Source organism: Saccostrea echinata, unplaced genomic scaffold, assembly GCF_033153115.1.
Source record: "Saccostrea echinata isolate AGI-Se365-2 ecotype Australia unplaced genomic scaffold, CSIRO_AGI_Sech_v1 ptg000037l, whole genome shotgun sequence".
Lineage (NCBI taxonomy): Eukaryota > Metazoa > Mollusca > Bivalvia > Ostreida > Ostreidae > Saccostrea > Saccostrea echinata.
The window spans coordinates 2809989-2882077 of NW_026889786.1; the positions used below are offsets into that span (position 1 = coordinate 2809989).

Consider the following 72089-nt stretch of genomic DNA (forward strand, 5'->3'; position numbering starts at 1 on the left):
TATGCATTTGAGTTACAATGCATGTATACAAGAGACCACTACATTTAAAATACTTTGAGATATAAGCAATATAATGTTTGAATCAATAAAGAATATGAAATATATTTACTACAGTCGTACCACCTCAAAATTATAATTTCGTTACATTATGTGAAATTAGTTCATAAACTATGTAGGAGACTATGTAAAATTCAATATCTAAAAATAACTGTATTGAAAAAAAATATTTATCATTAATTTAACATTTATTACTCGAAACGTTTTCATAAAATTTAATGTCCCTATGAATACAGTTTATTAAAGTTTATAAACATATGTGAAGTTCGTGCCAACATAAAAAAAAACATGCAATTAAAGTGAATTACTCATTAATTACACAGCTCGCTGTAGGAAGAAAAAAATCCTTAAATAAGTTACATGTTCAGACACCCGAAATTCTGTATACTTTAAATTATGCACAACACCTTGTCTAATCGAAGTGGTTTGATTTCAAATTAGCATGCTTGTCCTCCCTTTAAAATAAACCTTAGATGATTCAAGCATTTTCTATTACACTTCATACCTGATGTTTATTTACTATTAAAGTTGATGACTTCACCGAAGAATTTGTAGAATTTTGAAAACTTCGTTTTTCCCTAATTTACGATGAAAAAGGAATATTAATAACAAAGATTATACGAACAATACGTACTGGTCCTAGCTGAAAAAGCAGGAAACAAAATTGTCTTTGTTTGTAAGGCTTATAATTTTAATTGCATTTTAGAGGACCTGTAATTTAATTCTATAGGTGGTAATCCAACACATCGTCATAATTCCATTTGAAAGGAAGAACTTTTTCAAAATAATATTTCAGTTTAAGATACGTATAATATTTCCAACAACCAAATTAAATTTGAATTACCATACCTGCACTGGATTCCTAAAATACAAAGATACATAGCGGGTTCCAGTAAATGTTCTACTAAGCCTCTTTCTGTACTTCTCACCAAAATATAAACAGAAGTGAAAGAGAAACTTCAGGAAAAATGTATCACAACATATTTGAGAAGTGGTGTTAATTAGATGAGGAAACTCCAAGAAACGTTAGGAAGAGTTGAAATCACAATTTTTTACCAAAATAAATTGCAACAAAATGCACGTTATACAACCATTCCTAATGATAAATTTAAGACCGAAATTGAAAGGAAAAAAATGCTCGAGTTTCTGATGGACAATATTTATGTGGTTTGTCAAGACCAGGTCTTCCAATAATCTGTTAACGTGGGAATTCCCATGGGTACTAATTGTGTCCCGTCATGGTTTTGTATTCATATGAAGCAGAATTAGTAAAATAAAAGTCTACAAAGGGATGCTTACTCCTCCATGGCACCTGATCCCATCTAATGTTTTTATAGGTCCGTTTTTGCCCTGCCTCCAACTTGTATTGTTTCAATGGATTTTTGAGCTTTATTACCGTGCGTTATCTCCATATTGCATCGCAACTATTCCTTCGCCAAGTTCTCGGCACTTTAAAGTGAAAGATGCAGGTCTTTCGGATAGGACCCTAAAAACTGAGGCCCCTTGTCACGGTAGGCATTAGTACAATAAGATCCCTCATTGCTTAATTGCCCTAAATGACTAGCAAAGGTCTAAATTTGAATCCCATCACAGTTACATGGTGATTTCTCTATATGAGTGAAAAGTTCTCGAATGGGACGTAAAATACGATCAATCAGTCTCTAAGCAAATACGGACATTGAATCGGATTACGCCAATTTACAAAGGTAAATGATCATATTCTTAAAATATTCTTAAAATTTATAAAGCAATCTGAACTGAGCCGATCATTTCACTCAGTGGTACAATAACATGATAAAATTATGTAATAGAATCAGGTTTATAAAATAATTGTAGAAAAAACTGTAAAAATATCATAAAAAATATTTGTGACAGTGAGTAGTTTTATGCTGACGAATGAACTTATCATTCGGTATGTTTTGTAGTGTTTTAGTTTAAACTGTATATATTATTTGAAAGTAACATGCAGAAAATACAGGCAAGTAGTTTGGGAAAATCAAAAAGAATTCGGTAACAAGTTAACAAACTTAACTAAATCGATTCCTTGTTAATTATTATTAAAATGAGAGGCCCTTATTGGATAGTAAAAAAAATGCGGTTGCAGGCTGCTTAGAATAATGAGAAAAATTAGTATTTGAAAATTTTACATTCAAGTTACAGGCCTATTAGAAAGTGTGTCGATTTAAAAAGTGGATGATGTTTATGTTTTGTTAAGCATGTATTTTTTTTTTAATACTTAGTAGTGTTTCAATAGTATTTGAGTTTACTTGTAAGCCCTTACAAGGGCCTCTGATTACAGGTATTTTCCCCTTAGCCTGCTTGGAAGTTAATATCACTTGTACATATATATATATATATATATATATATATATATATATATATATATATATATATATATATATATATATATATATATATATATATATATATATATATATATATAATTAGGCGGAGTAGAGAAAAATTTTCAAACTTTTTGAGGCCAAAGGACCTCAAAGTCTTTCATTACAATTATTTTACTCAAGTTGTTGCATACAAATGTTTCACAATATTATAATTGTGATGTATTTTAATACTTGTGACTGTAAGTTTACACTAAAATAAATACATTTTGCTTTTACTTGGTTTAAACCGGTGTTTTCTCTTTAAATTTTCCTGTTTTAAGTTATACAATGTACATGTATTTATCTAAGTTACTGGTTATATTGTTTTGAAATAGGAAGCATGAACAAAACGTTAAAGTCTGATGAAATATGGAGATAACGAACAGTATTCAAGCTCAACGTCCAATAAAACAATACACATCGGGAGCAGAGAAAACAAGGACCTCCAAAAACATCAGAGGTGGGATCAGGTGCTATGGAGGAGTGAGCATCCCCGCCGACCGGTAACACCGCTGTGTGCTCCTTGTCATGATCAAGATATAACAGGAAAATCCGTCGAAAATTCAGTGTGTAAATAATGGCCTAACAATTAGTATGAAAAACGTCATTCAGCATTTAACCTAATGATAAATTGTATATGCTGACAAGGTCATTGTATCGACCATAGAACTTACAAAATGATGACAATAAACGAAACTGTTGATAACAGTTTTGATTCCAGAAATTTTATGAGTCTAAAAATTACTGATACGTCAAATAACCTCAATTTGCTCCTCAATTTAGAAGGGATAAATTTATTTGAATAACCTAATTTAAATTGCATCTGCAACAGTCAATTATTGAAATGAAAAGATTTGTATCTTTACGTATATGGCGCTTAAGAAGCATACAAGAACAATTTTATGGTGATTCTTGTGTTGTTTTTAAAAATCTATTTTTTAATTACTTTACGTGGTACAAAATAGACTATATGGAATATTGCATAATGTAGAGATAAACCTCGTATCATTTTATCTCAATATAAAATTAAAAATATGTTGAAAATACTCATATATGACTGTATTGCTAAGTGACACAATGACAAAAAATTCGACATTTTTGCTAACGAATAGTGTTCTTTGTCTCTAAAAAAATCAAATCTCAATCTCATTAAAGTTTCGAAACCTTTTCTCATTAAAGTTTCATTTTCGTCTCATAAAATCAGTAAATCAATGCAAAAAGCTACACTGCTCTTTTTTTTATAATCTACAAAAAGTCAAGTCCTTGCATGCAAAATGTTATACACATGAACCTGTCATGTTAGCATTTTTTTAAATATATGTAACAAAAATCTAGCAAGTTCACAATGACAATGATAAGAATTAAGACATAATGGACATGCCTTTGAGAAATTTGTTTGCTTTTGAAATCAAAAGTCAAATTTAGATTAAATTCCTGGTAAACATCTATTACATCTTAAGTATTTTTAGGAGAAAATTCGATTGCTTTAGAGAGAAAAAATTAGCCTGCCTGATGCAAATTTCATAGATTATATGATTAAGAATATTACATGTACATATATGTACCTGCAACAGGGCAAAAATGAACGTTTTCAGAAGATCAATATACATCGTTTATCTTTGTACATGTATATACTTGCTATTTTTAAAAACCTTTTATCCGAAAGAAGTAGTTAACTATTATTTGTGCAACATTTAAAAACTCCCGAGTGCACTAGCTTTTTATTTGCAATAAACAAACACTTTTTGAATTCATATGTCAGTAAATCTTTAGTCGTCGAAACCATTTTTGTCAGACCGGTGAGAAGAAGATCTGCAGCTATAGAATGACCTATACATGATTCATTAACCTCGTATCAGCCGTATAATGTTGGTCAGATTTCGATCAAGCATCTGAAGCAAGTCTGCTAGTTTGTACCCCTAGATGCATCATCTAGGTTGGCCAGAGTAGAGCTTACAGTTACTTTGGAAAAACACCTGCTCCAAATGCTTAAACCTGGTTAACCAAGCCAAAAATTGTGGTTCGATTCTGCATCTGAACAAATCTGATAGTATATATGGTATAATGTATGTAGCATTTATGCATGTATAGTAACTGAAGGATTTATATTTACTTGGTAATGTACCTGCGCAAAAATTAATCTGAAAAATGTGGGTCAAATCTAGCATCAAAATCAAGTATGAAAGTGTACGTCCATAGATTTATGGTCCGTGCAAGTTTGATAAGGTAAAGCATATAGTTATTTTGGAATGAATCTGTTTCAAAAACTAAAAGTGGTTATTTTCCAGGAAATTCAGCATCTGAGCTATGCAAGTCTGGTGGTGTGCATCCCTAGACGTACATGTATTATCCAGGCAAGATTGGTCCAGCTAGGTTTAATACTTACTTGGAATGGACCTGCTCCAAAAACTTTATACAGGCCCCAAGACCGTGAACTGAGAACAGACTTAAGTCAAACTGGATTTTGAATATCTTTGATTATTTAACAAAACACATTTTAAAAGTGTCAATTTTGTAATATATATATATATATATATATATATATATATATATATATATATATATATATATATATATATATATATATATATATATATATATCATATACTTAGTAGTAAATACACCGATTCTGCACTCTGCGATATGGGTGACGTCAACATACACCATATCAAGGAGCGGTCCCAAAATTCATATCACGTATCGACCGGCGTGCAAAAATCCATATCAAACCGGAAGTAACGTTTGTATAAAGTTTAAAAGTTAATTAACTTGATTTTATTTAAATATACATGTAAAATAATTCTTCACTAACATTTGTGGACTAAATTTACTTTCAAAGACTTAATATTGGCGCTATTAGATTTTAAAGAAAAAGGTCATAAACATGCACGAAATATTCTTCAATGACTTAATATTAACTCGCATATTAAGTATTTTAAATATATGATAAATAGAATACTACATACTGAAATCCATATCATATGTCATATCAGCCCTGAGAACTGGTCCCTCACTTATTATCTGAATAAAGTCCTAATAATTTGAGCATAACTTTTAGATATTTATCATATGATATTTAAAAAGACGAACAGATATTGGATCTGCCTATATATAGACTTTAAAACGTATAAATCAGAGAATCTAAAACTTTTGATTTGACTGTAATTTAAGGTAATTAAAATACTACTCTTACGAGAAATATTGAAAAAAGGTACTTCAGAAGCAAGCAAAGAGCAACAATAATAATTTACATTAAATAAGGTGTAATAAGTAGTGTCATGTAAGATTATTTATTTTTTTAATATTGAATTAAAGACGTTTTTCTGTGTGTAGTGTTATCAACATGTCAAGACTCACATCTTAATCAATAACAAAGGATGTGTTTGTTGAAATAATCGTTGAGAACTAAGAGAAGCAAATGGTGTTAAAAGACCTGACATAAATGAAAGTTCCCATATTAAATGAATAGCTGATGTATATTCTGGATGACGATCTGTTCTTGTGATAAGAGGATAATTCTAGATAAGAAAAAAATGCAGACAAGTTCTGTATAGCTCAAAATAATTGAAAGAAAAATCTTGAAACATCCACTTTTGATCATCAATAATGTCCTCACACAAACATGTTCAGGGATATGTAACTTAATTTCACTTGAAAAAAAACCCCAACACATCATGATATTCTATTAATTGCAACAAGTCCTTGCTAAAAGTTGCTTAACAGACTTTGTTGGAACTTTATACAAAAGAATATCTAATCAACATGTTGTTTATGTCATGAATTTATTTTATCAATTATATATTCTAAAACACCAAACAGTTATAAATCAAGAGTTATACCTAAATTGCATCTGGAGAGAACTCTGAATTATCTTAGTTTTCAATGGCGTGGCTAATATGAGGAGAGATTCCAGACTGGGGTGGGGAAATAAAATGTTTAATGAATTAAAGTTTTTGTTAAGAATATATAGAGTGATATGTAGAAAGCTTAGTAAGAGGTTGAGAGAAAGTGATTGTGAAGTAAATATAAGTAAAAAATGGCTATTTGTTTGATATGCAAGATAATGTTTAACAGACAAGAGAGCACAATTAACACCTAAAAATGGATATTTATTCTGTAATTATACAATTTTTCATCCTTTGATTGTAAACTTAAGATTGGTGAATATCTATGTTATCTATGTTGGGCCCCAAGGGAAACCTAAGTCGCCGTTCTTTTTTGTTAAATGAATCTGTATTAGTAGATAAATGAAATTTATTGTCCCTTTTAAATAAAAGTCCATGATTTCAACCATTTTCATGCATAGCTTATTAAGGACAGACGAAAAATAACAGTTACAGCTTCCTTTTGCATATAAGAGTTTAAAACTTTTCCCTGACTCCATTCATTAAAAAAAACCTTACAGTCACAGGTTTTATCTTTTCTGGCCCGTAGTTGAGAAATGATCCCACCCGTTTTCCATAGTTCTTTATTTTCAATTTAAATTGGGTATAATCCACCATGTAAACAAACTTAAATCTTCTTTACACAACTGAACCTGCTTTGTGACAATTTCGGTTGAAATTGGCAGAGTAGTTCTTGAGAGGAAAACAAAAATTTAGAAAGTTTAAGATAACGTTTGGCAAGTAAAACTCAATTGAACTTTCAGCTTAGGTAAGGTAAAATCAAACCTAAGTATGGTTAGGTTGAAATGAGATTCCATTTGTAAATATTTTTTCATTCCAGGATTTTTGTTATAATTCAGAATGTTTTGAAGTAGTCTTTGAAAAGATCCTGTTAAAAGTCATAATAAGTGCACCTTAGGAAAAAATTGAAATTTTTTGCAAATTAAATTTACTTTTAACATGCCTAATAAACAAATGCTTTTGATCGAGTGAAAGTAATCTATGTAATTTTGCAATAATATCACATACAATTTGAATAATGCATTGAAAAATTTGATGTTAATAGAACTCAAACACCAAAAAAGTATCAAAAACTTAGCATTTTCCCCCAAGATTCTTGTGCTACCTTTTGCGTCTTCAAATCTTGAAATATGTGTGTTTACCAGTCTCTTACTAGAAAAAGCATAATTGATGTCTATATTCACATTTCCTTTAAAGGTATTTAGGATCGTAAAATTTTCCCTTTATATGTTCATGAACTCTCATGATTTACTCTGAAGAAACCTGCATCGTAATATTCATAACTTACTGAAAGCACAGTCATTTTTTTGCACAATTTCAGTTATTTAATGGTTGATTTTCAAAACCTTAGAGATGGATAACCTAAATATTTTAACGCCAAATTCTGGATAAAGCACCAAAACGATGTTTGATACAGTCCTTTAATTTTAAATTAAAATCACCGAAATTCAGGTACGATATACATTTAAAAATCCTGTTTTATTCAAGGTTGAATGTTTCGTAATTTATGTAAGAAGGGGAAAGGAAAGGTTCTAAAAATGTAGTGTCAAAGTCATTCCTTGCAAAACAAGATTTACAAATATTTATGTTGTTGTTATGGAGTTCGATAAGAAACAAATCGGTTCGACGACAATCTATTTAAATTTGGATTTCACGTGGGAAAATACAAGATCACTCATTTCTGATAAAAAGAAAGGGCATTAAATGGCAACTTTGTCCTCTCTTGTTTTCCATATCATTGTTCATCTTACACCTATCTTACAAGATTGCGTAAAGAGTTGCCCTGACAATCAGGTGATGTCGCTTCTTTATACAAAGTATGAAGTATTTCATGACATTTTTAAAATCAATAGATGATTTTGTTCTGAGTTTTAAGTTAGACTTTTTAGAATATCTTAAATAACTGAAGATGAAAAAATATTTAGGAGCCGCCTTGTCTACAATATTAAGAACGTTTAATAGATGGACCAAATAATATGTGTTGCAGGTATTAATAAAATGAGAAATAATTTAGAGAGCCGATATTGCACACTTGTAATGAAAGTATCGATCAATTTTTGAATTCTTTCCGCATATTCGTCAATCTGGCACGTATTTTGGGACAAAATGAAGTCCCTTTGTTTAAGTTCTACCCACAGATTACAAAAAATAGTACAAGGTACTTCCTAAAGAATTCAAGTTAATTAAAACCATCATTATAATTGATTCTTGTATCATTCTTGACAAATGATAATCATTCATTCTTTTCTTTTTTATCTCTTTATAGAATTCTATAGTACTTCCAATACACTGGCCTTGAACGGAAGCGTAAAGGTGTTGCACATTGTCTTTTTTTTTTAGTGAATTAATATTTCAGCATATTAAAAATTGAATTTCGCATCATTGCAAACTGGTTTATTATTGCATTTGACATTGTCATGTTCCCATTCCTTTATAATCATTTAAAAAAAATGAAAACCATTAATTTTTCCAAACAGTATCGGATGAGGGGAAACTGTTTTTGATATCAAGATGCAATTGAATAATTTCTGTGCGTGTCAAGGTCAGAAAGAATTTTTTTTTCAGCATGTTGTTTTTATATGTCAAGCGATTTGTTTTTGCGTTTAGAAAGTCATTGTTTATATAGAAATAATTATTTTAAAAAAATGCTAAGTTTGGGTAAATCAATTACATATTTGAAGAAAATAGCATGTAGGAATCTGTTCATAAAACACTTTTTTGATATTTCGGGATGACATAAAAAATTCTCGGTCGAGAAAATTTGTTGGCGTTTAATTGCTATGTGAAACGATCACCTATTTTACTCAAACAGATCCACAGCATTAAAAAAAAGAAATTTAGCATATACGACACCCTTAATAAAAGGATACTGATACTAGTATTCATTATGTATTGACGAAATTGAGATAAATGTAAATTCCCTTCTTAAGTTCCCTTTAAATATGCTAAATTAAAAAAAATTGGTGGAATAAATTTCCGATATAAATTAAAAAACATTTAAGGGTAATTCAATGCAAAAATAAAACATAACACCTTTTATTTTCCCCCTTTTAACGATTTTTTCATAAACCAATGATAAAATATTTGTGGTGTTAATCGGTACCAGCAACTTTTTTCGTAATCCAATCTGAGAGAATAAATTATGTAAGCATGTTTGTACACAAAATCAACAACAATCCATCTCGTATAACATCTAACAGAATCCATGTGGGAAATGATGGACTTAAACTTCGGCTCCGAACCTTTGCTAAATATACAATAATACGGGGGGAAAAGACTAAGAAAGATGATTAAAGACACTCAATAGAATTTTAAAGCCAAAAAGAGGAATATCAACAAGACGTGAATGTGATCAAGAAGTTAGTTACAGAGATTCCAGCGTTAAATATAGAAGTTAAAGAAGTAAGGATATTAATTTAGAAATACAAATAAGATCAATGAAAGGTAGTGTTACTTGGTCTTCGACGGAATAAAAAAAGAAGCATAAAAGAAAGCAGAATTTCTTAAAGCCTTCATCAAGAATGAATTCATTGAAACCGGACATTGAGTTCCATCAAGCCAATCGTATTGGTAGAAAAAACATTTGAAATGTCAGCAATAGTTGCAATTTTTTTTTCTTTTCTTCAAAAATCAATGCGTCAGAAACGTCGATTCAAATACACTATACGACAAACCATATGGAGTGAATGAACAATTCCTTAAGCAAATTGCAGAAAAAATGAAGAAACTCTATCCATATTACAAGGAGAGAGAGAGGGAGAGAGAGAGAGATAAACAAAAAGCATAGACGGGAAGAGTGGAGCTGGAGAAACCAACTAAACTGCTATTACATGTAGATGGGAAACGATCGAGTAAAGGTTCCAAGCCTTCGTGTTGAAAGTGAGTGATAGTGCAGGAAACCAAATGGAAAGGTCAACAGATTGTCAATCTATGGAACAAAGCCATGATCCAGAACACTCAAGCAAACTTCAATGTTGTATCATCGCCACCATAGTCAATGGAGGTACATGTACTAACCAAAAAAAACGGTCAAATAAACCCCAGCGTTATACCACTAGTACCACCGTCAATGGAAATGATTACTGAAGGAAACAACAATTAGGAGCCATGGGGAGAAGTCATTGTCTGCAATTCAACCGAAAATAACAACTAGTAAAAATACCTCTCTCGAAAAGGAAAATAATCAGTCTAAATGTGTGTGGTCTAACTTCAAAATTATGTGATGAAGAATTCACAGATTTTTTGCTTTTCGGAAATATAAACTTGAAATGTTTAATAACGTTTCCAAAATGATTTTAATACACGATTATGAAATATTGAGAATTATATCTTTGCTGTTCGAAAAAAAACATCTTAAATTTTGCAAACATATTTTAAATGTTGTCATCTATTATTTTAATGTTACATGTATAGTCTGAACTGGGAAGATAGCCATTGTTAAATTAGTTGAAAGTTAGAAGGATAAGTTTTTGTGCTAAGTGCTAAACTGATAAATGTGTACCGAAATGAATGTGGTTTATCATATATGAGGAAAAGTAGTAATACACTTAATGTTTAGAACGGGTAATGTTAGGCTTCCTATTGAAACAGGGAGAGGTCGTGTATTCCTAGAGAATTAAGATTATGCAACCTTTATAGTTGTTAAGAAATTGGTGATGAGTTTCATTGTTCATTTCATTGTACTGATGCAATTTTAATTGAGCCCGATCATTTTAAATACGTAATACCAACCCCGAATGTATAACAAATTTGATATGTTTAAAGATACAAATTATGTAAAAAAAAATTAAATGTTTTCAACGTGGGGAAGCAAATAATTCATCAAAAGAGAATGCTTTGGCATACGTTTGAAATAAATGGGACCATCAACATCTTCATAAATATTTCAATTCGTTTGATCACTCATTATTTTCACTGGGTCCAAGAACCAGGAACAACATATCCATATGGGTGCACTGGTCTCATAGATAATGTAGGGAATATTTCAAGCTCACAATGTGTCAATATGAATGTTATGGGACTCTTTAACAATAGACCTTGACGTAGGCAAAGTCACGAACATCGATCATACAATGGATCAAATATACATGATGTGTCTTTTGATTCACTTTTTCTTACGTAAATATTCGCCCGCGTGACGCAGTGGTAGAGCGTCTGCTCTAGAGTCGCGGATTAAGGAGTTGATCCTCACATCGCGGGTTCGAATCCCACTGTGGAACATGGAGACTGGTCCTTCGGATGAGACCGTATAAACCGAGGTCCCGTGTCGCAATAAGTGTGGGCACGAAAAAGATCCCTCACTGCTCAATAACCCCGAGTGCCAAGCATGGGTCAAAATATGCAGCTCTCCACCGGCAAGTGGTGGCGTCTCCATTTGAGTGAAAAAATCTAGAGAGGGACGTTAAACAACAAACAAACTTACGTAAATAAAAAATTTCGTCTACATCAAATTTGCACCAAACTTTTCTCGGTTACCTTGAAATTTTTGCTAGATTATATGAAAAAACTAAATCAAGTTCATACTTGGATTCTTCAACTGGAGAATACAGGCCAGTTTTTGTGATTATAAATGTTGCCCAGCACAAGCTCTTTAAGCCACTACGAGTGCCGATAATACATGTTATTCTGATTTAACCCGTCAGTTTCCTAAGCTTAAATTTGCCAATAAAGGAATAGATGATGGGAACATAACATTCTTAACCATAAAAAGTTCATACTTGCATTCCACTATATTTCACGTTGAAGTCTACACCCTGTATTTCCCTCAGATATTCCTAAACTGTTACGTACTTTTCAATAATAAACAAACCTTACAGTTCCTTGTTATTGAACGTCTAAAACAAAATCATCTTAGTATTCTTGTTCTTCTTTCAACTACAGTCCAACTAGACACATATTACGGGTGATATTAATAAAGTGGAAAATGACGACCTAAAAGCAATCATCTTCAAAGATCCTAAACACAGGGATTCCCGATCTTTTAATTGGCAACGAACTTCATTTTTATTATGAATTCTGTCGAAGATTATACCAGATATGAGAACACTTTGTCAGAATGTATTAAGTGTTTTAGAAATATACTAAAGAGTCGTGTTAGAAAGTTAAAAGGCATTATGTGAGCCATCTATAATTCCTTTTTCACTTAATCGAAGATGATAGAAGGATTAGAAAGACTACTTTAACAGTATGTTGTGATTCCAGAAGACAAGGCTTCTACTAATATCGTCTTCGTTTGCAAGACTCGTTATTATAACTATATTTTAGGATAATATGGTTTTAATTCTACATCTGGAAATCAAACTTAAACTCACACTTCACATTCTAAGCATGTAATTGTTCAAAATCACATTGAGTGTTTAAAAATTTGATCTAACCTACTTATACTGGATTCTTGGATTCTTAAGCTTCATAAAAATCCGTTCAAATGAAACAGTAGATAACGAACTATATTCTAACTCAAAGTCCATTTAAAAAATACAAATCGGGAGCAGTTCAAATACGGACCTCCAAAAACATCAGAGGCGGGATCAGGTGCTATGGAGGAGTAACCGGTCACACCCGCCATGTGCTCCTTGTCATGATCGGGTAAACGGGAAAATCCGTAGAAATTTCAATGTGTAAATAATGGCCTAACACTTAGTATGAAAAACGTCAGTCAGCATTTGACCTAATGATAGATTATAGTTGCTGATAAGGCCATTGTATCGGCAGTAGAACTTGCCAAATGATGACTTCAAAAAGACTGTTGATATCCTTGTTTCACCAACTTGTTGGTTAATTACTTGCTTCTTCGTTTTAAAAATTTATCGTACGTAGAACATGCTCTTGCGTATCGAATCAACTGGGAGACATAAACCCATATGCAGGTGATAAGGTTTTATTGTTACCTAAATAAGGGAAGTTGACGATAGAAAAGTTGCAGTCATCACGTTTATCATAAAGTTTTGTTGTTAGGTTACCATTAACGTCTTTTTCTAGTAAAATATCCAAATATGAAAGAGATGTATCAGACTCTGTGGTGTTTTTTATGTAACGTTTGCTGGGATATATCGAATCGACATATGAATAGAAGTAACTATTGTTAACTGATAATACGTCGTTGTTATATATATAAATGTAGAGTTGAAGGCCATAGCAAGTGTTTTCTTCTTCACATGTAGGTTTTGAATAAATTCTGCTTCATATGAATACAAAAAGGTCTGCTAATAACGGGGCAACTGCTACCCATGAGAATTGCAACAGACTGTTGGAAGATCAGATCACCAAAAAATACATAAATTTGTCATACAGAAACTCAAGCATCTTTTTACTATAAACTTCAGAGTACTGGTACTTGTGTGTACAAACAGAATGTTTTTAACAAAATAATTTTGTAAATGGCCAATGACATGGTAAGTAAATTAACGAGTTCCATTTTTATGGAAAAAGTAGCTGTCTATAATGTCAAAATGCCTGGACTTTAATTTATCGCGGGGAATGGTTGTATAAAGTGTTGAAAAAGTCGTAAATGTTATTGATTTTGGTACAATTTTGTGATTTCAAATTTTCTTAAAGTTCCTTGGAGTTTTTAAATATCCACATCTGATTTACCCCTACTTCTCGTATATACTGTTGTACAGTACTCCTGCACTTCCTCCTTCACTGCTATAAATACTTTAGTAAGAAGTAAAGAAATAGGCATGATTCCTTCACTGCTATAAATACTTTAGTGAGAAGAAAAGAAATAGGCATGATTCCTTCACTGCTATAAATACTTTAGTGAGAAGAAAAGAAATAGGCATGATTCCTTCACTGCTATAAATACTTTAGTGAGAAGAAAAGAAATAGGCATGATTCCTTCACTGCTATAAATACTTTAGTGAGAAGAAAAGAGATAGGCATGATAGAACATTTACTGGAACCTGCTATGTATCTTTGTAAGGATTTTTATTGAGTTTTGGAATCCAGTATAAGTAGAGTAATTCAAATTCATTTTGTTTGTTGGGAATATTAAAAGTATTTATAACTGAGATGAAGTTTTGAAGAATTTCATCCTTAGAAATGGAGTATATGTATAAGTTGGATTACCACATGCAGAGTTAAATCCTAGTTCCTCTAAAATACAATTCCAATAAGAAGGCCGATGTTGTTCCCTGCTTTGTCAGCTTGGACCAGGGACAAGATTATACTGATCGTGTAATCAATTTAATCTAATTCTTGTTTCAATTCTGCACTGTGGAAGACAGAAGGATAGTTGGTTTTCATATTGCCCCTCAATCGCTTAATGCGAGATTTCAACATACATCTGATACTTTTAATACATTGTGACAAAGTGTCAAGGTCTGGCCCATCGTCTGGGAGCAATCTTCCACAGAATTCATAATATTTATGAAATTATGACGTCAGTTGAAAGATCGGGACTCCCAAAATTGTATAATTGTAAAATAAAAAGTTTTGAAGTAATTGTCAATGTACATTTGTAAGGAACACAAGGCGTAGACTTAAACTTGAAATATGGTGGAATACAAGACTGAACCCTTTTGAGGATAAGAATATTCATTATATTAACTGCGTCAATTCCTTTGTTGGCATATTGAAGTTTAAGGAACAATCGGGTTGTTTGCGCAGTATTTTCTGCAGTGGCAGTTTAAATAGCCTATTTGCAATATCCATAATCACAGATCCGAACCTATATTCTTGTGTCGAAGAATCCAAATATGGACTTTCCTCGACTTTTACAAATAGACTATTTACAAACAAAGATATATTGCCGGGTCAAGCAAATGCTTTACCAACCCCCTATCTTTACTCCTTACAAAAATATTAACTGCTGCAATGTAGAAATTTCAGACTGTGTTTCCTCATATTCTAGAAGTGGTGAAAATCAGATGTGGATTCTCAAAAACTCCAGAGAACATTTAGAAAATTAAAAATCACCATATTTTTCAAAAGACGTAGAATTTTTGGGATATTTTTAAAACAAATTTAATGACTTTTTAAATTTATTTTTTGATCCACATTCTTACACTTTTAAAATCTGCATTAACGTATTTAATATGGTATTTAATAATATCGTACTCACAGCTTTTGAATTCAACACTAGAAATATTATTATTTGCAAACAGGAATTGCTTAGTAATATTTTCACTAGTGATGCACGTCTTATCATTTTTTTCAATAAAAGACATATCACAAATCCCAATCTGAGAATCAGTCGATTAGATTGTTTAATTGTTAATGAGATTTCGGAGGCCTTTTTATGCAGTAAAAAAAGTCAATAGTATCTTGTTGCTAGTATCAGAAAAGCAATAGACTTTATGCAATTTCTTAATGTATCAAAAGATCTATGCATTTATAGTATCATGTTTCAAACTTTTTTTTTTTTTTTTTTTGCTATTTAAACAAACCAATAAACCTTCTATAGAAATAGCCCGTTTGTTCTTGGCGCCTTTAGAACGAAATGTTTCAACTTCTTTCCCTTACCAAATATAGAATTTGTTCCATTTTAAAAAAAAAAAATGTTAAAGTAAAACTGGAATTAAATGGTCTAAAAACATTATTAAAGTAAGTAATATAGTAAATAAAATAGATAAAAAATGCTCTGTACTTTACATTTTTGTTAAAAAATAAGAAAAAACTACTCTTCACATTTCTAATTATGAATTTTAATAGCGATTCTCTGTAACCACTTAAACTTCTTTGCCACGTATGGTCACCGATTTTGATGAAACTTTCCCATTATTACAACTTGTTACCAGAAACATATACCAAATAAAATTTCGTTGCTATGTGTCTTGGTTGCCATGGTAACAGCCAGAAAAGTTGGAAAAATTGAGATTTTCATCTACTTTGAATCTTAATTAAGCCTTAATAAAGACTAAGAAAAACAAACAAACCATTCTCACAAATACATGACACTTTGTTGCTACTTATGCTATAAAGAAACTTATTTAGAATTTATCTTTAAGTAAGTGGTAACCATGGTACATTTGGAATATATTTTAGATGCTGAAAACTCTCAATAGTCACTAATGATAGGTGTTACTTGATAAAACTCAATCAACAACATAATAAAAGCAATAAAAATATTTGAATTTAAGAAATTAGGTATTGGCAATATTATTTTAAAAATAACTTGCCATGGTAACACAGTGTAACCATGCAAAATCTGTTACTAAGATTGGGTTAATGCTTCTATCTTGAGGAAAAAAATAAAATTCATGACTGGCAAATATACATCCTTAGGACATTGCAACACCGACAACATAAGAAAAATTGGGATCAATTGTTACTTTGCAGTGTAACCATGGAAACAGCGTACCAGTTGTTTAAAGTGATATTTTTTGCTGCTTTAGGAATTTACTTACCTTTAAATCAAGAAACATATTATTTGACTCACCTTGAATAGTACTTATCTGGTAGAACTAAAGTTGAATATCATATATTGGTAAAGTTTGATGAAAAATACAACACTGTTGCTAAGGTTACCAAGAAGGGAAAATGTTCGATTAATGTTAACTTTATATCAATATTAAACCCTATGTGCCAGGATTTTGCATCCAGTTAGTAATTGGGTGGTAGTCAAAATTGAAAGCCAGGTTAGTTGTTCATAAATATCAATCATAAAAGTTTTGGGAATCTACATACAAGAGTATGTATCCAGGGAAACAGAATATTTTTCAGATTTTTATGCATATTTTTTTTCAGCTAATTTCCATAGCAACGCTGTATTTAAAGAATTCAATTTAAATTTTTTGAAATGTGAAAATTAGGGTCACACCAACGCCTTTAAATATTGATCATCAGTTATATAGAAATATGCTTTTTAAAAAGATAGGATAAGATTAAAACACTAAGAGAGTAAATTTAAAATCCTTTCGTGGTATTAAAACCATGGCAACCGTTGCCAACCTATAAGAAATATCATATTTCGTCCTTGGTATATGTTACAAGGATCTTTTGCCTATTATTTGCTTGCATTTCAACCTATAATTGTTTTTATTCTTAAGTGTATGACTTTATGAAATTATAACTTTATAAGATTATTACTTTTGAATACTTTGTTTCCATAGTAACGTATGTAATAGTTGATTTACCAAACATGTTTATCATGCATTTAAGATATCAGACCTTTAACTTTCAGAAACAGCATTGCCACTTGTTTGCTTTGCTGCAAACTATGGGACTCTGAACATGTTGAAAAATGCCATTTTTCAAACTTTAGTACATGTTGCTATGGTAACCATGACACATTGCAACCAATCTTTGCCTGATTTGAGTTTACGGTATCAAGGGCTTTTATCATAGAGAGTTTGGAGAAAATCTGAGACTATGCGTGCCACAGCTCCTATATGAAAGTTCAAGTCATTACAGAGAATTGCTCTTAACACGTTTGATCCGTGATAACATTTATAGAATTCAACACATTTTATACTAGCATTCAGAGAAGCACAATAGTTTAAAGCAAAATATCTAGCAGAGTGAATTTTAAAAAAAATGACATGATATAAAACATCTTAATGTTGCATAATGCATACCTCAATATTCTATTAAAAAACGACAAAATGGTTGAAAACATTAAGACGGTTAAATGTAACAAATAATAGGATCTGCATTATGTTTTGTTAATTCATTTATATCCAATTTCATATAAGGTATATGACATATTGCGTTATTCTAAAAGAGGAAGACTTGACCTCAATGATCTTTTGCATCAAACTTTAAAAGGAACAAGATTCTTCGCCAGAATTTGATTATGTTGTTAGATAATCACTTATGACAAAGCGTCGAGCTGTAAACAGCTTGTATATCATTTGAAAATAAAGGATACGAATTGGGAGATTAGCCATTTTAACAAATTATCCTAAATTTTGATTCTAGATCTAAAAGTATATACACGTCACAAGGGACGCCACTCCAAATTTATGATTATTTAAAGTCAATGTGTGCATTTCAGAAGGAAAACGATGGACATTTATGGAGGGTCCTTTAAGGATGCTTGAGCTAGACTAACAAGGCACGTCGCATCGTTTTTTTATGGGGAGGTCAGAAAAACAATTGACAACATACATGTACCTGAAAATTTTTTTTGACAAGGAACTACTGAAAAAGCAAGAATCATTTAAAGATATCTGAAATGACCCTCATTTCCAACCATATCCATGCTGAATTATGAAAATGAAATTTATTCATCACTCTTCTTACACAAATTTAACAAGCTCAATATATGCAAAATTTATTTTACCATTCAATTTCAAATAACAGTATCAATGAATATAATACTTATAGCAGGGGTCATTTTATATCAGATTTTGAAGTACTACCCCTCCCAAAGATGGTATATAGCTAATAAGCCATATAATAATAAATATATCACTTAATTGTCTCACGTTTTTTACTTAAAAAATCGATAGTGATAACAATCAACAAAACATATTTACCAATTTATGACTTGTTATGTAAGTCAATTTTATTTAAATGCATCACAAAGAAAGAAAAAAACAGAAAAGCACGTAAACAAGTTAATTCGGTTAAACGAAAACATACATAATGATATTTATGAGAATTGAATTCCACCTAAATATAAGCTGGGATGGGCTTTTAAACACTTAATATACTGCAAGTTGGCCACTTGGGAACAGGGAGATAAATTGCTTGCTGAAGATTTGAATAAATTAAATGGATGATAAAATTCTACTGAAAAAACTTGTCTCATGTTACCTGTCAACCGGTAGATATTGACGAAGGCCGGAAAGCAATATGATATATCTAACAGTAACATAAGAATCCTCAAAATTCAAGTTCAACATTCACAGATACCCGTATTTGTCATTTCTGCATTGAGAAATAAATATGATCACGAAAAACCAGAATATTATCGATTAAAAGGCCAATATTACATATTTTTACATTTCTTTATTCTACTTTATTAATTGAATTGACACGGAGGTTGGAATCAAAATTAAAATAACTTTAAACATAACATCCTACTGAAAGTTATGATTGAATTATTAAGTAATGCTTTTCCCCTTTATTGCGCAACTAGTTTCAACGTTTGAAACAAAGCATTGTAAAGAAGCATTGTGTTGTATCAAATTTTCGAATCCATGTTCGAATGAAATTTGAAGATAACGAACAGTAATCAAGCTGAAAAGTCCATTGAATCTATACAATTTTGGAGTAGAGCAAACACGGACCTCTAAAAACATCAGAGATGGGATCAGGTGCCATGAGGAGTAAGCATCCCTTGTCGACAGGTCACATCCGCAGGTGCTCCTTGTCATGATCAGGTAAGAAGAAAAAAAATCCGTAAACAATTTAGTGTGAAAATAATGACCTACAGATTGTATTTGCTGACAAGGACATTGAATCGACCATAGAATTTGCGAAATGTTGGCTTTGAACCAGACTGTTGATATTCTTGTTTCATCAACTTATTTGGCAATAGCTCGCCCAGTTTTAGAAAATTGTTCGTATGTAGAGCATACTCTTGCGTGAATCTATTGGGAGACATAAACACCATATGCAGGTGACAAGTGTATATTGCTACAAAAATAAGGGAAGTTTACAATATTGAAGTTTAAACCATCATATGTATCATAAAAAAATTGTTGTTAGGTTACCATTAACATTTTTGTCTAGCAAAATATCCAGATATGAAACAGATGTGTCAGACAGACTTGTATGCATTTCTAGCCTTATTTTCATGAAAGATTAATACTTATAGTGCTTTCTACAACTCATGCTCTTGAATAATAAGCTATACCTGACTGATTTAACCTTTATTTCATTTTATTTTTTAATCTAGCTTCACCTTCACTCACGTTAGATATTGGACAATCGTGTTCCAGGAACAAAGGAAATTAGTATTCCTGTGAAATTTTACTTAAATGTAATGTTCTGTGCATATTTCTAGTGGTATATATTGTTACTATCATTAAACTAGATCAGATGTCATTAGTTATATCCCATATTTCTCACTATTTAAGATTACTTTTTACGACTGTAAATTCATGTATATCGTTTTCCAACAACCTCTAACACATGAATCATCAAATTCAAACAGGTGTTTACATTATCCATATAGCCAATAATTAAATACTTGTAAAAATCTCAGATATTGCAGATAAATGTACATTTTTTGAATCTTACCTAAGAGGAGCCATTCTTTCAACCTATCACTAACAAAATATAAAAATGAAAACAAAAATTTTAATGATATTCAAAAAAATTTTAAACTGATTTTATCTTTTCCTTGAATTTCGATACAGTCGGAGTTAGCCAACGACATCACCTCCTTCACTGTAAAATAAACAAAAACGTGTACATGTAAGTAAATTCTGGTACGATGCGAATTTAAAGCGAATTTTGATGGGATAAATGATACCAAAATCTTAAAGTATTGATAATTTCGGCTAAAAGATATAAATTTAAAAAAATTAGTTATATGAATTGTAAATCTGAATGATCTAAATATTATTTTTCAAACAAAGCACAATGTCCTCCCAGATTTTCAACCACACCTAGCTGGCCACTGCCTGGTGCCCTTGAACATCTGCAACAAACCTTTATCAAGGTTATATCATGGACACTCGAAGTTAGGAAAACCATTGCAAAGTCACAGCTCATATAATCTAGTTCTTAACTATATACATACATACATGTACATACATGTACATACATACATACATACGTACATCATGGCCGTAGGAACCGGGGGGGGGGCACGGGGGGGGGCGTGCCCCCCAATAATTTTGCCGATGTATATGTAACTATAGAAAATGTAGCTACTACTAGCTTGTGCCCCCTCAATAAAAACGTCTGATGACCTTTTTTTTTTTGCTTGTCAAGGAATTTTTGGTAGTTGATAGTGCCCCCCAACTGAAAATGTATGGCAGTGCCCCCCCCCAACTGAAATTGCTTCCTACGGGCCTGTACATACATACATACATACATATATATATATATATATATATATATATATATATATATATATATATATATATATATATATATATATATATATATATATATATGAGGACAAAATACTAAGGTCAAAATTTTCACAAGGGAGCAATATAATGCAATTAATCTGGCACAGTCCTGAAACTGATTATATATGGATACATGATAAAGAGTTAAGTCCTGTAAATGATCATACATGGATACAGGATCAAGAGTCAAGTCCTTAAGGTGGGACGACACTCTGTTAAGAGAGATAAGTTCTTCCCAAGAATATAGTTTCAAGCTATCTGATAATTTTGTCTTATCAGAGTTAAGTAATGAGGACCCTGTGGCGGTACGTACCGTCACAGACCCTGATATAGTCATTTCATTCAAATTCTATTCATGTTACAACCACTGACGTCTATTTTCTTTTGCCACTGTTTTTGATAGTAACCAGTAATACATTACCTAAAACTTTTGCACCCAGTTCTTTTAAATTGTTAAAAGTGGAACATTTCTATCTCTTAATAAACAATTTAAAAAAAGCTACAGTAATTTATTATGTAAAAGAATTTTATAAGCACAATATTTTAAAGAAAGATAACTCTTGTCAATGGATGCATTTGTTTTACAAACACAGAAAAAACTGTGATATTCTGCCTTAAAAAAACAACGCCTCATTTTGTTTTCGAATATAAATTCAATATGTAGGACACTTAATATTGTTTTCATATATACCTCGTATTTTTAATTTTATGTTGCGATAAAAGATTATTGTTCTTTCTATTCACCGTGTCAAATTTTCTTCATATCATGATTAAACATAATATTCATTTCTGAAAAAGTATTAAACAACGCTTCATACTGTTTTCCATTTGAATCTTATGCTTTTGTTGTTGATGAATATCAATGTTAGGAATTTAAAAAGAATAGTGAAATTTAGAGCAAAGGGTGATTACAACTTAACAGATCAAACATGGATACATGACCAAGTGTCAAGTCTTGTAACAGATCATGAATGGATATAGGACCAAGAGTCAAGTCCTGCAACTTATCATGCATGGATATAGGAGATCATGAGTGGTTTCATGTAACTGCATGATTAATAATCACGAGTGAAGTTCTCTAACTCAACTTGCATGGATACAGGATTATGGGTGAATTTCTGAAACTCATCATGCACAGATACAAATCTTGATTGTTTCGTAACTCATCATGCATGGATACAGGATCAAAGGTCAAGTCCTAAAACTGATCGTGCATGGTTACAGGATCATAGTGAAGTCCTGAAACTCATAATGCATTTAGACAAGATTACGATTTTCATCTCTAACTCATCATGCATACATGTAGATACCGGATCATTAGTGAAGTTCTGTTACTTATCATGCATGGATACAAGATCATGAGTGAGACCCTGTAGCTGATCATGTAGGATACAGGAATTTGAGTAAATATGACTGACATTATCGCTAAAAGTCATCCACAAAAGGTTTGTCTGTTTGAAAATCTTTACAATGTTCTGAAAATTGGAGGTCGGGAAGTCGGAGAGATGGACAACATGCAGGAGAATAACTGAATCAAGTATCATCCCCATGACTTGTTGGTACAAATATTTATAAAGCATATCAGTTTGACATACAGCAACCTAAATGGTCAGCAAAACATTTTGCAAATAAAAGAAGTTGACAATGACTGCAAAAACTTGCACATTTTGGTCTTGTCCATGTAAAGGTTTTGACCAGACACTTCTGAGAGTTTTTCTAATATATTGATTTAACACACTGACAAATTTTATAAATATTTCAGAGGAAATAATACTCACTCGACATCTGTCTCGCATACAAATCTAAAAACGTGTCCACAGGGCTCATCAGCCCATTTACCATGGCCAACATCCCATAAAGCAACACAATTTGCATCTGTATGTTGATTTGGCTCACCCGTATAAAAGTCATTCACAGTGATGGGTTGCTGGTTAGAAGAATAAATCCAGCGATCTTCTTCTATCAAGTCAGAGATTCCAATCCAGTAAAAACTGGCATCATCTAAAAATAAAATTGCACAAATATATTCCTTACAAATTCGATTCTCATGACCAGTTCATATTTCGAAATTCTTTTTACTGTGAAACGTATGATATTATCATAACATTGATTGTAAATCAAAACTGGAATGTTTGAAGACTACCTGTTGAGGTTAGAAAATATTTCGAGTTTAAGAAAAGGCTAAGATGAAGTAAGGCCTCATTATCACTTTTGTCTAAAGAAAAATAATTTTTTTTACTCACGAAGACTTTGAAAATGGCTAATGAGATAAGCAGACTCTGCATGAGTTCTAGGTTCTGCCAGTTTAGAGTGAAAACCCAAACAAATTGCCTACAATAAAAATATTTATCGTCAGAAAACAAATGCAATTTAAATTGAAAAAAATTGAAAAGACAAATGAAACGTTAATCCTCTCCTATCCTTACTTTCAAAATTTAGTTTAAACAAGTTTCATTCATAAGCATGATAAACAAGCGTCTAAAAGACTCTAAATAAAAGTTTATGAGCACAAAGACACAATATGCCGTAATTATAAATACTTTGTAAGTATTATTAATGTCTGTATATATATATATATATATATATATATATATATATATATATATATATATATATATATATATATATATATATATATATATCATACCTCAGCCTCTCCCCATGGTCTAGCAGTATGGCTGAACCAGGAGCATTTATTTTGAAACTGATTCCAACCCGGCTGACAACCCATACCTTAAAAAGATAAATAATTATAATGCTTGATTAAGTAAAAAAAAAGTAACTCAGTCCACTTCTAGGAGCATATTCTTTAGGCCAGCTTTGATTCATCAGATTTCATGAATTAATAGAATGTTCTTTTTCATACAAATGATACTAGTATTTTAACAAAAAAAATAGCGTACATGTGTATTTATTTTAAAAAAAAATTAATAAATAAATAATAGAATTAATGTAACAAGAGGTTCAAGGGACTTAACGGTCACCTGAATATAATACAACACTTTATAGGATCCATAGAGGTATAAACTCTATAAACTCTAATGTTTTTCAATTTCGTTGAATCTGTTAAATCGTATGAACAAATGCATTTGAGTTACAAGGGTGTAGGCAATGAAATGTTAATGAGCCATGTGTTCATTAATAATAATGTTAAGCAACATAGGGTGGTAGGAATAACATGCACAATACATGTGTTAATTATAATATTAAATATCTTAATTAAATCAACAGTTCAGTTTTTAAATCAGTGGAAATGAAATTTGCATTTGATTTGTGATATATGTTTATAAACTTAATTTAACTCACAACTTACAACTTACTCTTCCAAAACCACAAATTACAGCAGCAACAACTAAAACACAAATGAATTGCATGGCAATCAATTCTGAGAACTTATATTCGGTAAGAACATTTACCATACAGCTGATAAGGTAAAGTGTCCTAACTGTGGCCAGAATGTATAATAGAAATGTATGATAAATAATGATAAGAAATAAATAAATGCTATGCTTCAAATTTGAAAGATTAATCAATTGTCTCTTTGTTTGTTTTATATTTGTTTTGTTTTGTTCACGTCCCTTTGAGAATTTTTCACTCATATTGAGACGCCAATTACCGGTGGAAGGCAGCAAATTTAGACCTATAGTTGGTACTTACGGCCTTTGCGCAGTGAGGGATCTTTTTCGTTCCAGCACCTACTGCGACACGGGGCCACGTTTTATACGGTCTCATCCGAAGGACCCGCAGTGGGATTCGAACCCGCTACGTAAGGACTAGCTCCTTAGTCCGCGACTCTAGAGCAAATGCTCTAACCACTGCGCCACACTGGCGACAATTACGTAACTGACAATTACATATATAGCCTCGCGGAGACAGGTCCTTGGGATGAGATCGTATATAAACCGAGGTCCCGTGTCCCAGTAGCTAGGTGCTGCCACGAAAAAGATCCCTCAATGTTCAATGGCCATATTGCCGAGTACAGCTATGTTTGAATTTGCAGCCTTCCATCGGCAATTAGTGGCGTCCCAGTATTATTGAAAATCCTTTAATGGACGTAAAGCAAGCAAGCAAGCAAACAAACAAAACAAACTAATTTTTCCCCCATGCGAAAAAAGTCATTTTTATCAAAATTTAGTTTTTGGGTATTTTAATAGTACTTCTAAAATACAAAGTTCCAAAGTTTGAATCAGAAAGTCTGAAAAATAACTGAAATATGAACAAATTTATCAAATCCAAAAATCACAACTTCGACGTTGACTTCATAGTGACGTCGTAGAAAAGGTGACGTCGTGAACCTCCAAGCGTCATTCTCCGTTCCTTAATTGGGGGCATGTAACATCCCTGAACTCTGCTCTGACATAGGGTCTGATATGCTTAAATAAATATGATTGTCTTTCTCTGCTCAAACCTCCTGGTAAAACTTCATGCGGAAAATCCTCAGGTGCATCTTTATCTGTTAAGCCAATAGGGACCTCTTGACTGTCCACATCTGTTTTACAAAAGACAACTCCTGGTTTTAAAGCTGATATTCGAAAATGGTGGAACTTTCTTATTCTTCTTATTGGTTTGAAGTGATTTTTCACAAACTCCTTCCAGTTGTAATAAATTATGTTCCTGTCCTGTACGATCACAGCTTTATTACCATGAGAAGATTTGTTGACAACTTCTGCGACATGCTCAATTGTGTTACAATCTGCTCTAAAACGGTTTGACAATATGTCATGATTCAAATAATGCATCTAGTTTGTAATCAAAATTGGTTTAATTTTTTAACTAAGTAATTCAGATTACCTTCGATATTTCTTTCTGATCTGTGCAAAGCCCGCATCAACCTGGCATTTGGTGTGTCCAGGAACTTGCATGTTGAGTTCAACAGCCCAGTGTAGTCCAACCATGACTCGCCAAATTAAATATCCTATGGTGTATCTGTTTTTATTCTGTCCTAAAATAAATCAAAGTAAAATGACAAGTTGATACATATGTAATTTCACACAAATTTCTGATAAGTTAACAAGAGTATAGGCATGAAATATAGATGTAAGAGATTATACCTCCGCAATTGTCACAGTGCAGTACCACAGATTTCTCCCCTAAACCGAATTCGTGAAAATGATGGTGGAGGATACTCAAAAGAGTGTTTGGTCCGTGTGTATTCTTGCCGTCTTTTCCTATCGTCTTGTCTTCATCAAGGAGGTAATTGTACTGAGTACTGGATCCTTCCATACAAATTCCAAATACATGTATCTGTATTTTTCTTGGTGTTTCAAAGAAAAGAGGACCAACTTGCCTAGAATGGTGTGGTACTGTTACATTTTGTGCAAAATCAAAAGTGTAATGGGCATTCACATACTCTGTGAAACAAGATAAATATAGAGAATTTTCTAGGAAATTGTCCTGGTGTTCTACCCTAGCTTCTTGGATGCATTTTATATAATGTTGATGTTCTCTTTCTGCTTTCTCGAGATGCTCTGTGAATAACCTTGTTACCTGCAGCTTCTCATGTTCAGTAAGTGCATACATGATATTATATCTATGACGCTCGCATGTACTACAAACATCTGACCTTGGCGTTGCAATCAGAATGCTGGGCAGGCACGTGGACCATATGGCATAAAAAGAGGAAAACTTTACACAACGTTTGTCTGAAGTACTGCATTCTTCAGAATACATTGTGTGAAGAACCGTCATTAACTTTTTCTCTAACTATTTGTTCCAAAACAGACATTGAGACATCTTTGTCTTGAGACAACATGCTTGTTTGACAGGCATATACTATATTCTGGTTAGTGCTAGGGTGCTCTTCACCTTGTAGTTTGGTAAGTGCTAGGGTGCTCTTCACCTTGTAGTTTGGCCTACTTTTCCAATTTTGTTTTACCAAACTTTAAGTTTTGGTCAAAACTTTTGAACGGTTGATGATAGGGCGTTTACGTTTCAATTGTGTATTCCATTTGACCAAACCTATATAAGGGTACCAATTTGTTTGACCTTTTAATTTTGACCTTAGAGTTTGGTCTACATTTGAAAAATTATAACCTTGGTCATATCTTTTGAACAATTGGCACATGTACTAGACATTTCATACGTCACAATTGTTTTCTTTTTGACCTTTCTTTGGGTACCACCATTTTTGACTTCCTGGCCTTGACTTATTAGTTTGACCAACATTTGTTAAAGTTTAAACCTTGCCTATAACTTTTGAACGGTTGGCTTTAGGGCTTTCGTATTCCAGTTGTCTATTCCTTAGGACAAGGACTTTTCTTTGGTACATGTACCAATATTTTTGTCCTCATGACCTAGACCGACGATGACCTACTTTCGAAAAATTTTAACCTTCGACATATTTTCTGAATGGTTGGTGCTAGGGCTTTCATATTCCATATGTGTATTCCTTGTGACAAGACGCTTGACCTTGGAGTTTGACTTACATTTGAAGAACTTTAACCTTGGCTTTGAACTGCCATACGGGGGCATCAGTGTTTCACAAACACATCATGTTTTTCTTTCAGTCTTTCTATGCTAATCATTCAGAGTGTTTAATTGATTTTATATCTTCATTTTCTGGAGACTACATCTGTGCGTAAGAAAGTATTGAACTTTTCAGTAAAAAATGTCTAAATACAGTCATTTTGTTTATTTTTCATTAATCAATTATAACAAGAAAAATTCCTTCCTTTATATAAAGTGACTTTATTACAATAAACATCATCTTTCCGTGGATTCTGACAAACAAGAAAGATTTAGCCAAGGATATCACCTCCTCCTTCACTGTAAAAAATAAGTATTTGTAAATGTTTGATTAATATTGTCAAAAACTAACTTTTAATCTATAGGAATAAATCATGATGAAACGATAACAAACTGAAATGAACAAATATTTTTAGCAAAAAAGAGTCAACTCTAAGAAACAATTAGATTTGAATAGTAAGGAATATGTTGGCATATGTATTATATATGATTTTCCTTCCTATTCAATCAAAGCTTAGCTGAGGTCATTATATTGTGATTTTGAAATTTTTTATGTTACCTCGTTATTATGACACTGTTTGAAAGTTAGGTCGATTTTGACCGACAAGTAAGCCCGTTGTTTTTACATGTATACTATTTTGAGTTTTGACTACGGTTCGATACGGAGGTTCACGGCGGGTATACCGGTCGACAGAATATGCTTACTCTTTTACCAGGCCCAAAGAACGCGGGAGGGGGGGGGTAGGGGGGTAGAGGGCCTCCACTTTTACTGAGTATAGTATTTTGCTATAGTAAATTTACCTTTAGATGCTAGTGCCCCCCCCCCCTACTTTTTGTCGCTCTAAGGTCGAGCACTGGCAAATTCCAGGATTTGGAAGGTTAATTAGGTTTTTTTTTTTTGCTTGTCAAAGGATCAGTGCACTTAAGCTATGAGAGTTGGATCCCGGTGCTTTGCCAATAATAAATTTCCGAAATTTATAAACTTTTTGAATCAGAATTATTAAACAATATCTTAAGAGCAGGGTTTGATATATTATATCACAAAAAAATATTAAATAATGCCGAGCGATACTGGTTTTTGCGACAGGGGTATAGCAGTTTTGTCACATTTCTATTGTTATTCATATGCATACCAGTTTTCAACGACATTGTTTACATCGAGCCGCAACTTGTCCATTCTTCTCATTTGCACAGAATGTGTATTTTGATTTAAACTTATACATATCCAAAGGGCAATGTTGGACAATTTGCGGCTCATATGTAATTTTTTAAAAAATTCTCCAAACTACGCTCGGGTTAGCTACTAAATTAACAGGTCACCGAGTGTCAACCTATTTTGACCTGTTTGATATTATAATCACTTTACTCACGTGACATTCCACTGTTCGATATGCTTTCATTGTGTCTGTCAATGGACTTCAGGGCTGTACACACGGATATGTATTTAAGTACAAAATCTGACTATGTATAGACTTTTAATACAGTGAATCCTAAGATTTTTCTAATCTTATAAAACTGTATTAAGAATAGGGCAATGCTCTATTTCTTAATAGAGATTGTTCTTTCTGACGTATCCGTACAAGTATCCGTATCCGCATACGTATCGAGGTGAGAGAGGCATCTCGATCCCGATGTCTAAACTATTTACTATAATTTCCATCGTTATTTGTTTGGTTTTAAAGAAACCCCATTCATATAATAATAGCATATGGTATTTTTTCTAATAAAAAATGTATTAACCTGCTTTAAACGTCTTTCATTTCGCTGGAAAATTTTTAAAAAATAGATAATGAAATTAAATAAATTTGTATTTGTTTTCATTATATTGTTTAAAACTTTGATTGCAATTTTGTTTAAAAACATTTATCGGGATCCCCCTCTCTCCCTCTTAACATCAGGACATTTTATTGATTGATTCTGTAATTAATATTAGATGACATAAAAGTTAACCCCACCCCCCACCCCCCACCCCCCACTCACACACACACACACACTAAAATGCAAAAGACGTTGATATCCACACAATCAACAAAACCTTGTAGCCGTTTTCTAAAGAGAAATTGCTTCCAGACCCTTACCAGTATATGCTTAAAAATGCCAGTTTACCCCCCCCCCCCCCCGGGAACACACACAAATTTTCATAGCGTCTGTTGACTTTCTTCATTCTTTTTTCAATGAACTATTTGACAAATACCTGTATGTCTTCCCTTCCCCTCCCCAGTTGAAATTGCTACTTTCGTGCCTATTCTCATACGGCTTGATTTTGCTTTATATTTTGTCCTTTCAGCAGTATTAACTTGAAAAGACTTCATTGCGACAAAAAATAGGTAATGAAATGAAAATGCAATAGTTAAATTTGATTTTCCTTTTAGTTCTCTTGTTGTCGTACATGCGTATTATATATAATTCATGGTTTGATATAGAAACTGTTTCATAATATGGTATTCATTATTTTAACTCTCTTTTTGTAAGAAAAAAAAGAACATTAGGCTAAAAAATTCCAAAACAATAGGTTTATCTATTTATTCTATGCTACCTTGTCCATCTAGCTGGTTTTTATTTATTTATTCATTTTTTTAATTTTATTTATTTATTTATGCATTTTGGCCCAGATCGGGACAAGTGTGAGTAAATTCAACAAGCAGTTTATAGAATTGAAGAGAATCGAAGAGGCTGCTTCAACGTAGCAGAGAAATTAAAAAAACACAGAATAAAGGATAAAATTTATACAAAACATTTAATTGATAAAATATCAGCATTTTTTTTAAGAGTTTTGATCCCGCTTGTACACAAAGAATTACAGTAGTCTAAATTTCAATAAATGAATCATTAAGTAAACTTTAGACAACATGTATATAAAGTAATGTATAAGACATAAATAAAAAATTTTCTCCGTTTATCTCTCCTTTTATCGACAATTGTTAATTCATCCGCGATAAAAATGCGTGTAATTGCATTACTTTTGGAAATGGTAGTCCTTTCTCAAGCTCTCTGGAATTTCGGATACGCTATCACCTAACAATTTAGGGAATTTAGAGTCTTCAAACCATCCCAATTGCCAGCTTTCCAAAGCTTTTCTGGAGAACTATGTCCATCATATATAATCAAATGATATACAGAATGTTAATAATGATAAAAAAGAAAATGAGGATGGAAATTTTCAGTGCCCCCCCCCCCCCACAAACATTCACACAGAGTATGCAGTATGGTCAAATTAATCTTTCACAGTTAATGTATCCGTAATTATTTTTGTGGAAAAGAGGAACTCAAAACTTAATATCCATACCCCCCCCCCCCCCCACAAACATACATACCCAGTAATAGGTTTTTTTTTGGAGTTTTATTAATTTCTACACCTTTTTATTGTCAAAGTTTTGCTAAGGTGACTTGTCATTTTTTGGTTTCTTTTTGGTTTCTCCCTGCCTCGGCCCAGCTTCCCCCTTCTCCACTTTGTTAATCAATTTTAAGTGTCTGCTTGATGTATACAAACTTATACTCATCTAGAATGTTTGATCTCTGACACCTCGTACAGTTAAACTTTGTTAACTCAAATCCTTGGATATATCGAAGTTTTAATTGGTCCAATCAAGTTGCAAGAGATAAAGAGCGTTGACTGTATGCATTATGGGGAATATGTCTTTTACTGGTAAAGGTTACTTCGAGAATGAAACAATAATATATCCTGATATTGTGTGTGTGTGTGTGTATGAGAGAGAGAGAGAGAGAGAGAGAGAGAGAGAGAGAGAGAAGGGGGAAGTCCCTTTTTAACCTTTTTTAAATTTTTAAACAATTTAATAAAAATATACATACTTTTTTACTAATTTCAGTTTTTTTTTAAAATCCTTCCATAAAATGGTAGGTGTGAACAGCAACTTGATACGTTTTATTAGAAATATTACTATATATCTTATTTTCCAATGAATGAGGTTAAAATCAAACAAGAAACGATGGAAATGGTACCCACGGTTAAATCATCGGGATCGAGATGCCTCTCATACCTCGATACGTATACGGATACGGATACGTATACGGATACGTCAGAAAGAACAATCTCTAATACAAGTCTTAACTTACCTTTCATTTTTAAACCAATCAAAAGTACTCACACTGTGGTCATCCTATTTTTATCATAACAAAAAAAAGCACGTGGTAAATAATGGTCGACTTTAGCAGTAAAAATATCGAAAAACTCGTTGTTTTATGGGAAGAAGATCAAAAGGAGTGACTACATGTAATTGTAAAAGTTGCTCAAATGCTGCATTATCTATTCTAAAGAAGTTTTTATAACTATTGGGTTCTTCTCTTTGCACCTCATCTAGCGATGCATTGTGTGTACCAAGTACATATACGAGTGTTCCGCCGCTGTTTCCATTACAGTGGGTTTTTTTTTTCAGTTTTAATGCAATGCATAATACGATAACAGATACTGCTAACAGAACCTCGTTTTCCATTATTGAGAGAGAGAGAGAGAGAGAGAGAGAGAGAGAGAGATAAATATTGCAAGGGAAACACGTAGAAATCCCTAAAGTCTATTAACAATCTAATAAAACGTATAAACGTGTGTACAGGAAAGTATTATAATACAAATATAATACTTGTATTATACAGTAACTACAAATCTCAACGTTTGTACCGGCCTGAACAACTTCAAAATAATGAAGAATTTTGCGAAAATTTTATTAGGGTCTTAAAGTTTATCTTGTCTTCACTAAATTGTGTTTTTCGTTTAGTATTTTGAAGGAAATTCTGGTATTGCCAGTGCAAATCAAGTGCACGATTAGTATGTAGCTGTGTTAGCTTATGTCGCTTCTGTATTATGGTCCGCAGGCATCTACAGACACATCCCTAAACACTAGTATCATACCTGACAATATTTGGATTGCCGAAATGAAAGAAATATTGAAGACATAAGCGAGTGATTATCGATATACATGTAGTAACGTTGTAGGATTTTCGTTGACCATGTTTTTTTAATCTGAAATATACTTGTTCCGTCAATAAAATGTTAATTTAAATTACAGATAGTTTGTATTTCTTGGAGTTTTCATGTTAACCTAGCGATTTAAATTTTAAGTTAAAATTTTATATTTCATTTCCGAATGTTATTTATCTATACATGCATATAATAAAATATGTATCACCGTGAGTACTACATACATGTATAATTTGTTTCACTACACGTTTGTATTACTCTACGTACTACATGTACAATGAATTACGATTAAATTTAGTGTGACATCGAAGTAATGTAAATGTGAATCTTTCTTAAAACATACATTCATTCTTTGAATTGAAAAGCATTCAGCATATAAAACGAAAAATGATAAAGCTAAAGAAAAAAGAGGGGGCATTTTTTATCATAAACGAAAACTTAAGATTGATCTAATTCGGTGCTAGGCATCAAACATATGGATACGAATCATAAAATGATCAATATGAATGGCCATGAATCATTTATATTTGTGTGAATCATGAAACTACACAATCTTTCTCTCGTCCATTTAAATTCATACTGTAGAATCAATCTGGAAATAATGTGCAAATGTTTACATTCCACTTCCATGCGATTTAAATATCTCCGCCCATTTGCGGGTACCTTAAATTCGAAAGTGGTCCAGTTCAAATTTCCGGAATTTAAGGCCTATACATGTTCTTTCCAATGACGTTGTGTGGAATTATAGCAATATGTTTAACAAAATATTCGAAGTATAAATATCAAAAGCATATGTATGCACAATAATCATAGATTAATTTAGCAATATAGTCTAATTTAAGGCTTAAAATGGGTGGCCGAAAAGGCTCGAAATGACACTCTAAAGTGCACTCATTCTTTTTTGGGAAGTTGTTGCTCCCCCCCCCCCCCCCTCAATTTTTGGTCAGTTATTTTTTTATTGGAAAGTTGGCTCTCCCACTTTTGAAACCGTTGCCACGGACCTGTTTTATGCTCCTGAATCCACCTATGGTATTTCCAAAGGTCCGTGTGTTATTATTATAGGTATTACAAAAACACTACAAAACGTACAACACAGGTAGCGACCGTTCCTTCGCCAAGCGCCCGGCATGAGAAGTGAAAATCACGGATCTTTTGGATATGACCTTGAAAACGTAGGTCCCGTGTCGGGGTGGATCTAGAGACCCCTGAAATTTTCAGTTATTAAACATCTATTTAAAAGTAACGATAAAATAAACATGGACACCCCTCCCCCCCCCCCAAAATAAATTTAAAAAAACACAGGCCCTTCTTGAAACGGTAAAGAGAGTGATGTATTTGAAGAAAGTTGACCTACGAAAATGTAATCTCTTAACATACCCACAAAGAAATAGGTATTTCAGTTTGATCAATTTTTTTCCTTGTCCAAAAAATTTCCGAGTCTGTCATGTGGACCACCTGGAAAAAAAAGCCTGGACCCGTCCATGCATGTCATTGTGTGCGTTGACATGTGTGGCAGTCAGACGGGTTCGAACGCCGGTGGCCAGATAGCTCAGTTGGTAGAGCACCTGACTGGAGATTCAGGGGGCTGGGTTCGAATCTCGGTCTGATCCGTCGCAATTTTCTCCTCTCTTGAAATATTTGGTGCTGTGCCATGCCCTGGAAGTGACAGGTGAAAGACTTGCCAGGGTAGAGCCTGGGTTGGTGTCTTCGGGGGCCGAAGACCTTTAAGGGGGAGGAATGTAGCGGTCATACGGTTTCAATCCCCGGTGGCCAGATAGCTCATTTGGTAGAGCACCTGACTGGAGAACAGGGACCCGGGTTCGAATCTCGGTCTGATCTGTCGCATTTTTCTCCTCTCCAGTTGTTACACGTGAAAAGGAATCCTCACTGCTCAATCGCCCTAAGTGCCGAATAAAGGCCTAAATTTGAAGCCTTTCACCGCTATTTGGTGACATCTCATATGAGTGAAAAATTCTTGCAAAGGACGTAAAACAACAAAAATATCAATCAATAAGGAATACATTTGTAAATACTTACTCAAAATCTGTCTCGCATACAAATCTGAAAACGTGTCCACAGGCTTCATCAGCCCATTTACCATGGTCATGGGCCCATAATGCAACACAATTTGCATTTGTATGCTGATCTGGCTGACCCGGAGAAAAGTCATTCACAGTGATGGGTTTCTGGTTAGAAGAATAAATCCAGTGATCTTCCTCTATCAAGTCAGAGATCCCGATCCAATAAAAATTGGCATCATCTGAAATTACGTCGTATGTGTACCTAACTTATCAGATTCTCATTTAATATTTCGGAATTATCTAAATTTTGTATTGTGAAATGCACTATATCATACATCAAAAAATTAATTGTAATTATCTGAGATTAGAAATATAACTCATTCACCAAATGGCATTCGACCAAACTATCAGATCAACTTTAATAAATAATGATTCAAGGCGTTATGAACACTTTCCTCTTTAAAAAAAAAATTCAAGATCTGATGTAAACTCACGAAGACTTTGAAAATGACTAATGAGATAGGCAGACTCAGCATGAGTCCTCGGTTCTGCCAATTTGGAGTGAAAACCTAAACATATGGCCTGCAAAATATTTAACATCAGAAGGAAGTGCAACATTAATATATATTTGCAATGACAACATATACAACCCATTTTGTAAGCTTTGTCGTAATTCATATTATTCTAAACTGCATGCATGATAAAGAAGCAAATTTAATCAGCATCTACAAAACATTTTAAAGTAATTAATCAATAATTATTATATATTTTTAATAAAGCTTTATCAATGTATGTATGTCATACCTCAGCCTCTCCCCATGGTCTTGCAGTATGGCTGAACCAGTAGCATTTATTCTGAAACTGATTCCAACCCGGCTGACAACCTATGCCTAAAAATAACGTATAAATTAAAAGCTTGATTCCAAATGAAAATAATGCAAGACATAATCTTATTTATTTATCATATTCCTTGGCCTAGCTTTGATTCTTCAGATTTCCTGAATCGCAAAAACGTTTATATTCAGGAAAATGACGTTTTACCAAAATTCAGCATTCATGTGTCATGAAGTAGATTTTAGGAATGACTCTAATTCTTGGCCAAATTATTCGAGTATAACCTGGTTTGGGTCAGTTTACGCTTTATAATCCGCGAAGCGGATTATAAAACAGCTTAAACTGACCCAAACCAGGTTATACTCGAATAATTTGGCCAAGAATTAGAGTCATTCCTTATAATTTAATTTTAAAATCATTAAATAACTATGGGTGTAAAATTTCGTTGCTTTTTATTAGTTCAAATTTGCCGCTCAATAATACAACCGTAGTAACGGAAGTAACGGAAGTGATGGGAAGCAAGGGGAGGTAAAAACTGATACATAGGCCTAGCAGCTTGTTTACATGTGGTAAGATCGAATTATTGTTTGAAGTTAAAGGTATATTTATTAAATCTGGAATTTTCCATGAATCCCGAGGACTGGAAATGAGAGGATTGTATGCATACAGATGATTCAGCTGGTTGTCAGGGGGGTGTGTCCCCATACCAAACCAGGTTATACAGAAATAATTTGTGTTCCTTTTTGGATATTAACCAATCAGAGGCTAGAATACAAACAAAATTAAATTATAAAAAGATAAAGATTAATGAATACATTTTGTAAGGTTAAGGATCATAGGGAAAAAAAGATAAGTCAAGATAAGTCAACGTCTCCAGACATAAGCAATTTTTACCATCAAAAAGACTAACGTTTAATGAAGAACAAGATGTGTTTGTGAAACATTTATGTCCCGTATGGCAGCTCATGGCCAAGGTGAGAGTTTTTCAAAGTATTTAAAATGTCAAGGTCAAGAATGTTGATACCTAAAGTCCTAGCTCCAACCGTTCAAAAGATATGGACAAGGTCAAGTGTTATAAAATCCATGACCAGAATTAAAGTTTTTCAAAAGTAGGTCAAACCCCAAGGTTATGAGGTTAAAAAAGAGGTACCCAAAGAAAGTCTTGTCACAAAGAATACACCCGTAAAATATGAAAACCCTAGCACTAACCCTTAAAAAAATATATTCCGGTTAGTTTTTTTTTAGTTTTCAAAAGTAGGTCAAACCTCAAGGTCAACGCTATGCGGTCAAAAATGTTGATATCCAAAAAGAGGTCTTGAGACATCGTATAAACGTTAAAATACGATAGTTCTACGCACCAACCGTTCAAAAGTTATGGCCAAGGATAAAGTTTATTTAAGTAGGTCAAACTCCAAGGTCAAGGTCATGAGATCAAAAATGTTGGCACCTTAAGAAAAGTTTTGTCATCGGGAAAATTCGAATGTGAAACAAAAGAACCATAGAACCAAATTTTATGGCCATTTATTGCCCAGACCACGGGATGAAGTTCTAGAGTGATACCACCATAGCATAGAGGTTATGAATAAATTATTAACGGTAATATACAAAGCCTTTCCTTATCATTCAGACATACTCTCAGACAGTAAGGATACTTTATATAATTCTCAGTAAAAATGTCCACTTCCATAGCATTTCAAAGTCACTATAATGGACCTGTCCGCGATGTATTACATAGTCTGTATTTCATAAAATATTACTCATTTGTGTTAAAGTATCAAAAGGTGTTACTCGGCGTTTTCAAAAATCCTTGGGAAAGATACTTTTGGTGTTCAAATTGTTTAAGGACACTCGTGTAAATTATTTCTAATATATATTATTTCTTAATTTACCAAATACAAGTCGTAGACTAATATTTCACTCTGTTATTTTCATTCTAAAATTTTGAAAACATTAGCTCAGATGTGATATGAATTTATATACTAGTAGTTGGTTGATTTTACTCACAATTAACTCCTCCAAAACCACAAAGTACAAGGGCAATCACTAAAATACAATTGAATTGCATGGTGATAAAATGTGGAAAACGAAAAGAGTTTAATATATAACTACATTACCATTTATATGATAAGATTGTGTAGGGAAAATCGTACCTGTGACGTGCATGCAATAATCGATTTGTGTTCAAAATGATAAGAAAGCAATAATTGTCATTCTCCTTCGTACAATGTTTCTTAAACATTATTAAACTAAAAATATGTCCATAGGACATATTTACACACGGCCCAATGGCAGGCACACTTGAATTGCAACATTAAAATGTTACTTTTTTTCCGGTGAAAAAAATAATGGGTAAAAAAGGACATAAAAATAATATAACAAATAGGCAATAAGTACCCATGGGAATTCCAACAGATTGTTGGAAGACGATCTCCAAAAACATGCACATAGATAATGTCAATCAGAAACTCCATCTTCATTTTAATATCAACTTCGTAGTACTTGTGTGTACAAATAATTTCGTTAAAATGGGACAAAAAACAAGTTATCAATATAAAGAGACATCCAAAAATCTGCTTATTGTCTACAAAAAAGGCCGGAAAAAAGTGAATTATTAGAAATTTTCAAAGTCCAGGGGCCATTACTTTTGTAACAAGAGGCCCAAGGGCCTTGAATCGCTCTTCTGATAAACTGTACAACCTATCACTTCTATTTGAAGCCTCTAAGTATCCTGTATATTTAGATAAAGCCTTGAAATTCCAAAAGTAGGTCATCATGACCTACATTTTAGATAAACACTCTGAGAACCCAGGATGATTCCAAAAGTAGGTCATCATGACCTATATTTTAGATGAACACTCTGAGAACCCAGGATGATTCTAACCCAATTATTACCTGAGACTTGGTCATGGTGACCTACTTATCACTTGTCATTCTCTGAGGACCCAAGATGCATCACCTAAGTTTGATGATTCTAAGCCAATTAATACCTAAAATATTTTTAACATTATAACCATTAAATTTCAAAACTACGTCACAATGACCTACTTTTCAGATGACATACTTTGAGGACCCAAGATGCATCAACTGACAAAGTTTGATGATTCTTAGCCAATAAGTACCTGATATATTTAAATAACGCCCTAAATTTTCAAAAGTATGTCATGGTGACCTATTTTTCAGTTGTCATACTCCGAAGACCCAAGATTCATCAACTAACAAAGTTTGATGATTCTAAGCCAATTAGTACCCGAAATATTTAATTATAGTCATATAAATTGAAAAGTAGATCTCGGTGACCTACTTTTCAGTCGACCTACTCCGAAGACCCAAGATGCATCAACAGACAAATTTTGATGATTCTAAGCCAAATAGTACCGGAAAATATTAAATACAGCCATAAATTTCAAAAGTAGGTCAGAGTGACCTACTTTTCAGTTATTGTACTCCGAGGACCCGAGATGCATCAACTGACAAATTTTGATGATTCTAAGCTAAATAGTACCCGAAACATTTAATTAAAGCTATAGATTTTGAAAAGTAGGTCACAGTGACCTACTTTTCAGTCGACCTACTTCCAAGACCCAAGATGCATCAACTGACAAAGTTTGATGATTCTAAGCCAATTAGTACCCGAAATATTTCATTATAGTCATATAAATTGAAAAGTAGGTCATGGTGACCTAGTTTTCAGTTGATATTTTTTAGGACCCAAGATGCATCCACTTACTAAGTTTTATGATCATAGGTCTTAAAATGTCAAATTATGCCTCTAAGACGCTTTGAAATTGAATGCCTGCAAAGTTCAAAAAGTAGGTCACGGTGACCTACTTTTTAATAAATATGTTTTATGGCCCCAAGATGCATCATCTTACAAGATTTAATGATTCTAAAACTCTAAGTATTCGAATTAATGACCTTAATTGTTTTGGAAAAACATTAGTCATAAAATTCAAAAAGTAGGTCAATGTGACCTACTTTTTAGTCGACGTACTCCGAGGACCAAAGATACATCAACTGACAAAGTTTGATGATCATAGGCCTTAAATTGTTCAAAATATGCCTCTAAATCATATTGAAAAAGAATGGCCGCAAAATTTGAAAAGTAGGTCACCGTGACCTACTTTTGAGTCAACATGATATGAGGTTCTTAGATGCATCAACTGACAAGATTTGATGATCCTAGTCCTTATAGTAAGCAAAATATCAACATTTTAATACAAGAGGCCCAGGGGCCACATCGCTCACCTGAGCACTATGACTAGGAAAAAGCAGAAATCACTTCAATCTTGAAAGGTTGAAAAGTTTAAATATAAAAGTGGTTGGGGGGGGGGGGGGTCATGAATTGAACAAATTTGAATCTACATTATCTGAGGATGCTTCCATTTAAATATGACCAATCATGGCTTTGCTGTTCTTGAGTAGAAGATTTTTAAAGATTTAACCTATGTATTCCTATGTAAAACTTTGATCACCCATTGTGGCCCCACCCGACCCCCAGGGGTCATGTTTGAACAAACTTGAATGTACACTATCTAAGAATGCTTCCATATAAATATGACCAATCATGGCTTTGCTATTCTTAACAAATTGTTTTTTTTAAAAGATTTTACTATGTGTTCCAATGTAAAACTTTGATTGCCCATTGTGGCCCCACCCGACCCCCGGGGGTCATGATTCGAACAAATTTGTATGTACACTATCTGAGGATGCTACCATATAAATATGACCAAACATGGCTTTGCTATTCTTAACAAATTCTTTTTTTTTTTAGAATTTTTACTATGTGTTCCTATATAAAACTTTGATCGCCCATTGTGGCCCCACCCGACCCCCGCGGGTCATGATTTGAACAAATTTGAATGTACACTATCTGAGGATGCTACCATATAAATATGACCAATCATGGCTTTGCTGTTCTTGAGAAGAAGATTTTTACTATGTGTTCCTATGTAAAACTTTGATCGCCCATTGTGGCCCCACCCGACCCCCGGGGGTCATGAGTTGAATAAATTTGAATGTACACTATCTGAGGATACTTCCATGTAAATATGACCAATCATGGCTTTGCTGTTCTTGAGAAGAAGATTTTTAAAGATTTTTCCTATATATTCCTATGTAAAACTTTGATCGCCCATTGTGGTCCCACCCGACCCCCGGGGGTCATGAGTTGAACAAACTTGAATCTACACTACCTGAGGATGCTACCATATAAATATGACCAATCATGGCTTTGCTGTTCTTGAGAAGAAGATTTTTACTATGTGTTCCTATGTAAAACTTTGATCGCCCATTGTGGCCCCACCCGACCCCCGGGGGTCATGAGTTGAACAAACTTGAATCTACACTACCTGAGGATGCTACCATATAAATATGACCAATTATGGTTTTGCTGTTCTTGAGAAGAAGATTTTTAAAGATTTTTCCTGTATATTTCCTATGTAAAACTTTGATCGCCCATTGTGGTCCCACCCGACCCCCGGGGGTCATGAGTTGAACAAACTTGAATCTACACTACCTGAGGATGCTACCATATAAATATGACCAATCATGGCTTTGCTGTTCTTGAGAAGAAGATTTTTACTATGTGTTCCTATGTAAAACTTTGATCGCCCATTGTGGCCCCACCCGACCCCCGGGGGTCATGAGTTGAACAAACTTGAATCTACACTATCTGAGGATGCTACCATATAAATATGACCAATCATGGCTTTGCTGTTCTTGAGAAGAAGATTTTTAAAGATTTTTCCTATATATTCATATGTAAAACTTTGATCGCCCATTGTGGCCCCACCCGACCCCCGGGGGTCATGATTTGAACAAACTTGAATCTACACTACCTGAGGATGCTTCCAAGTAAATATGACCAATCATGGCTTTGCTGTTCTTGAGAAGAAGATTTTTGAAGATTTTTCCTATATATTCCTATATAAAACTTTGATCGCCCATTGTGGCCCCACCCGACCCCCGGGGGTCATGATTTGAACAAACTTGAATCTACACTATCTGAGGATGCTACCATATAAATATGACCAATTATGGTTTTGCTGTTCTTGAGAAGAAGATTTTTAAAGATTTTTCCTGTATATTTCCTATGTAAAACTTTGATCGCCCATTGCGGCCCCACCCTACCCCCGGGGGTCATGATTTGAACAAACTTGAATCTGCACTACCTGAGGATGCTTCCACATAAGTTTCATGTTTTCAAGCACAGTGGTTCTTGAGAAGAAGATTTTTTAATGATGCCATTAATTTTTCACGAATTCTTAATTATCTCCCCTTGGAAGAAGGCGTGGCCCTTCATTTGAACAAACTTGAATCCCCTTTACCCAAGGATACTTTGTGGCAAGTTTGGTTGAAATTGGCCCAGTGGTTCTTGAGAAGAAGTCGAAAATGTGAAAAGTTTACAGACGGACAGACGGACAGACAGACGGACAGACGGACAGACGGACAGACGGACTACAGACAAAATGTGATCAGAAAAGCTCACTTGAGCCTTCGGCTCAGGTGAGCTAAAAATGTAATTTTTGGTCAACTTTGAAGTGACCTTGAGACCACGCCCTTTGCCCCAGGGTGATGCCTTAAACAATTTTTAATCTTCAACATATCCTCATCCTTTTATGTAAGTTTGGTAATAATCTGCCCAGTGGTTCTTGAGAAGAAGATTTTTTAGCAACCAGTACTTTTGTTTCTATTTTCCTAATTATCTCCCCTTGTTTAAAGGTCACAACCCTAGTTTTAGTATAAATGGGAGGCCTTGGGCCAAGAATACCCTGTGAGAAATTTGACAATAATTGGCCTAGGGGTTCTTGAGTTATGGCCCATATTCTAAATGGTTTACGCCCACTGCACGCCGCACAAATGGCCATAGCATTAGCTCTTTGAGCCTTTGGCTCAGAAAAGCTAAAAAAAATCGGTCATTCAACGGGGAACTCGAGCTTGATCTGCAAGTCATCAATATCAACAGAAATACACTTAAGAGGCCCAAAATCGCTCTTCTGACAAATTGTAAAACCTATCACTTCTATTTTACGCCTCTTTAAATATCCTATGCATTTAGATAAAGCCTTGAAACTCCAAAAGTTATCGTGACTTCCTTTTTGGTTAACACACTCTGAGAACCCAAGATAAATCAACTGACAAGTTTTATGATTCTAAGCCAATTACATGAAGTATCTTAAATATTCAGATACAGTCATGAAATTTCAAAAGTAGGTCATCGTGACCTATTTTTTGATTAACTTACTTCGAGACTCCAAAATGCATCAACTGACAAAGTTTGATTATTCTAAACCTCTTATTATTTGAAATATTTAGATATTGCCTTAATATTCAAAAGGTAGATCACAGTGACCTACATTTTAGTTGACACATTCAGAGGTCCCAAGATGTATCAAATGACAAAGTTCGATGATTCTAAGCCACTTAGTATCTGAAATATTTGAATAAAGCCATGATATTCCAAAAGTAGGTCACAGTGACGTACTTTTTTGTTGAAATACTTCAAGGACCCAAGATGCATCAACTGACAAAGTTTGATGATTCTAAGCCTCTTAATATCTTAAGTATTTAGATACAGCTGTGAAATTCCAAAATAAGGTCACTGTGGTCCACGTTTTGGTTAACATACTCAGAGATCCCAAGATGCATCAACTGACAAAGTTTGATGATTCCAAGCATTTGAAATATTTAAATATAGCCATAAAATTTCAAACTGACAAGGTTTAATGATCATAGGTTTCAAAGTGTCCAAAATATGCTTCCTAAACAATTTGAAAATGAATACCTGCCAAAAAAAAAAATTAGGAAGTAGGTCACTGTGACCTACTTTTGATAAAAATGTTTTCAGGCCCCATGATGCATCGACTTACAAGGTTTTTTTTTATTTTAAACCTCACAGTATCCAAATCTAGAAATATGTCCATAGGACATAACGAACAGTATTCGTTTTGGTATCATTATTCTGAATGGTTTCTTTAAAACTGAGCTTAACACTACTTTAAAAAAAGTGCGGTCAAAGGGAAAGGTTAAGGTAAAAAAATGCTGATGCAGTTGAATAGCTGTATTAGCATATGAAGTTTGATAAAAATATCTTGAAAAGTGTCTTTGAAACTTAGCTTTGATCTGAGCTATACCACAAAGTGGGGTGAAGTGGGGTGAAGGGACAGATGGAAGACGGACATGACAATCTCTATATGCCCTGGCCATATTAATGGCGGGGCATAATAATGACCTTAAATGTTTTGAAAAACGATTATCTACAAAATTCAGAAAGTAGGTCAAGGTGACCTAATAGGTCATAGTAACACATAACCTTGACCTTTAGCCTATATCTCAAGAATATCTTGAACCTTTAACTTAATAAGTCTCATGAATTTTTGTGGTAAGGCTTTGATTTTTAGCATTGATATGTCTATAACCTCATGATACTTTCTTTCAAACTGTTTTACTTACAACTGTCATCGCCCGCGTGGCGCAGTGGTTAGAGCGTCTGCTCTAGAGTCGCATAGTAAGGAGTTGATCCTTACGTCACGGGTTCGAATCCCACTGTGGGACGTGGAGACCAGTTCTTTGGATGAGACCGTATAAACCGAGGTCCCGTGTCACAGTAGTTGCTGGCATGAAAAAGATCCCTCACTGCTCTATGGCCGTGAGTGCCGAGCATAGGACAAAATTTGCAGCTCTCCACCGGCAAGTGGTGGCGTCTCCATATGAGTGAAAAATTCTTGAGAGGGACGTTAAAAAACATACAAACAAACAAACTTACAACTGTCTGTAAGTAATCAGCGCTTCACTCGGTTTTTTCTGTCAACCAAGATAAAAACTTACGCTACTTAACAGAAAAGGCTGAGTAAAGTTCTCACTTGACGGAAAAGGCTGTGGTGATATTCCGATTGTTCCATTCTAGTTGTCTGAAAATAAAATGAGTATATTGTCTTGACATAGTGAATCTTGTGGATTGCTGAATTAAACTCATATGAATAAATAATAATTTATTATAATATTTCTTTCATTTGACAGAAAAGGCCAATGATGTTCTCGACTTGATGGAAAAGGCCGTGAGATGTTAGTGGGCCGAAAATAAATCGGGATTTGTAGACCAACTTGGGCTTGTGAATCTGAGGGATTGTTGAAATAAATATTTTTGTTGCTAGTATTTGAATTTCTATTGATTGTAACTTTTATGATAAATATGATGAATTGCAGTCTTGCTATCCTTGGATTTTTTTTTTTTGCTTGAACTATACAATTAGTATATCTAAAAAAAACACCCTTTAGTTTTATTTTTGTCTGTAAAGATCAATAATAAACTCTTGTTATATAAATCAGCAATATATCTCATAGATTTATATTCATATAAATAACCTGAATAATGTTTGCCAGGATAAAAATTTTTGTAAGATTTTGTAATAATTTTTTAAAAATGTGGGCAAATTTTTGTATAGGTTGACACAGAAAACGGCACAAACTTGCATATTTAAGCACCACAAAAACTTATATCTTTATATTTTAGGGCTTTATTATTAAGGTTACTTCTATTCAAAATCAATCAAAAAATATATATCAATCCATGCATCAAATTTTTGTTTGTGTTATGAACATGTATCCTGCATTATGCATTAGCAGGCATCACATGCAATCCTTGAAACACTAATTTTGTTTATGGAACAACCCATTGCAGATTAAGCTCAGTTTTTGAAAATTAAAAAAATCTCAACTACAATAAGCAAATCAAAACTGAATAGCTTTTTAATTCTTACATTTTACAGTCTTCAGAACTTTTTTATGCACACCTTTTTACATTTAGTCAGGGAAAAGATGGAAGTGCAAAAAGTTCATTCTTAACAAAGAAACAAAAAAAAGGCCACAACTTGTCTCTATTTAGGTTGTCCTTTATATGGTAAACTTTTGTCAAAACTTGAATGGCTTCACTGGTTACATTAAAATGTTTTGGAATCTGCTTATATACACCATAACCTGATGAATGGACACCATCATCATCATCATTATTCCCAAATAAAGAACACTCTTCAACTTTGTCTGTAACTGTGTTGAATTTTAACACAGTATTAAGATTGTCCATCCCTATAAAAAGAACTTCATTGTCTGGAATCATCCAAACTCTTCTGGCATCAAACACCACGTCTCCTAGAGTACAGAGTATAGAGTGACATGTCCACTGGTCAGATTCTAGGTTGTATGACAGAAGGGAAGACAGGGAGTCATTCTTGATGACGAATATATGGTTATCACACTGACAGGCCGTGATGTTGACCATCCTCTCTGGTAAGGATGCTAACTCGTGCCACTCTTCTGTAAAGAATTAACTATTCATTAAAACACGGAGTGAAAAACATGCACAAAAATCTGGAATGTCCTATATGAAATTTTCACTTGAGAATAGAAATGCTCATAAATTTTTTTATGCAAGTTTGCTTGGTCAATGTTGGGCTTTAGTTACTTGGAAATATGTGGTACCTGCTTTAACCTGGACCACTATTGTAGAAAATACAGGACACACACACCACTTTAAGTACCATGCATAAAGTGCTGGCAGTATGCATCTCCTATGGAGAATATATGCATGTTCCTTTAATGTAGGATTTGAAATAATGGAGATTGTTTGCAGCATCAATTTTATAGTTTTCCATTATTACTGACACCATCTATACAAGTTAAGTCAATGTATGACTCTCTATCCACTTGAGAAATAATCTGCTATATTAAAATTGTATGTAACTTGTAGAATCTAAGCATGATTCATGATCCTTGCAAGTTTGTTTTCTTACAATTAATGGATCTCTCAAAGACTTTATCCTATTCAATCATCTATAAAATTTTGGTTACTTATATAAGATTTACATGTACATTTATAGTACAAATCCTTACAGCATAGTGCTTTCATGGTTTAAAACCTTTTCACAATATGAATGTACTTTCTTGGGATGCAGCAGAGTCCACTATCCCCCTTGCTTTGGTCTAAATTCTACATTACTGTAATTCTACATTTCTGAAAGGTTGGCTTTATGCACACATTTAACCCTGTATTGTCATATCTGGTAGAAATGAAGAGCTAGATGTACATGTTTTGAATAAAAATTCCAGACTGTGCCAATGCCTATTTTTTGTCTTTTGTTTAATTCCAAGACTAAGAAGTATTTATAATCCTTTTGTTAATTAAATCAAACTATCATGGGTATTTGGTGCCAAATTTGGTTTAAAACTGAAAATTAACATGTAGTTTTAAATTAAGTGAGAGGATGGAATGCATGAATGGAGAATGGAGAGAATGAAAAGTTAGAAGACATGAAAAGACAGGTAATAAACTGTGATCAGTATAATATAAATATGTTTTACAGATAAAATGTAATATTACCAGTCTGATGATTCCATTTTTCAACTGAGTCCAGACGATATCTGTATCGGCCAAATCCACCAATCAAAAGCAGTGATGATTCTCCCAGAGTGCACATGGCATGATGTCTTCTAGGTGCTCTAAGCTTTCCCACTACCCTCCATGTCTTTTCAAAAGAATTGTAACACCAAATCTCCATCATCCAAGTGTTTTTCCCTAGCATATTTTCCCCTCCACTCACAAACATATTCTCTTCTAAAAATAACGGTATCATATTTAATACAGAGTATTAGACAACATATCATATACCGGTACATTTTTTCAATCTAAATAATACAAACCTACACTTCATCTGGAATGCTCTTTTTTAAGTTTTTAAGTATTTGCAGGAATAGTGATATAATATCTTATCAGTAATTTAACTCTTTTTGCATAACTTGTATGAACTGCAAACCCTATGAGGGAAAAATGATCTTTCGAGCTGTGCAGTTGCCAGTGAATTTAGAATAAAAATTGTTGAAAGGTCAAAGAAAGATAATCATTACTTGCATCCGATCATACATAATAACGAAAGATTTGCTAATGGCATTAATACCCTTAAAAGGACCCAATCAAATCATGGTGAATTTCAAATACTGCATCCAGAGAAGTATACCTCTAAGTTTAATTTAAGATTAACCAGAGAGTTGTCTGATGCAGCATTTGGAACATGCACAACATGAAGTAGCCACAGAGGCATCATTTCTCCAAGTTTACGGAGGAATGCCACACCAAAATTTTATTTTATAGATCTTTAAGACATCCCTGATAAGTAGTGGTTTCAGCATTAAAAGGTCAATATTAGCTCTCAATTATTTAATAAGAATTTTTTTCCTATTTTTCATAGAAAATGAAAAAAATGTTCTATTTGCTAATAAGATGCTTTAGGGTTAAAAATTTGCTGTTAATAAATGCATAATATGAATGTCTAATAAAATATGATAATAAAGGCTGGATAGACATTTTAATTTTTTAAATAAAAAATAATTCATGAAAATAAAATACATAATTTGTGAATATTTTTTAAATCTATGATTAAAATCTTCATAATACTAGTCACAACTAGGGAGAATATCTTATGCAATCATATTTTAAACAGAAATTGAAATGAAATTGCAAAATTTTAAAGAAATTAATTTTTTTAATTTTGGCCAATCCCAATCAAAATTTAAACTGATCCCAACCAGAATTATGTAATAATTGGAAATAGATAACATTTTTAGAAGAGTACTAGTTTGTTTAGGTGTAATACAGGTTATAAAGTAATTGAACTTGATAATCAAATAGATTCCTCAGTGGTAAATACAAAAAGAAGGAAGTGAATTATTATTTTATTTATTTTGTGTTCATTTTGATCGGGATCAGATTAATTTTGGGGGATTGGTCCAAATATTAAAACAATTATTTTCCCTACAATTTCTAAAGTTCATTTCAATATCTTTTTAAAATATGATTGACTAACATATTCTCCCTAGTTGTGACTAGTTTTATTAAGATTTTAACCAAAGGTTTAAAAAATATTCACAAATTATGTGTTTTATTTTCATCAATTATTTTTTATTTAAAAAAATTAAAATGTCTATCCAGCTTTTATTAACATATTTTATTAGACATTCATAAAATGCATTTATTAATAGCAAATTTTAAACCATAAAGTATCTAATCTGCAAATAAAATATTTTTTTCACTTTCTCTGAAAAAATGCAAAAAAATTTGTATAAAATAATTAGAAGCTAACATCGGTCTTTCAATGCTGAAACCATAGTTTAAAATGGAATTCTTAATGACCATTTAAATAAAATTTTGGTGTGGCATTCATCCTTAATTTTGATATCCCCAAAGATTAGCTGAAAAGTGACCTAAACCAAAAGAGTAAAAATGTATTAACTGTTTCAAGAGACACTGAAATATTAAATCTGCATTGGATGTAGCATCTCATTAAATATTCAAAAATGCAAAATTTTGGATTGGATAACCCCTGAGATAAGAAGAAAATGACCTAAAAGCATAACATATCCTTGCATATACAGATAATACATGCAGATGGACAAGGTAAGTCAAGTATACTCCCCTCTCCAACACACACAAACAATTTGTAGCAGGGGGCATAAAAAAACTTCTCAGCTTATAAAATTAAACAGACCTTGGACACAGACACTGTATCCTTTTTTTCCTATCAAAGCATCATGGGATACTAAGCATCCATCAGGTGTGTCAGCATAGTGCACTGTTTGACATGTATCTACATCGTAAAACACGATCTGTCGAGGATTGGATATGGAATCCCTTCCATCATCTTCATCAGAATCACTCTCCAAATGTACACCTACAGAAACAATCTGATGAGGTGTGAAGCGCCTCTTCTAGATTAAAGATGAAAATATAGCAGAATGAATGGGTTTTATTGTAATAAACATTTAAGAAATAAGGTATCATTTTTAAACATGCATCTATCAGGATATAAATACAAAGGGCTTTATGGTTAATTTGATCTCGTACCAACCCATATTTATATCCCTATAGATGTTTTAAAATGATACCTTATTTCTTATATTTACATTTGTGACTTATTCATATTATATTTTTCGCCTGATTATAACCTTTAACGCGTGAAATGTTTTATTTTTTCAAACTCAACGGCACGAGTTTGATCTACTGATTGCACTCAACCCTTTATGACGTCACTGAGAAATTACGTCAAACGTTTATGACGCGAGAAACCCGTGTTTATACGGATATAGATACACGTTGCTTTTAATAGTGTTATTTAAAAGGAAACATTAGCAAATGTAAATATTATAGATTTAAATTTGTCTCAATCTTTAAATTCAATCATTATAGTGAATAAAGCAACTTTTCATTTAAACTGCATTTTTTAAGTAAGTTAAGCCATGATCATGATGATCATATTAGCAATTTAGTATTATAAACTGCTGATCCAAGGCAAGTACAATAGATTAATATTATTTGATCACCCTTTTGTGATTCTTTGCTGCCACCAGCCCTGACTTAACATCACTATTACAGTCCTCTATGATATCTGGATTCTTCCCCATCATTTCCAAGTCTTGGTCAGTACAAAAATCTAAGAGACTGGACTCCAAGAGAATCTCTGATAACAAATGAATTCTCTCTGACCTTCTGTGGTTAATCCAACACATCACAGCTTTTAGGGTTTCTATCTCACATTTAACATTTAACTGAGAATCACTGATGATTTTCTTTAAATCAGAAACTTCCATTTCTAAGAATTCATCTTTTTCAAGCAACTTCATGATATTCCAAAGGACATAAAACCTGGATTTTCTGTATGCCTCTTTAAGGTAGATGTTGTGAGCAAATAACATTGTAGAGATGCAGTTGTCAGCATTCAGGGATTCCTATAATAAACAAAACAAAATGGTATAAAGTATAGGACAGTTAAAAATTTTTAGAAATATATATTTCTTTGAAACTTTATAATGGCTAAATTTTTAAACCCAATAGTTATTATAAGATGTTTTTCCTATACTATTAATATTAAATGTATTAAATAAAAATTGATGTGAAAAATTAAGATACCTGACTTTTTAAAAGACAGTATATAAATAAAGTGCCATAAAAACATCTATAAAATGACTTAGATTTCATAAAAAAATTCATCAAATATAAATTAAAATGACTTTTTTTCCCTACCAGCAGATAAAGGCTGCACTTTTCAATCAGTTTAGGTATCTGAAAATGAAAGTTTAATGCCTCTAGAAAGACCTGATGAATACTGTTTTTATCATATTTTAGATTTTTTCACTGAATTACCAGCTGAAACACATATAACATAGTATATGTAAATTATGTAAATGTCAATACTTAGGAGCCCCATTTTAACAAAAAAATTCATATGAAAATAGTACAAGTGCAATTTTTTCTCTAAATTAAAAGTCATGTACATAATAAAGTTAACCATTATGTATATCTCTATTCTTCTTGTAACTGTGCAAGCAATGACTGAAAAGTTATCTCGTGAAATCAACATTATCAATTGAAAGTGTAGATTTTCATAAGAACCTGATATTTGCAGGCCAGTTCTGCGACCGTGTGAATGTTCTGTGGGGACAGTTGTATCCTACCAGTCATACAGAAGTTTATGACAGCTGACATGGTTTCAATGTCTGCCTCCTTCAGCTGAACACAGTCCGACATAGCTTCCTTCATGTTGCTCTGAAACATGCCTCTAAAAAACTCACAGTTCTTCATCATTTGTAGCTTATTACATCGGAATTCCACTCCACTAACCTTGAGCCTTAAATCATGTTCACTTTCATCTGGGAGATGATGTTCTACAACAGTTCCATTGTTACATTTTTCATTGTTAAAATGCTTTGCATTGTTTTCCATGTTAGTTCAACGTCACTCAGAAAACATTAGAACTCAATGATGCATATTCTGAACACCTCTGCAAAGAAATCAGAAAATGGTTGAATTGAATTTAAATAACATAATTATATCCTTGGTCAAAGTGGATGTACTTATCAAATGGTGAAAAGCTCAAATTTCATTTCTTTACCTTTTCATATGTATTATAAGAGAATTATTTTATGTGAATACATAAATATGTATAATAAATAAAATTTAATATAACCAGGGGCATAAACTTGACATAACTGTAACATTGCTTTCTCTGTTCTGTTATTTCTAAACTTTTTTTTCTTTTTTTTTCTGCCGATTTTCCTCCATTGTCTACTTCTCCATGTGCTCCAGTTCTAAAAACAGCACCACACAACGTTTCATAAAAACGGGAGATAACTCTAAAACTTAGACTTGGTGATTAGTGTTCATGTCCATTTTGTCAGAAAGATAAAAAAAAAATTATATTTAAAATAGGAGCAAGAGGAATTAATTAAATGCAAGGGGATAGGAAATTACATGTGTAGAGGAAAATTAACTTGAAGATATTGATAATCAGCTGATTGACTCTAAAATGTCAAGCTTCACAGTATACAGGTACATGTACAACGACCGTGTTTGTTTAGCACAGTCCACTTTCTCTCGACGTGCGCCATGCCAGTCATAGCATAAACACAATTAACTACTCAGGTCATTAAAAATTAAGTGTCAGTACTGAAATGCAATAAAAATATAATCATGGTGGCCGCTGATTTTAACCACGGTGCAGCTCGTTTAACCATGGCACACATAAATTTAACCATGGTGGGCCACCATGTTAAAACCCCTTGTGGAAAACCCTGAATTTGGGTCAGCAAGGTTGGTTTTAAAAAGTAAAATCTCACCACATGATGGCATTTTTCTTGTATATTTTCTTTCTTAAAAGGGTTTTCTGCAGAATTTAAAAACCATCAAGTAAATTCTATATTCCTGTTTACGGGATTTTTTCTTATTTCTGTTAAGAGAAATGATTCCGTTTCAGGGAGATACTCTCTCTATTTGGGAAACCTGTACAAGAATATTTCCAGAGATTACTAAAACTAGCTTATTGTCATTCACAAAATAGAATTCTCTTACAATCAACATTTTCAAGAAAGCTCTTTCTCTCTCTCTGTACATATTCCTATGCATAGCCACATTTTACAGGCATAATGAAATGTAAATGTTACGTTAATTCAATAATTATTGCACACCACTATCAGTTATTTCTTGAATTCTCCGCTTTTTCAAACTGGAAACTCAGAGCAAATCACTAATTTTAGAACCGAAAAGAAATCCGGAGGAGTGGCAAAAATCCGTCAAATAAAATTCTCTTTTGAAAAATTAACAGTATGGTTGCACGGGCGCTTGTTTCGTATATAGGATCACCCCCTTCTTTTTCTTTCCACAAGATACATGTACCTAACAATTTCAGTCACCCCGGCTTCAAGCTCGTATTTTGCTAATTTTAAAATAAATCAATCATTAATTAACCTACTTTAAAATGACATCGATCCTTCGCTTCGAGAGAATTTTTTCTAGTCAAATAAATGCTTTCAGTTCCCAACCGTGAAAAACCTATTTCTTAACAGGGGTCCACGTTTTCTAGTTGGTGTGGGGTTTCCAAAGTCTTTTTTTTTTTTGCTTCAATATATACTTAAATAACTCTGAAAAGGGGGAGGGGGGCGACCGCGCATGCTTTTCTTTTATCCTTAAGCGGGGGATACTAATTCTCTAAATTAGCTTATATTTATAAACTAAATAACCTTGTGTTTTGTGACATGTGCAGGGGAGCTAGACCCCCGCATATGTCACAAAATAAAAGCGGGGGTTAAAGTCAGAGAAATCTCAGCCTGATTAACTGGGATATGAAAAATATTTTCAAACCCCCAGTTTGTTATCTCAAATGCAGATAAATATTTTAAAGAGATTCGTTATTTCGGTTTCATTGCATTGTTTATTTTAAAAAAGTTTCAATACTTTACAATTCATTCTAGAAATAACATTTATAAAGTACAAAGAATTTTAACCTACTTTATTATAAACCTGTTATGAGCGATCATAGCAACTGTTTATCTGTAAATAGTAAGAAATTCACAAACATTTTAAACTCAATGCTTAGCCAAAAGAGCGAAAAATGTTTTCTTATATTTAGGAATTTAACAATAAATCATAGTAATTAAATTTATTTTACTTCCTTTGTAATGTATATACATGAAGTTTTTCTTTTGTAAAGAAAAAGAAGTCATGAAGATTTTTATTCTATAGTTTTTGTACATTTTTTTTTATAAAATTTATACATTTTTGATTTTTTTTCTGCACATATCTCGGCAAAGCTGAAGAATAAAAGTAAGTCACATATATATGTACTTGTTATTCGGGGATTATTTTAAATTAAAAATAAAAAAAAAAAATCTTAAAAAGGAAAAAATAGGATGTAGATACGGACATCGCACGTGATTTTTATGTAACGGCTTAAGGGATTTTCCCCTAAAAAATAATTACATGTAGTCATGTGCGTGGTCTCAGAAATGTTTGTTTTCAGGATACGGAGGATGTGGCTGCCTTGTGTAAGTAAATCCTTAATAATTTAACTTGCTTATATAAGGAAAGTTATTTATAAAGTCTGTTTTTATGACATGCATGACGGTATTAGATTAGTTACTACAGGTAACTGGGTAAGCGCAATTAAAGAGTACATATTTGATATATATTATAACATGTTCTCTCTCTCTCTCTCTCTCTCTCTCTCTCTCTCTCTCTCTCTCTCTCTCTCTTTATTTAATAAATTTATTTACATGTATTTATTTATTTATTATTTATTTATTTATTATTATTGTTTTTTTTTTTTTTTTTTTTTTTTTTTTTTTTTTTTTTTTTTTTTTTTGCATATGCCCATATGCAAATATTTGTTCATTTACTAGTTCTTTTTTTTTTATTTATTCACCTATTTAAAAAAAAATATCATTACATTTATATTATTTGTCATGTAACAAGGGCAAATGTTTCCTTGAAATTGCTTAAGTTTACTTACTTGAAAGTGAATTTAAGGAAACGGATAAATGTTGGAAAAACTTGTTTCCGAATATATTTTTAATATAAATTTTCAAAAAAGTTATTTGAATTCACTCCATATTAAGAGCAACATAGGGCAAATTCCAGAAAGTAGTTGTGAGGACTAATTATCATATTATGTCTATAAAGCATCAAAATTTTTAAGCATATAATTTAAGGACGTATCCCACTTTTTGCATCACAATGATTAATTATCTTTTTTTTTTCTTATTAGCACACGAGATACAAAATAGTTTAATGCGTGCATTTCAATAATTAACAGTGACAAGCACGAGAGTATTTAAAGAAGACATGTCTGATGTAAAAGAAAACAAATCCGGACACAATAGAGGAATGGTAAGGTAGAAATTTCTTTATAATAGTACTTCATTCTGATTATCAGATTCTTTGATAATCTTAAAATGGTTATATTTCCCCCCAAGATTTCTTTTCGATATGCTATTCCCTAAAAACACTCAAAATGCGTAAGTGTTTGTGTTGTTTTTGTTTGTTTCTTTTCTCTTTTTGGCGAAAGTTAATTTTGTCGTTATAGAATAAACGAGCACTTGCACTGCTACTGGCCCTAGTTGTACTGATTGACCATGTTCAGGAGTCAGAGGCGGGATGGTTTCGCCGAAAAGTGGTAGACAAAGTGAAAGATTTCGGAAAGAGAGTGGTTAACACTGCTAAGAATGTAGGGAGCATAGTCAAAAGTGGTGCACGAGCTGTAGGAGAAAAGGTGAAAGAAACAGCGAAGAAAGTGAAAGACAAAATCGGATGAAGACCATCGAAGACGAACAAATGTCATAAAAAATGCCAGAGGATTCAGAGCAGCAGAAATAGATTTTACATGTATTTGAAAAAAAAAAGAATTTGAAGAAAATATGTAACAATAAAATTTTAAACAGAACATTTATTTGTGTATGTTCTATTTGACCTCTGAATTGAAAGGTGTTTCTTTTATGTAATAGTGCTGTATTAATCTTTATTTTGGCAATAAGATACGATATCTAATCAAACAAACGATTGAGTACTTGTATATGTCGTTTATATAAAAGCAAAATAGCAATTAAAATAATCTAATCATGCGATAAATGTATTAGGAATAATCGAGGAAAAAAATAAAATAACAACATGAATAGTGAAACCAGCGATATATAAATATATACTGCGAACAAGAATGTTTCGTTGTCTAGAGAAAAACCATCCGAGTAACCGGTTACTTGATCGGTAAAGCAAACGAGTAACCGGTTACTAAAAATCGTCCGATTTGACTATTTGCTGCACAGATCTAACCGGTCGGGTCTAAGATCCACTGAAACAAAGTTGCCAAGCGGTTTTGGTGTATTTTATTTATGGCATTATAACCTTATAAGATTATAAAACACATGTTCCAATATACTTTCTTCTTTAGAACAATAGCTAGGAATGGAAAATCCCCATGATATGAGTGAGTTACAGGAACCAGATATGATTAAGTGGTACCTGATATGAGTGATTTAATTCATAAACAGTATATATTGTAATAATTTGTAAACCTTTTTACTTTGGAAAACTAAGCTATGGGCTTGATTTTGAGAACCCTTTGGCTGGCATAAAATCTTATTACACTTGTACGTAATCCCCCTTATAGAGAAACTCACAGAATAAAAGTTCTAGCGTCTTAACAACACTAATTTCAGCCCTAACAGTTCACAGTGAGGCAATATCTTAATAAAAAGGGGTCGAATCACATTCTTTGTTTTGTAAAAAATGGTCAAAATACAAGAATAAGAGCTAAACTTACCTCCGAAGCGAATGCAGAAATTCCTCCAACGCATATCAAGAAGCCCCGATAACGAATTCCTTTTCATATCATTTGGATATGAGTTAGAGCGATTGGTGGCCGTGACTAAGTGATATGAATCTTGTTTTTGAATGCTCGGTCGATAGTTCTCCATGTATCCAATACAAATTATGTAAAATTCAGATACTGGTATAATTTATATTTGTTTATACCTAGAATTACTTAATATTATAAAATAATGGAACATTTTGGATGTGTGTAAATGCGCTATATTGCATGTCATTTGGTATACCAAGTGCGCTATACCTCTTTCTGTAAAATTTCATCACAATTGTCCAAATCACCTCGGAAAACATCTGTGTGTATATTCACCTTTTTCTGTTTATTTCATTCCTATGGCAACTGTTTGCAAAAGATTCTAATTTTTAGAAGAGAAATAACTTTGACAGAATGTAAGGAACAATCCTTACAAGTTTCAAAATAATTGCCTGAGCAGTTTGTGAGAAAATCGAAGTTAAAAAGTTTTTACTTTTCTTCTGTTTCCATGGCAACAATGGGTGATTTGAAAATTTTAAATGCAATTTGCACAACTACAATTACTGTGTATCATTTTTATGAAGATTCATTACGATTGTCTAAAGGATCAGCGAGAACACTTCAGGACAATATTCTTCACTTTTCGTACGTTTCCATGGCAACGGTAGCCATATGTTGAAACTGAAAAATATTTTCCGCACAAATACAGTTGGTCATTATCTTTTATTGAAAGTTTCAGCAACATTGCCCCAGCCATCTGCTAGAAAGTCCGTGAACAATGTTTTCATGCGTACAATATAGCAATATGTCCCCCGACTTCGTACGGGGTGACATAATAATCAACTGACGTAATTCTACTCTCTACAGTTCATAAAACGTCTTTCTTTTACGACATTGATGCAGAGTTTTCAATATTTAACAAAGTAACTAAAATGGTTGTCTATGCTTTAATATGCTATGCTGGCTGATGTGTGATGACCTTATGCTAGGATTTTAAGAACTCGTTTTTCTCCTACGGACTTCTATGACAAGAAATGGTCACACGTTAATGTGATGGGACTTTTAACCATTCACAGAGACGTAAGCGTAGTCATGAGCATCGGTCTTACAATAAACCTTTAATACACGATGTCTCTTTTGATTCATTACTACCTTACATAAAGCAACAGTTAGGTCTACATCATATTCGCACCAAACTTTACTCTGTCCTTTTGAAACTTTTAAATAATCTTCTTGAAAAGGTCAAGAAAAGTCCATTTTTTGATTCCTCGACACCAGAATATAGGCTCGGATCTGTGATTATGGAAATTGCAAATCATAGGCTTTTAAACCCCCACGTTTTACTGAAGAAAATGCAGCTAAAACAATCCGTTTTTTCCTTAAACTTCAATGCCAACAAAGGAATTGACGCGGTTACTATAAGTAATATTCTTAATCACAAAAGGGTCCAGTCTTGTATTCCACCATATTTCAAGTTAAAGACTACACCTTGTATTTCCTACAAATATACATCGACTATTGCTCCCAAACTTTTTAATTACAAGAAAACTTTACATGGCCTGGATATCGAATATCTGAAACATAATCCTCCTTCGTGTTCATGTGCTTCTTCACCCTATAACTATAGTCCTGCTGGACATGTTATTACTGGTGACGTAAATATAGTTAATAATGAGGACCTTAGGTCATTAATTTTAAAAGGTCCTAAATATAGGGAACCCCGATCCTTCAACTGACGTCGAAATTTCATAAATATTGTGGATTCCGTAGAGGATTACGCCAGGTGATGGGCCAGACATGAAAAAGAAGACCTTGACACTTTGTCAGAATGGATTAAATGTATCAGATGTATGTTAAAATCACACATTAAAAGACTGAGGGGCAATATGAGAACCATCTATCCTTCTGCATTCAATAATCCAGAAGTGAAAAAAGAATTAGATAGATTACATGATCAGTATGTACTGGACCCTGCTGACAAAGCAGGTAACAACATTGTCTTTGTTTGTAAGGCTCATTATATTAAATGTATTTTAGAGGAACTTGGATTTAATTCTACGAGTGGTAATCCTACTTATACTTATAGTTCCCTTTCTAAGGAAGAAATTCTTCAAAATCATATGTCAGTTTTGAATAGTTTTAATATTCCAAACAACCAAAATGAATTTGATCGAATTACCATATCTACATTGGATTCTGAAACTTAATGAAATCCGGTAAATGTACTACCAAGCCTCTTTCTTCACTCCTCACTAAGATATTAACAGTAGTGAAGGAGAAACTTCAAGAGTACTGTGCAACAATATATTCGAGAAGTGGTGTAAATCAGATGTGGATACTTAAAAATTCCAAGGAACTTTTGGAAAATTTGAAATCACAAGATTTTACCAAAATCAACAGCTTAAAAACTTACGACTTTTCAACTTTATACACAACCATTCCCCACGATAAATTAAAGTCTAGGCTTTTTGATATAATTGACAGCTGCTTTTTCAATAAAAATGGAACTCGTAAATTTACTTACCTTGTCATTGGTCATTTGCAAAATTAATTTGTTAAAAACATTCTGATTGTACACACAAGTAGTCTGAAGTTGACATTAAAAAGATGCTTGAGTTTCTGATTGACAATATCTATGTTGGAGACCAGGTCTTCCACCAATATATTGGAATTCCCATGGGTACCAATTGCGCCCTGTTATTAGCAAACCTTTTTTTTGTATTCACACGAAGCAGAATTTGTCCAAAATCTTATACCAAAAAGAAAAAAGAAAAACACTTGCTGTGGCCTTCAACTCTACATTTAGATATATCGACGACGTATTGTCAATTAACAATGGTTATTTCCATTCTTATATCAATACGATATATCCCGGTGAGCTTGAGATAAAAGATACTACAGAGTCTAACACATCTGTTTCATATTTGGATATTTTACTTGAAAAAGACGTTAATGGTAATCTAACAACCAAGTTTTATGATACACGTGATGATTTTAACTTTTCAATTGTCAACTTCCCTTACTTATGCAGAAATATACCTTCATCACCTGCATACGGGGTTTATATCTCTCAGTTGATTCGATACGCAAGAGCATGCTCTACGTATGTACAAATTCTAAAACGAGGTAAATTATTGACAAACAAGTTGATGAAACAAGAATATCAGCAGTCTCGTTCAAAGTCATCATTTCGTAAGTTCTATGGTCGATACAATGACCTTGTCAGCAAATACAATCTATCATTGAGTCAAATGCTGACTGACGTTTTTCATACTAATTGTTAGGCCATTATTTACACACTAAATTATCGACGGATTTTCCCGTTATTTCCCGATCATGACAAGGAGCACACGCGGGTGTGACCGGTCGGCAGGGGATGCTCACTCCTCCATGGCACCTGATCCCACCTCTGATGTTTTGGAGGTCCGTGTTTGCTCTGCTCCTATTTTGTATTGTTTAATGGACTTTTGAACTTGAATACTGTTCGTTATCTTCATATATTTCATCACACTTTTAACAAATTGTTAATCAAAAGGCATTGAAATTGATTTTCTTTTATTTGAAGAAAATATATTTTGAAGATAGAGTACAAAAAGTAATTTAAAAAATGATAATGTCAAAAATTGTGTATGTTTATTTTGATAAAATTGGATTATTTTTGTGGGAACTCCCTGGAGGGACAAACTATTAATTTTGAAATATTCTAGTCTATAAATCACAACTTCCAAAAGGACTTAAAATATACATTAATGGTTCTATTAAGGATTACGCATGAAAAGGTATTTAAGCAAGCGTTGTTTTCAATTATTTTAAAAAATCCGAGAGAGATCAGCAATCATCAGCGAAAAATGGTAAGTTGGATTCCTTTTCAATCATCTACATAAAATGAAATTGTTTTCAGTAACTTAAAATTTTAACTTAACAAATATGTAAGTTTTAATGCAAATTCTTTAAGAAATTTTTCCAAACAATTCAAATTCGCATTTTCATTCATTTTTGTTTCAGAATAAACGAGCATTAGTGCTGATTTTGGTGGTTATGCTTTTAGTTCAACATGTTCAGGAATAGAACGCTCTCTTCAAAGGGACCATCCTACGAGGAGCGGGGCGCGTAGGTAATCCTATAAGAAGAGCGATTCGAAGAATACCCATTCGTCGAATTATTCGTAGACTTGGATAAATTTACTGAGGACGAAAATTGGCAAAACTACTGCACATTTAAAACATAAGAGGGAAGTGACAGTTTTTATGTATTAAGATTGAGATTTAGCTTGTAAATTTTGTCAAATGTTTTCTCTTTGCGTTACATGGCTTTTTCATAATTTGTAAATAAATGAAAGTTTCTACATATTGCCTGTTAATCTATCTTAAAATATTACATGCTAATCGTCAGTGCTAAATTACGTGTAAACGTAAAAAATATACATGTATAGGTGTTTTTATTCATATCATTCACATCAGGGATGCAAAAATCCTGTATTTTATAACAAATATATATATATGCTATAAAATACAGGATTTTTGCATCACTGATGTGAATGATATGAATAAAGACACGCACCCTGTATTATACACCTGTATAAGCACCCTTTATTTCACCCTTTATCACACACTTTACTATACCTTTCCGGAACATCTCTGTATTCGGAGTACTTCGGATCTCTTTCTATTTGTTTATGGAATTTATTTAAATTATTTTATTTCATCAGATATTTTATGTTATTCAAAATAATCATTTGTTTAATTTAAAATTATTTCATTTCTTATCGCTGAGTGCATTGCCTTTGGGGAAAATATAATGAGAAACGAAAATTCAACAAGAAAAGGACACATTCAATTATTAAAAAAAAACAGTAATTAATTTACAAGTTAATATATGACTTTTAAACATTTTTTTATATAATAAAAACAACAGTACATTACAAAATCTATATCACTCCCCATTTCAACCCTCGACCAACATCAGCTCTCTGCCCTCGGACTGATATTGAAGTCTCGGGTTGATATGTTGTGAGATACAGATTTTGTCATGTATTATTCTCTATATATCATACGTGTGCTGGACACTACCCATAAGATAAACCTACGCTTTATACACGGGCATGCTTGATCAATGACACTTCCGGTTTTGACACAATCCCTCGCTTGTAAATTTATCGAAACTTGTATTTATCAAAGTTCTTGCGTTATAAATGAATGCTAATGAGCAAAAATATTCCGTAAAAACAAGAAAAGATTCGTTTTATCTCAATGAAATGTCTTTTTTTTAACTGGCTACTGCGAAAACGGATGTTAACACCCCCCCCCCCCCCCCTTCGTTCTCATAGGAAACGCTAGGCCTATGTGTAGCAGTGAAGTTAATTCATGATTCCTTGGTCCTCACAACACGGTCTACAACTTCCAGTCAAAACTTTGTATAAAATGAATCTCCAAACAGATTGTCACACGTGTTTTAAAAAAAAACGCTTCAGATATCATTCCAAGATTTCAACCATAGACCTGAAGCAAGCTTCTTCTGGTCCAGTATTTTATTTATGGATTGCTGGTTTTTACAAAAGTTAATTCCATGGCAACGGTAGCTATTCTGGATATTTAAACTCCAGAAACTTGGCGAGACACTTACTCATTAATATTATGTACATGTAGTTTGAAATACAATTGGAGATTTTGAAAATATCCATTTGAAATAAAATTTATCTTTTGTTTCCATGGCTACATTTTAAAATTTTTCCAACCGATTACACTGTACCATACTTTTATATCAGAAACAAATTTGACCAGATAAAAAGAGTAAGACTTTAATGCTTCGAAAGAATTGGTTGGACAGTTACTGAGAAAACTGAGATTTAAAATTTTCAATTTTCATACTTTGCTTGTTTCAATGAAACTGATCGCCATTTTGATAATTTTAAATGTTGAATGCACGACTTTTAATTATTTTTGATTATTTTTTAAATTTTCTTTTTATTACTTTTTTATTATAATTTTTGTGAAATTTCATTAAGATTGTTTACCTGTGGGAAAATTGTAACAATGTAACAATGTGTATCCCTATCCCACTCATATAGAACTACAGGCATGATATTTTATTTTGGGGGATTGGCTCTGGGGAAAATTGCATTCGATAACTATTACAGTAGAATTTTCGCCTCGGAAAATGAATCTGTTGAGGGATTTTCGCAGGGTCATCATCTAGAGTCATTTTTTCCGTGGGGGATATCCTACTCTAGAGCTTATTTTCCGGGGGGGGGGGGGTAAATACTACTCTAGAGCCACTTTTCAGGGGAAAAAGATTTTAGAAGAAAAAGGGTATTCTAAAGGACCAGATCGAACTTGACACAGCCAGATTCAGATCTAAAAAATCTTATCAAATGTAGTGTACAATTCTTTTATTGCAGTTTTATCTGATTATATGATATATGTAACCTAGGCTGCATAACATTCAGACGACAGACTTCTTTGGGATCTCCCTTTGGTTAAAACTCTATTTTAAGATTATTTAAATCTTTTACCCCTTCGCTGTTAAATACAAAAATGGCTATATCAGCAGACTGCCAGCGATTCAAAAAATTGGTAATAATTTTAATTTTCTGCACATAGTACATGTATAAAAGAGAATCAGGATAAGTAGTATGAGAAAATATACTTATAATAATCAAATGCCGTCGGGATCTGGTCCCAAAAGGGTCTTTTAGTAAAGATTATCACCACCACCCCTCTCTTCACTTCAATTGTCTTAGTAATCTTACATACTTCTGAATATTTTATGCACTTTGTGCAATATTTCATTTTATTTCTGCAATATATTTTAATGCATTTTATCCGTATTACCATACAACAACTGAGAAGAAAAAATATTCACTCGAATCTTCATTGAACTTCAAACGAGTGATACATGAAATTCAATAGAAGAAAAGTGTCCAGCATTGAAGGTTGAGGTGCATATTTTTTCTAAAGTTGCAAAGCAGATTGATAACCGTTCAAATGGATAAACTTTCATTAATTTTTGCTCATGGGCAAAAAGACTAATTGAAATAATGAATTTAAATGTTCATTATATGAAATATTCAATGCACAAGCAAAATTTCAATACTTGGACATAAAGAGTATTACTTATTAAAAACTCCATCAGTCCTGACCATGCTCTTTTCAGAGAGTGCTCTCCAGGCCTTATCCACATCTTATAAATCTTCGACGAGGAGTAAGAATTCCGAATCGAGCAAAACTTCTTCCACCCCAAAGATATAAATCTTTGGCATGGACTTCTGAGCGTCCGATTTCTGAACATATTGAAGTAAAATCATAACAACCAACATCAGTAATTCACCTTTAATCTAAAAATAATATAAATGATAAAAATTTGGGAAGCATTTTTGAAGCTAGCTCAAATATAATATATTGCATCTTGACTACAAAACACTAAATCTCCTTGTTTCAATAATTGAGAAAAAATCCATCTTACCATTTCTTCGTTGAGTCGATTTCTTCTTTATTTTTTTAGATTAGTGCAAATATTGCTCACTTGAATACCTTTACGCCTGTCATCACTGATATAATTACAATACCTAGTTTTAAAGTCCTGATCAAATGGTAACATTTTGAACTGTTACACAATTTGGGTACACAATTTCAAGACATTTTTTGTTCATGTTCTATTTTGTCTTCATCTTAATTTTAAAATTAATTCCACTTATCAAATTCAATACACAAGTACATTGACATTTTCTGTCACATAAATACAAGTCATTAGATTTATCCGTCGTCAAAACAATGAATTCAATCTGCATGTATTAGCATGCAAAATGAAGAATTTCAAGTAAGCTATTAAAAATCTGTATTAATGATGCAACTGAAAAATAATATGTTATTTTAGAATATTGCATAATAATGTTAATTGCTTCTCTATTTGTACATGTAAAACACCGAATTTAAAACCAGTTACATCTACCGCATCTGCTTTATATTACTTTTGAAATTTTACCTATATATGTCGGACCAAATCTGGATTTAAAATATATGTTTGTACTTGTTTTGTAACATTTTGTCCCATTTCAGTATTTTCTTTTTTTATAATACAAGCGAATAGATTTGCAGCGTTCGAGTTGTGAAGTCGGATACATACTATGTCTGGATATATTATATAAGAATGCATGTGTTCATTTTTTGACAGAGAAAATAATTTGATCGCTTTCAGGAATACCATTTTTTTGCAATTGTTATATAAAGAATTTGTATTTTGAAAAGTATTCTTGCTTACATTTATTTTAAGCTAATGTGCGATTTGAATAAATAAATCATCAACGTAAGCACATTCTAATTACATGAAGTAACCACAAGGGTTTGTTTATGAAGTTTCATTACCTAACAGGATCTGACAAGACATTGAAGAATTAAGTTTTTTCTTTAATTTGATAGTATCACTCACTAAGAGGTCGGTTTTTCAAAGATTTGCAAAGTATTGTGGTGCTTTTTCAAGTTCAAAATCTGCATTGAAGAATCTCTAAGGACTAGTTTATTTTAACGTCGTGAATCACAATATTTCATACGTGAATTTTGTCGAATATTTCCATCATTTACAAGATTTGTGTCCTTTGCATCAAGATTGTATCTTCAAATGCTTTAAATGGGGAGAAGTTAGTGCTTAAGAGGGAACCTAGTGGCCCGGACCCCCCTTTTTAGTGAAGTCATGCATTTGTTATAAGTTTCCTATTTTGAATCACATTTTAATCTATGAATCATCAATTTATTAATTTATTTACTTCTGAAATTTTAATAAAAATGATAAATTTACAACTTTAATCATTCCTTCATATCTTGTTTGTTTTAGTGAAAAATAACAAGCTGCTGGATACAACATATTTTAAATTTCATCTCATCATATGGAATGCATAAAACATTTTTCATGTCTAGTACGGTCACTTCCTCCATTAATGACAAACTTCAACTCCAAATTTTTTGATAACTGTCACAAATTGTTTTTTTTTTTTTTTTTTTTTAAAAAAAACACGATAGTCAGGAAAAGAAATGTATTTTCTATAACTACTTGTATTTATTTTGCGTAATACGGGTGTTTAGAACAAAATAATTCATTTCAGAACCGTTCACTGTAACTGCTTAAACTTTTTTGGCATGTATAGTCTCCGTATTTGTTAAACTTTGCACATTATTATAGTTTGACAAAGAAACGTAAATTGCTTTTCCATATCATTGCCATAGCAACCATTGCATGTGATGGTAAATGAAATTGTTTCTAATCATAATAAAATCGACAAGTCATTGGAAATTTTCATAGCTATGATAAATAAAATTTAGTAAAGATGAATTATAGGTATCAATTTACTTTTATAAAAGTGCTTCAATAATACCAACGATTTTCGTAAGTTCCAACATAAATGGGACAATATGGAATAGGAATCGGCAATAAATATGGCAATTGGTATTTCGCTATACTCCGAATCAACAAATTAAAGATTTATATTCTATCAATGAAATATATGGAGATAACGAACAGTATTCAAGCTCAAAAGTCCAGTAAACAATACAAAATAGGAGCAGAGCAAACACGGACCTCCAAAAATGATAATAATAAAATTTTAATGTTAGATTGTTATATTATTATTGTAACAATAATAAAATTCTGGGCTGAGAAAAAGCCACTCGGTTCATTTTCGACATTGTCAAAATAAACAATTAAATAGATAAATTTGGAGTAGAATAAATAAAATCTACTGTGAAAGTGTTTTCTTTTTTTTTTTCGTTGACTGATATTTTGATATGAATTCGCAGAATTATTTTGAATATATGCTTAATATGTTAAATGTTTACTTCCCCAATTAATTTAAAGAGCTTGATTAATTTTTACTACCTTTCTAACTCGCAGATAAAGTTTATTGATAAACTGAGTGAAAACTTAGCATCACTCATTAAATGAATTAGCCAACTGTGTTTTGTTATGAAAGGTAGATTCAATTTAGTCAACCTGTGACCCAGAAGGTCATACCAAAAAGATAAAAACATGCTGAATAGAACCTTTAAGGGGACATTTTTCAACGCGAGCCATTTTTCTTTAAGTAGGATTTGCAGATTTTAAGTAGGGTTAGCAGAATTTATGTAATTAAGATTTTAAGATTTTTCTACGTTGAAAAATGACCCCAGTCATTATTTGATGGGCATCTTTATTCAACTTTACAGTGCTTAGATATTGAACATCTAAAACAAAATCTTCTGAAGTGTTCTTGCCCTTCTTCTTTCAACTACAGTCCCGCTGGACACGTCATTATTGGTGTTGTTAATATAGTTGAAAATGAAGACCTTAAAGCTATCGTATTAAAAGGTCCTAAATACAGGGAGCCCCTGTCTTTCAATTGTCGACAGCACTTCATTTCTATTATGAATTCTGTCGAAGATTATGCCAGACGTTGGGTTAAATATGAAAAGGGGGATCTGAACATTTTGTCTGAATGGATCAAATGATTTAGAAATATATTAAAGAATCGTACAAGAAATTTAAAAGGCAATATGCGAACCATCTATCCTCCCGTTTTTACTAAATTGGAGGTGATCAAAGAATTAGAAAGACTACATAAACAATATGTTATGGTTCCAGCCGATAAGGCTTGTAACAATACCATCTTTGTTTGCAAGGCTCATATTTATAACTGTATTTTAGAAGATCTTGGTTTTAATTCACTTTCTAAAGATGAAATTCTTCAAAATCACATTTCAATATTTAAAACTTCTAACATTCTAGTCAACCAAGATGAGTTCGATCTATCCTACCTATACTGGATTCCTAAACTTCATAAAAATCCTTACAAACAGAGATACATTGCAGAGTCAAGCAAATACTTTAATAAGCCCTAATCATTACTCCTTACAAATACATTAACTGCTGTTAAGGAGAAACTTCAGATGTACTGTGCTACAGCATATTCTAGAAGTTGTTTAAATCAGATGTGGATTCTCAAAAACTCCAAAGAACTTTAGGAAAATTCAAAATCGCCAAAAGTTTTCAAAAGTCAGTAACATCAAAACGTACGGCTTTTCTACACTTTATACAACCATTCCTCACGATAAATTAAAAACTAGAACTCTTTGATATCATAGATACCCGCTTCTTCAATAAAAATGGAAGTTGGAAATTTTCCTATCTTGTGATTGGTCATCAACAAAATTACTTTGTTAAAATCACTTTGATTCTACACACAGGTACTCTGAAGATGATATCAAAAGGATGCTGGAGTTCCTCATTGACAACATTTATGTAGTTTTCGGAGACCAGGTCGTCCAACAATTGCTGGAATACCGATGGACACCATGTGCTCCTTTACTAGCACCTGTTTTAATATTCCTATGAAGCATTTAAAAAATGACTACATAAGAAGAAGAAAACACTTGTTGTGGTCTTCAACTCGACATTTAGATATATTGACGATGTATTATCAATTAGCAATAGTTACTTTCATTTCATATGTCGATTCGATATATCCCAGTGAACTTGAAATAAAAGACACCACAATGTCTGCCACCTCTTTTTCATATTTGGATGTTTTCTGACTATAGACGATAAGGGCCAACTAACAACTAAATTGTATGACAAACGACATGACTTCAACTTTTCCATCGTCAACATTTTCTTATTTATGTAGTAATATCCTGCTATCGCCTGCTTATGGTGTTTACATCTCCCAACTTATTCGATACTCAAGAGCATGCTCAGAATACGATCAATTTTTAAATCGAGACAGGCTACTGAAAGATAAGTTGATGTTACAGGGATTTCAACAACTTCATTTAAAGCCAGCATTTCGTAAATTTTATGGTCGTTATAATGACCTCGTTATCAAATACAAACTATCATTGTGTTGAATTTTGGCTGACTTGTTTCATACCAATTGTTAGGCCTTTTTTAATACTGAATTTGACTACAGAATGTTCCGTCTACCTGATCAGTACATAGGGCTCACGGATGGTGTGACCGGTCAACAAGGGCCGCTTATTTTTCCTAGGCACCTGATCCCACATCTGAAATTTCCAGGGGTCCGTGTTTTATGTCCTCTTCATAGAATTGTATTGTTTATAGATTTTTTTTTTTTTAGATCTACCACTGCTCGTTATTTTCGTCTTTTAATCTTTACAAGTTTTTTAGCATTGAAAATACACAAGTAAATACAAATATTTTGTGATAGATTAACAGACTGCAGGAACTTTCATCAATTTAGACTGTATTTAAAGTAAGCATAATTCTTTTCACAAAATATCCAAACGTACAAGTGAAATCTCAAATAGAAGACATTAAAAAGTCAATTCTTTTAAAAGTTTTCGATATCCATTGGCTTTGAAAAAGTCCTTCCACTTTCGGTTTTACGTTGGTTATCCAATTCTTCCGAATCTTCGAATAGGTAGTCTTCGAATTACTCTTCTGACAGGTCGAACTACGCGTCGCACTCCCTGTCCAATTTTTCTGATTCCTCTTCTTACCCATCCAGCGTCCGATTCTTGAACATGTTGAACTAAAAGTGTCACCACCAAAATCAGCACTAATGCACGTTTATTCTGAAAACAAATGGGTTGAAAATATGAACTTAAATTGTTTGGCAAAATGGCTTAATGACTATTGCAGTTTTAAAATTGTGAATTCAGAATTGTTTGTATACTTAAAATAGGGAATGAATTCAACTTACCATTTTTTAATGATGATCTTCTCCAGGCGATCTTTTTCAGAATGTTTCATATCAGTGGGAAATCTCTAGCTTTATACCTTTGCTCACGTCATTATTTATATGAAAAAATGCATTTTAAGTCCTTTTGATACTTGTGATTTATAGATAAGAACATTACAAATTTAATTTCTGTGTCCTGTTTGGCAATTTTCATAACAATTTGACTAATAGTTTCAAAATTAGCATACATAATTTTAAGACACATGTTATTATTTTGTTTTCCATCATTTGATTTTTTTACACTAATTCTATTTCTTTTTTCTTATTGAGGGAAAATAACTCTGAAAATTAATCCTAATGCATTTTCTACCAAGAAAATTACAAAAAGAGAAAGGGCCATGTCCTTACACATGAGTCAGCGTAAGTAAAACAACCATAAGCTTCAACATACATCAGCCAGCAGAGTATACAATAAATCTGTGAGAATCAGTCAGCTCTGATAAGCATTGTACCTGACAAGTCAAGTATTTATTTGTATTAAAATCGTAGTATATATAGATCCCCACACTATAGAGAATAGACGTATGTCAGCTGCTTATTGTTTATTTTCAGATCAACAGAATACATGCATTTATATAGTCCAACTATACATACAATATCCACATCAATATTTGGGATATTTCCTAGATTGTCAGACCACGTATGGATTAAAATGATAAAACTTGGCCGTTGTTTTTGATATGCGATACCCACTTAATCTTCATTTCAGGTAGTCTTGGAAGTTTTTTATTTCCTTTTGAAAAGGAACAAGTCTGGACGAGTTTATTGAAGAACCAAATGTCTATGAAGGGATTGTAACTCTACTGGTCTAAATTGATATATGTCTCTTGCAAAGTTGCATGAATTTTGCTTTTTTTTAATGACAAATGAAAACTCTGATAAATTTTATAAATAAGAAAGAAAGGATCAAGAAAGTAACGTGACCATATGAAATATTCCAGTTTTTTTCCCTTTTTTTTTCAGTAGATGCACCGTTTATTGTAATATGTGTCGATAAAAATAATTTTGTCCTGACCAATTAATCAACTTGTGTTCCAGGTTTGACCCTAAACAAGCAGAAATTGTAAAATAAGCTGCACATCATATTGAAGTTTTATCTGCCTACATGCAATAAATTCTTTCTTTTGAATGACAGAAGAGGTGAATATAGTGAAAATGAAAATTAAAAGGTTTTTGCGTTGTAACTAAATTATCTGGGTTAATCCTAATCTTTACTTCAGAGATTTAGAAGATATAATCAATAATTCTGCATACTATATTCGAATATACGATTGAAAAATGACTGCAGATTATAATTCAAAGGTGCTTAGACACAGATTTGAAGTTAATATTTTCTCAAATTTTCTGTATTATTTCATGACTTATATGTTGCTATAGCATTTCATACTAAAATATAATAAAAATCTTATTTCATCTCGAAGTTATTAAATCTTCGAATTTCTGGACGCATTGGATGGTCACATCCTTGCGCTTTCACATATTTTATTTCTATTCCTAATACTTCAGAAAAATGGCAATTTTGTTGTGTTGTAATGAAAAATATTAAAACTATAACCCAGAAATTCAGAGTAGAAATGTTCGAAAGCAAAACCCACTCACAGTATTGTAAGTCCGTACTCAGTGGTGTGTGCAGAGTTTAACAATTGAACACACCCGGTGAATCGTAAACATTAACAATAACAGAGCTCGTGCCCTGTTTACAAAAACAGTTTACGTTTCACGGGTGTGTTCAATTTGTTAAACTCTGTACACATCACAGAGCACGGACTGACAATACTGGTGAGTTGGTTTTGATTTCGAATATTTCTACTCTGAATTTTCTGGAATATAGATAAAAACTTTTCATTAATACATAATAAAATCGCTTCTTTTCTTGAATATTAAGGATAAAGTTAAAATTTGTGTAAGTGCAAAGATGTGTTAATCAAACGCGTCCCTGAATTCGTAGTTCCAATAATTTCCAGATAAAATAAAATTTTAATTATATGTTCGTGTGAAATGCTTTTGCAATAAATAAGTCGTGATATTATACAGAAAATTTGAGAAAATATTTAGTTCAAATCTGTGTCTAAGCACCTTTAATGTCATAAAGAATACTACTTAAAGTTTGAATTAATTCAAGAACATTTTTACAGATATTATACAGTGGTGAAAACTGAAACGTAACATGACTTTTCTGTTTACCATATTTCCACGTGCTAGTCACTTCCTGTCCACATTTCGGTGAATAATTTACTTATCTCGCTTTAGTCTCGCTAAATCTCGCCAGAGCTACTGCGTACTCCTCGGGTTTTATATTTTGCAGAACACCGAAAAATAAAAGGTTCTGAACACACTAGCTAGTAGGGGTGTTAAAATCCATTACAAACAAAGATACATTGTAAGGTATAGTAAATATTCTACCAAACCCCTATCTTTCCTGCTGACGAAAAATATTAGCTTCTATGAAGGAGGAACTTAAGACTTACTTTATTATAAAAAATTGAAGAAGGCCTGTAAATCAAAAGTAGGTTCTCAAAACACTAAAAACTTTAAGAAAATTTGAAATCATTATTTTCCCAAAATAGTAGCATTAAAGTCCCCAATCCCATTAAAAAACCAACAAAAAAACGTGATATGTAGAATCGCCAAATAATCATTACAAAACAATGTTTAACCTTCCAACGAACACCTAAGATTGAATTATTCACCAAAATATTTGCATTTTCAACATTTCATACAACTATTACTCAAGATAAATTAGAAATCAAGCTTTTTGAAAACGTCAATAAAAATGGAGCTCAAAATTTATTTTTATATATTGTGATTGGTCCTCTACAGATTTTCTTTGTTAAAATCATTCTGCTTCTACAAGCAAATTCTCTGATATTAAAGGACTTATCGCATGATCTTTCAAAAATCGTAATTCTATAAAAAATATTATCTACAACTTTATTTATTAAAATACTGAATACAATAAACGTTGTTGAAAGCATATTTTAAGAGATATTGAGAGTTGAAATTCAAATACTGCAATATGCATATTTCAGTCGGATTTCTGCGAAATACTGCTCTGACGTCATAGGCGACAATTCAGTGATAGAGAGATGAGAATATGCACACTATTTACCGATTTATCAACGAAAAAT

At 32.6% G+C, this 72089-nt stretch overlaps 2 protein-coding genes and 1 long non-coding RNA gene across 3 annotated transcripts; all 3 read right to left on the reverse strand.

The window, feature by feature from the left end:
• Positions 1–20565: 20565 nt before the first annotated feature.
• Positions 20566–37641, reverse strand: LOC133200193 (perlucin-like). The gene is made up of 5 exons (XM_061335996.1): positions 37576–37641; positions 35542–35627; positions 23562–23649; positions 23097–23319; positions 20566–20626 (listed from the first exon to the last, which is right to left on the reverse strand). Exons 1-5 carry the CDS (start codon positions 37634–37636, stop codon positions 20602–20604), a joined length of 483 nt encoding a protein of 160 aa, XP_061191980.1. The 5' UTR covers positions 37637–37641; the 3' UTR covers positions 20566–20601.
• Positions 37642–45300: 7659 nt separating this feature from the next.
• On the reverse strand, positions 45301–51342 carry LOC133200192 (kelch-like protein 30). The gene is made up of 6 exons (XM_061335995.1): positions 51008–51342; positions 50639–50677; positions 49939–50343; positions 49107–49326; positions 46946–47179; positions 45301–45882 (listed from the first exon to the last, which is right to left on the reverse strand). The coding sequence occupies exons 1-6, from the start codon at positions 51335–51337 to the stop codon at positions 45377–45379; spliced, it is 1734 nt and encodes a 577-aa protein (XP_061191979.1). The 5' UTR covers positions 51338–51342; the 3' UTR covers positions 45301–45376.
• Positions 51343–68443: 17101 nt separating this feature from the next.
• On the reverse strand, positions 68444–68953 carry LOC133200251 (uncharacterized). The gene is made up of 2 exons (XR_009722904.1): positions 68923–68953; positions 68444–68794 (listed from the first exon to the last, which is right to left on the reverse strand). It is a non-coding gene; the product is annotated as an uncharacterized LOC133200251 (long non-coding RNA).
• Positions 68954–72089: the final 3136 nt, after the last annotated feature.

Excerpts from the sequence above, each read along its gene's own strand:
- LOC133200193 (XM_061335996.1), bottom strand. The coding sequence starts at position 37,636 with ATGCAATTCAATTGTATTTTAGTGATTGCCCTTGTACTTTGTGGTTTT. Across the intron at positions 23,650-35,541 it reads GACCATGGGGAGAGGCTGAG|GCAATTTGTTTGGGTTTTCA; the intron begins GTATGACATACA and ends TTTTTATTGTAG. Across the intron at positions 20,627-23,096 it reads GTATGCGAGACAGATGTCGA|TGAAGGAGGTGATGTCGTTG; the intron begins GTGAGTATTATT and ends TTTATTTTACAG.
- LOC133200192 (XM_061335995.1), bottom strand. The coding sequence starts at position 51,337 with ATGGAAAACAATGCAAAGCATTTTAACAATGAAAAATGTAACAATGGA. Across the intron at positions 50,344-50,638 it reads AGTGCAGCCTTTATCTGCTG|GAATCCCTGAATGCTGACAA; the intron begins GTAGGGAAAAAA and ends TGTTTATTATAG. Across the intron at positions 47,180-49,106 it reads ATACAGTGTCTGTGTCCAAG|AAGAGAATATGTTTGTGAGT; the intron begins GTCTGTTTAATT and ends CGTTATTTTTAG.